A 72,089-nucleotide genomic window follows, 5' to 3' on the forward strand; every position below is an offset into this window, starting at 1 on the left:
CACGTGTGTGTGTGTATACATGTGTGTGTGTGTATACATGTGTGTGTGTGTATACATGTGTGTGTGTGTATACATGTGTGTGTATACATTATGTGTATGTATACCTGTGTGTATACGTGTGTGAGTGTATACGTGTGTGTGTATGTGTACATGTGTGTGTGTGTATGTCTCCATGTGTGTGTGTGTATGTCTCCATGTGTGTGTGTACGTGTACATGTGTGTGAGTAGGGGGGGGAGGTGGTGGGGAGTTGGGAAGGGGGGTGGGGGAGGTGGGGGGAGGTGGGAAGGGGGGGTGGAGGTGGTGAGGAGGTGGTGGGAGGTTGTAAGGGGGGAGTGAAGGGAAGGTGAAGGGGGGGTGAAGGTGGGGGTGGAGGGGAGGTGAAGGGTGGGGGTGGAGGGGAGGTGAAGGGGGGGGTGGAGGGGAGGTGAAGGGGGGGTGGAGGGGAGGTGAAGGGGAGGTGAAGGGGGGGTGGAGGGGAGGTGAAGGGGGGGGTGGAGGGGAGGTGAAGGGGGGGGGGGTGGAGGGGAGGTGAAGGGGGGGGTGGAGGGGAGGTGAAGGGGGGGGGGGTGGAGGGGAGGTGAGGGGGGTGGTGGAGGGGAGGTGAGGGGGGGGTGGAGGGGAGGTGAAGGGGGGGGGGTGGAGGGGAGGTGAAGGGGGGGGTGGAGGGGAGGTGAAGGGGGGGGTGGAGGGGAGGTGAAGGGGGGGGTGGAGGGGAGGTGAAGGGGGGGTGGAGGGGAGGTGAAGGGGGGGTGGAGGGGAGGTGAAGGGGGGGGTGGAGGGGGGGTGGGGGGGGTGAAGGGGAGGTGGGGGCGTGAAGGGGAGGTGGGGGGGGTGAAGGGGAGGTGGGGAGGGGTGAAGGGGAGGTGAAGGGGGGTGGAGGAGAGGTGAAGGGGGGGTGGAGGGAGGTGGAAGGGAAGGGAAGTGGAGTGAGGGGAGGTGAGGGGTGGGTGAGGGGAGGTGAGGTGAAGGGGGGTGAGGGGAGGTGAGGGGAGGTGAAGGGGGGTGAGGGGAGGTGAAGGGGGGTGAGGGGAGGTGAAGGGGGGTGAGGGGAGGTGAAGGGGGGTGAGGGGAGGTGAAGGGGGGTGAGGGGAGGTGAAGGGGGGTGAGGGGAGGTGAAGGGGGGTGAGGGGAGGTGACGGCCGCTCCCTCACCCGTCCGGCCGCTCCCTCACCCGTCCGGCCGCTCACTCACCCGCCCGGCAGCTCCCTCACCCGTCCGGCCGCTCCCACGTGGATCTGAGGCGGGAGGCAGCTTGTTGTGGCCGCTCCCCAGCTGTGTCCCGGGCGCTCGCTCGCTCCGCTGACTGTAGCGGCGCCGGGGGGGGGGGGGGAGGTGGAGGGGAGGTGATTTGAAGGGGGGTGAGGGGTGGGTGAAGGCCGCTCACTCACCCGTCCGGCCGCTCCCACGTGGAACTGAGGCGGGAGGCAGCTTGTTGTGGCCGCTCCCCCGCTGTGTCCCGGGCACTCGCTCCTCCGCTGACTGTAGCGGCGCCGGGGGGGGGGGGAGGGGGGTTTGAAAGCGTGGGAGACACGGGGAGAGGAGGAGGTGCGCGCGGGTGTGGAGGCTTCCCCCCCCCGGGTTATACATGCTGCTAATGTACACCCCCCCCCTACTGTGTGTGTGTGTGTGTGTGTGTGTGTGTGTGTGTGTGTCCCTGTGTGTGTCCCTGTGTGTGTGTTTGTGTCCCTGTGTGTCCTTTGGGCCGTCACTCCGCCTCAGGCCAATGAGAGGTGTGCGGGGGCGGCCCAAGGGACCAATGAGATTTCCCCTAGGGACACCGGACATCCAGCAGGCAGGCAGGCATGCATGCAGGCAGGCAGGCAGGCATACAGTGCTTTCACTAATATAGTATAAGATCACTAGCTACCGTGACAGTCACCAGCCATATACCTGGCAAACCTATGTTTGGGCTTGCAGTGCAGCAGTGATGAGGCTAAGTTTCAGTTGAGAAGGACTGCTTAATTAGTCTGACCCCAGCTGCATAATCAAGGTGTTTTAAAACCCCCAGGCTGTACACACATGCAAGCTAGCTGGTCAGGAGACAGGACTGAAAGGCTGAAGAGATTACTGCTATAAGGTCTGTTTGCAAAGTACATGTTTGATGAACTGTCTGGGTCCTGCATGCTGAAGAGAAGCTGCCTTGTTTTCTATGCTGAAGAGAAGCTATTTTGTTTTTGTATGCTGAAGAGAAGCTATTTTGTTTTTGTATGCTGAAGAAAAGCTATTTTGTTTTATTGTGTTGTATTTTTTTAAGGCTCAATAAATAAGCCTTATCAAGAGAACCCACGTGTGTGGTTGCATGTACCCTGCAACATATGGTGTCAGAAGTGCCGGGATTTTGAGAGGCCCCTGCAGTTGAAGAGCCACATACACAAAAAAATGAGAAAAATGGAAGAATTTTTAAAAGAGTTTCTGTGCGAGCAGACCAGACAGCAGGGACTGTTAATGCAGGAGCAGGCCAAACGACTATTGCAGCAGAATACCCAGCTCCTAACCCAGCAGAAAACCCAGCTCCTAACCCAGCAGCAGACAGCACAGGTTGAGAAGATGGCCAGACTGCTGACCCAATTCCAGGGGTCTGCCAGTCCAGAACTGGTGAACAAACCCCCGGTCGTCCTTAGGAAAATGCCTCCGAACAAGAATCCAGAGGCTTTTCTACTGACATTTGAAAGGGTTGCAAAGCCCAGGGCTGGTTTGCAGATCGCTGGGCCACCGCTTTCGCCCCGCTCCTCATAGGAGAAGCCCAGGCCTCATATCAGGGCCTCCCAGCTGACCAGGCAATGGACTACAAACAGGTAAAAGCCGCCATACTGGATCGCTTAGGTCTGACCCCAGAGACCTACCGGCAGCAGTTCCGGAACCTGAAGTACACCGCTATGATGAGACCCCGGGTACTCTCTCAACGGTTATTGGACTGGTGTACTCGCTGGATACAACCCGAGGAGTGCACTAAGGAGGAAATTCTTGAGCAAGTTTTTTTGGAACAATTCCTACAGATAATACCCCCTTCCGCACACTCTTGGGTAAAACGCCATGCAGCTGGAACCCTAGCTTTGGCGCTCCGACTCGTTGAGAACTTCCTTGGGGCCGAGGATCAGGCAAGTGCCCTGGACCTGACAGATCCAACTTCACCGGCACTTGCTGACACTCAAAGAGGGAGATCGGAACAACGGGAAAACTACGGCCCCTCCATACGCAACCGCCAAGTTCCACGAAAGGAGCAGTCCTTCCAACAAGGAAGAGGTCCAAACGCCGGGCACTGCCGAGACCCTCATCCCCTTCCTGATGTCAGCTCGTCACCAAATGAGAGGAACTTCCGAGGACGTTGCCCACAGGACCCATCAGATGCCTGTTCTCCAGTATCCAGTCCAGCAGAGCGCTATCCGCGGCACCCTCTTGCGAGGGAACCCTCTCCATGTTTGCCTGCGGAGAACAAGGTCACTGCCATGTGGACTGTCCCCAGATGGATTGTTCCTTCAGCAGGACAGTCGCCTCGGCCTTCTCCAGAGGATGTTGCAAGCCTTGGTTACTTCCAGTCCAGATTGGGGGTAAAACCGTCCAGGCCCTTGTAGATTCAGGCTCTGGAAAAACACTGGTCTTCCAGAAACTGTTACTGCCTGACGTGCTTTACTTTGACTCCCCATGGAGTATAGAGTGTATACACGGCGATGTAAGACGGTATCCGACGGCCAAAATCCTGCTACAGGTAAAAGGTCAGGAGGCCAGGATCGAAGTAGGAGTCACTCCTTGGCTCCCTGCCCCCATTTTGCTTGGCCGTGACTGGCCTTTCTTTTCAAACCTAATGGCTCCAGTCTCTCAGGAGGAGCCTCATTCTCTGGCTCAGGAGAAACCTGGTAAACTGTTCCCCTTCTCGGCAGACCTGTTCCCCAGTAGACACCGGGTTCCAAAGACTCGGAGACAAAGACGCTATGACAAACAGGACTGGTTGCAGAAATCTGGGCCTCAAGGGGGCCATACTAATAGCCAGAAGTCACAAGTGATGGCTGGAGATGGCCAGAAGGAGGGAGATATAGGTCCTGGAGATTTACCAGACCTATACCTACCTGATTTTCGCCAGAGGCAAAGGGAAGACCCAGTTCTTGCTAGACAGTATGATAAAGTGGTAAAAATTGATGAGCAGATATTGAATGCACAGGGGGTGATAGTATTCCCCCATTTTGAATGATCAAATGATATCCTGTATAGGGTGAATAGGCAGACACAAACAGGGGAGGTCACCAGACAGATATTGGTTCCCAAGGCGTTTGTTAAATCTGTGTTCACTCTAGCCCATACTGTCCCTTGGGGTGGTCACCTTGGCAGGGATAAAACATTGGACCATATTTCGTCCCGATTCTATTGGCCAGGGATGCATAGTGATATTGCTAAGTTATGTTCGGCATATCCGGAGTGCCAGCTAACTAGTCCGAAGGGACAAAAACCAGCCCCTTTGGTTCCTCTACCCTTGGTGTCAGTTCCCTTTGAGAGGATTGGGGTAGACTTGGTAGGACCTCTAGAACCTTCTGCGAAAGGACACAGGTTTATTCTTGTAATAGTTGACTATGCAACAAGATATCCTGAGGCGTTCCCCCTGAGAACAGCAATGGCGAAGCAAGTAGCCAACAAGTTGTTGGAGCTGTTCTCATGGGTTGGACTTCCCCAGGTTATGTTGACAGACCAAGGTACAAGTTTTATGGCTAAACTGATGCAGGATGTCTTAAAATGACTAGAGGTCAAGTCTGTTCGGACATCGGTGTACCATCCACAGACTGACGGATCGGTGGAAAGATTTAACCGAACTCTAAAATGGATGCTGAGAAAATTTGTAGATTCAGAGAAGAGAGCCTGGGATGAACTTCTCCCTTTTCTGCTGTTTGCAGTGCGGGAAGTTCCCCAGGCCTCCACGGGATTCTCTCCATTTGAACTGCTGTATGGCCGCCAACCCCGGGGTATCCTAGACCTCCTAAAGAAGTCCTGGGAGGAACAGCGGTCCCCTTCTAAGAATACCCTGCAATATGTATTGGACCTTAGGAAGCGCCTAGATGTGATCGGCCATTTTGCTAGGGAGAATCTTAGATCAGCCCAGGACAGTTAGGGGAGACATTACAATCAAAGTGCTCGTATGAGAGTGTTTCACCCAGGAGATCAGATGATGATGTTGTTACCCAGTTGTGAGAGCAAACTCCTAGCCAAATGGCAGGGCCCATTCGAAGTACTCCGCCGCACGGGTGATGTGGATTACGAGATCGCTCAATCAGAGTCCAGGAAGTGTAAACAAATTTACCATGTGAACTTGCTGAAACCCTGGAAGATGCAGCGGTCTCTATTCATCCACCCGGTGGAGGAGGAAACGGACCTGGGTCCGCAGCCCCCACGGGAGAACATTGTGGGTGACGATAAAATCCCAATGGGTAGACAATTGTCCTCTGAACAAAAAGGGGACTTGTTAGAAATAATGACACAATTCCATGATGTTTTTTCTGATTTGCCAGGGCAAACTAATTTAGTTTCACATGTGATCGAGACAGCACCTGGGGTAAAAGTACGTTCCCGTCCTTATAGGTTGCCTGAAAGTCGAAGGGCCCTGGTAGAGAAGGAGGTACAAGAAATGTTACACTTAGGAGTGATTGAGGAATCATGCAGTGAGTGGTGTAGTCCACTAGTTATGGTCCCTAAACCCGATGGGAAGGTAAGATTTTGTGTGGGCCTCCAAAAGGTCAATGCGGTATCCAAGTTTGACGCATATCCGATGCCAAGGTTGGACGAGTTAATTGACGCCCTTGGTAACGCGGAATATATATCCACGCTGGACTTAACAAAAGGATACTGGCAAAATACCTTTAGAGGAAAAGTCCAAGTGCAAAACAGCCTTTGTCACTCCAATGGGTTTATACCAGTTTGTGACAATGCCATTTGGACTGCATGGAGCCCAAGCCACATTTCAGAGACTCATGGATAAAGTGCTGAGACCCCATAGGGCTTATGCCGCAGCCTACCTAGATGACATTGTCATTTATAGTAAACACTGGCGGGCCCATCTAAATAGGCTGAAAGCAGTCCTCAAATCACTAAGAGAGACAGGGCTCACAGCCAACCCTAAGAAATGTGCCTTAGGTAAGGCGGAAACCAAATACTTAGGGTATGCAGTGAGAGGTGGAAAAGTAAGGCCACTAGCCGACAAGGTAGCTGCCCTGAAAGAAGTTCCGACCCCCAAATCAAAAACGCAGGTACGCTCTCTGCTGGGTTTAGCAGGGTACTATCGGCGGTTCATGCCCAACTACTCGGACGTTGCAGCCCCATTAACGGACCTCACAAAAAAGTGTGCCCCTACACAAGTGGTATGGTCAAGGGAGTGTCAGAGAGCCTTTGAGGACATAAAAAGGTGTCGATCAGAGGGTTTGAGCAGATGAGCAGATTTGCAGTGTTTAAAAGTATTTTTCTAATGTGTGCCAGGAATGAGGCTAGTGATTTGTAGAGGAATATTTACACTCACTCCATGCATGACACCAGAATAGGAACTCATAATTTTTTGCACGCAGCAGACAGGACACCACATTTTTTATTAAACGGGAATAGTTTCATATGTATAGATATTGCTGACCTGTATATGAGATGAGGGCTTTCTAAGTTATAGACTCTGGAATGCACAGATGGTGACCAGGCTCGGCTCCAGTGTGTCTGTCCAGGGGCCATACTTGAAAGGGCTCAGAGATGCCTAGGTGTGAGGCCATATGGGCCCTGCCATTATTATAGAGCAGCCATATCCTGGCATGAAACAAGGCAACCTAACACCCTTTGCTAAACAGCCAGCCGCTGTGTGTCTGTGTGTCTGTGTAGGAGGGGGGGGGAGAGGGTGATGCTCCGGTCCCTGTCCCCCTTCTGCTCCGGTCCCTGTCCCCCTTCTGCTCCGGTCCCTGTCCCCCTTCTGCTCCGGTCCCTCTCCCCCTTCTGCTCCAGTCCCTCTCCCCCTTCTGCCCCGATCCCTGTCCCCCTTCTGCTCCGGTCCCTCTCCCCCTTCTGCCCCGATCGCTGTCTCCCTTCTGCTCCGGTCCCTCTCCCCCTTCTGCCCCGATCCCTGTCTCATGTGTGTGTGTGTGTGTGTGTCTCGTGTGTGTATGTGTGTGTATTTGTGTGTGTGTGTGCGTGTGTGTATATATATATGTGTATATATAATATGTGTGTGTATGTGTGTGTATATATAATGTGTGTGTGTGCATTGTGTGTGTGTGCATTGTGTTTGTGTGTATGTGTATGCATGTATGTGTGTGTTTGCGTGCGTGCGTGCGTGCGTGAATATATTTATCAAAGTTGCACAATGTTAATAAATAATTTATTCTCACAACATGTCTTTTTTTTTTAATTTTTAAAATATTATATAATACACACACACACACACACACACACACACACACACACACACACACACACACACACACACACACACACACACACACACACACACACACACACACACACACACACACACACACATTCCCCAGTTACACACAAACACACAGACCACTTCAAAGTGACACACACACACACTGACAGCTACCAAGTGACACACACACACACAGTGATACCCGCTTCCCAAGCGCGCTTGCTGTCTCCTCTGTCAGGACAGCAAAAAGCTCCTGGTAGCGCGAGCATCAGCAAGCGAGAGCGAGCAGCAGCACCTAAGCGCTTACTATATCCGAGGCCTAAGACATGCAGATGAGCATACAGTTGTATTTACATTTGTATATATATATAACAAAAAGCAGCAGCCAGCACTCCAAGCAACAAATGTAAAGTCAAGGTGCATGCTCCATAGAAATCAATATAGAAACCCTGTCTTCCCATAAGAGAAGGCACAAAAGCAGCAACACTCAGATAAAGCAAAAAGACATGTACTGCTGCGGCACAGTTTATTCGAGCATTTGCCCGTTCTGTGCCGCAGCAGTAGCCTGGCGCGCGCCCGAGTGTGACGGGCGCACGCCGAAGCAGCGGAAGAGCGCCCTCCGATCGGGGCGCTCTCCCTACCGCTGCCGGGTCCGCCGGGTCCCCCGGAACCCCCTGCCGCTGTCCCGCGATCGCGGGACACCAGGGCTCCCTCGGGGAGCCCCTGGACACGCGTGCAGCGGGCGCACGCTCCCGATGACGCGTGACCGCGCGTCTATGACGCGCGGCACGCCGAGGGGCGGCCACTAGCAAGCCGGGAGATTTCCCAGCTTGCGGTACCGACCACACTTCAATAAAGTGTGTCGGTAGTGTATTAGCAGTTACAAAACAGCACACTATAAACCCAACGTTTCGGTCCTAGGCAGGACCTTCCTCAGGGGGGTGCTACCAGACAATGACACCCAGAGAACATATATACCCCATAGTTCACCATGTGAGGACAATTAGAGGCAGCTAATTGTACAATCCTGGAGCTCCACGAGTGCAATCAGTGTATGAGGTAGTACGGCGGCCATCTTGGAAAGCAGGAGACAGAGCAATGTATGCTATCTCACATGGGCAGATGAGTACAGGCTCCCCCGGTGGACAAAAAAATCCTAGCGTCCAATGTTGCTAGGAAACGCATGTGTGGCGTCATAAAGTCCTGGGAAGTCAGCTCAAAGTAAAGTTGCGCATGTGCAAGGCTCTCTGACAGCACCAGAACGTCACGCCGATCTGGTACCCCATTCAGTGTCAATTGCATCAGTGTGGCAGCTCCCTAAAGAAAATGACAGTGAAGGAACAAGTGAATCAACACATAAGGGGAATAAAAACAATTTCCAGAGCTGAGGGCGACTGTTTAGATGGAAAGGGGAGGGAGGGCAAGGGGAGGGAGGGCAAGGGGAGGGAGGGATAACAAGGGAAAGGAGGAGGTAGAGCAAAAACATGCATATAAATTAGGCAATTGTAAATGGCATACTGGTTAAATATTAATATTCAGTACTGCACCATTGGGTAACAATATTGCAAAGTCCTGGCGATGGAAACCTAATTAAGAGCATCTATGCATTACTGAAGAGAAAAGGACACAGAACAAAAATTCAAAAGATGCAATCACAAAAAACATCCTAATTTGAAATCTTCATTTAGTCCTCGCGGAGCCATTGTGTTCAGTTCAAAAATCATGCGAGTTTCAAGTTGTAACAGCAATTTGCCCCTGTCTCCTCCACGGGGGCCAGCATGTGCTTGCATGATGGGCATGCATCGTAGCGTTGCCAAGCTATGCTTGTGATCTTTAAAATGTCTCGCTACTGGTTGCAGTTTGAGATCCTCATTATTCGTACTGTCAAGTAATGCCTTCCTGATGGAGGAGCGGTGCAAGCTCATACGCTCCTTCAACATACGTGTGGTTTTACCAATATAATACAGGTCACATGGACACCGGATGATGTATACAACGAATTTACTCTCACAGTTCATGTAATCCTTTATTTTAATGGCTTTTCCACTGTGTGGATGGACAAAGCTTTTCCCCAATATCATGTGTTGACAGTTTATACAGCCATGACATTTGTGTACACCGGGAGTTTTGGAGAGCCAATTCGTAGGGCTGGCATACTTGGATACCGGATCTGCATGTGTCAATAGGTCACCTATGTTTCGGCCCCTGCGGTAACAGAATAATGGTGGTTTGGTGAAGGTTTTCCCAATTCTTTTGTCGTTTTCCAAGATGTGCCAGTGTTTCGTGATACTTCTACGAATAGTACATGATGAAGTACTAAAAGTGGTATTAATCTTTACTTTGAGCTGACTTCCCAGGACTTTATGACGCCACACATGCGTTTCCTAGCAACATTGGACGCTAGGATTTTTTTGTCCACCGGGGGAGCCTGTACTCATCTGCCCATGTGAGATAGCATACATTGCTCTGTCTCCTGCTTTCCAAGATGGCCGCCGTACTACCTCATACACTGATTGCACTCGTGGAGCTCCAGGATTGTACAATTAGCTGCCTCTAATTGTCCTCACATGGTGAACTATGGGGTATATATGTTCTCTGGGTGTCATTGTCTGGTAGCACCCCCCTGAGGAAGGTCCTGCCTAGGACCGAAACGTTGGGTTTATAGTGTGCTGTTTTGTAACTGCTAATACATGTCTTTTTGCTTTATCTGAGTGTTGCTGCTTTTGTGCCTTCTCTTATGGGAAGACAGGGTTTCTATATTGATTTCTATGGAGCATGCACCTTGACTTTACATTTGTTGCTTGGAGTGCTGGCTGCTGCTTTTTGTTGTACATATATATACTGTATGAGCTGAGCACCCTGATTTGTGTTTTGCTCACTGAGTTGTGGTGCAGTCTGACTCAGTGACTATATTGTGGTTCCTACTGCTTAATATATTTCTAGATAGATATCATAGAGATTGTATGTTATGGAAGAATTTCCAGATGTGGGGGGTCTGTTTTCATCTATATCAGATACTTTGTGTTATAGTGAGACTGATATTTCTAGGATCAGGTATACAGATTCGATAGAGGAAATTTTTGGCACAGAAAAAGTTTCTGATATTTTTAATGATTTGCTTAAACTGAGCAAGAGGGAAGTTGATTTTTTCCTTCATGGTGCAACCCTCTCTCACTATCACCGTGAGAAACTGTTACCAAGAGGGTTCCGCATTAAGAATCAGCCAACTATTGGACGTTCTGATCCAGAATTTTGTAAACGCTGGATCAGTATTCTCAATAAATGCTCATTGGATCTGATAATATTGGTCATTGAACAATCTACTAAAGAATTGAATCGGATTAGAGCTGAGATTGCCACCATTAAAACAAAAAATGACCGTGCCCTAACCGCTGACAAAGAGGTTAATTGGACTGACAAACTACAAGTAGCAGTCGACGCCTATAGAGAAAGCCTCATTACATACAAACGTGAGAAACTGAAACAAGTTACCACAGACTATAAGGAACGGCACGTCTATAAATGGTTGTTGGGCATCAGTGAGACGATTCCAGGGAGACCAGGCCAAAGACGGAAGAACACAAGGGGAAGACGCGCAGGCACCACGGGGAGTGCGTACAACACTAGTGATACTGATCACTCGGACAACCAAGATACTGCTCGCATGGATCCTTTTTTAGGACAAGGGGGTGTAATACATCAGAAACCCCCACCCCACGACCCAGACGCTGGCGTAAGACCCGCAGGGGCGGCGGCCGCAGCAACAAGATTTCTTCCAAGGCAATCAAAGGACAGAGGGGTCCAGAAGGCCAAGAAGTGAAGGACGTAGTGTATAACATCTCATCCTACATGTTAACACCATCGGAAAAGAGTGTCCTTGAAAAGGGCTTATCATTTGTGCCAACACATACACTGGACCCATTTGACTGGGAGGTAGATCTATACAGGCTCAATAGACGCCTTCGCTTGAAGGACTTCTTCTGCAGATATCAGCGAGACGACTCTACGCTTAATGAAGAAAATCGGACATCACAACCTTTCAAACAGGTGAGCTCTTTTGGCCCCCAGGTTCATAATCCAAACATCACGACATTCATTAGTCTGGTGGAAGCGGATACCAGGGATGCTGTTAAAAATCAAAAAAGAAGCTGTTTTAACCTCACCAAAGAGGAGCACCTTGCAATCAAGTCACTTAAGGATAATACAGCAATCATTATCAAGTCAGCGGACAAAGGGGGGGGCATAGTTGTGATGGACTATGAACAATATAGAGCAGAAATAATGCGGCAACTTAATGTATGCTTGCATTACAAAGCACTGAAAGGTGATCCCACCCACATTTATAAAAAAGAGATTGATACCATAATACAACTTGGCATTAACAATAGGTGGATATCGGAGGAAACAGGGAAATTCTTAACACAGGAATTCCCGATCACTCCAGTGATATACATTTTACCCAAAGTGCATAAATCTTTGACCTCTCCACCAGGGAGACCCATCATTGCGGCGATGGGCTCCCTATGTCACCCCCTCTCTCAGTATATTGACTTTCATCTACAGCCGATTGTGGTCAGTACGCCAAGCTATATAAAAGACACCACTGACTTTATCAATAAATTGGACGCCTTGGATTTTGACCTTACTAACTGCCTCCTGGTCACATTGGACGTTTCGAGCCTTTATACGAATATTGGGCATGCTGAGGGTATGGAAGCAGTAAAGGATCATCTAGACAAATTCATTGGCTATACTGGTCCGCCAATAGAATTTTTACTTCTGCTTATAGACATTGTGCTCCATAAGAATTTTTTCAAATTCGAGAAAAAATTCTTTCTACAATGTATGGGCACAGCGATGGGGTCTAACATGGCCCCATCGTATGCCAATCTGTTTATGTCCCAATATGAACAAACCCATATCCTGTATGATTCCCCATATGCTAATAATATCAGGACATATATGAGATATATTGACGATCTGTTCCTGATATGGGATGGCTCTGAAGCAGACCTGTTGCAATTTTTGGAATACCTGAATTCTATTCCATCAAACATAAGATTTACCCTCAACTACAGCAATGAGCAGATCGTCTTTCTTGACACTGTTGTTTACAAGGGACCTACCCGGCTGCTGACGAAGATTCATCATAAAGCAACGGACAGAAATACCCTACTTCTGGCCAGTAGTCACCACCCTGTTGCTCTGAAGAAGGGGTTGCCGTATTCTCAATTTCTTAGGGTCTTGAGGATCACCAGTAGGAGTGACGAGTGTGAGGAAGCGCTACAGTGTATGACACACAGGTTCCTTGCAAGAGGTTATAACCACAAAGAGGTCAAAGAGGCCTTAGCCAAGGCAAGAAGGTTTTCCCGTGATCAACTCCTCAAACCAACCATCCAAACCAGCACTTCAGATCGTTTTGGGATTAATACCACTTTTAGTACTTCATCATGTACTATTCGTAGAAGTATCACGAAACACTGGCACATCTTGGAAAACGACAAAAGAATTGGGAAAACCTTCACCAAACCACCATTATTCTGTTACCACAGGGGCCGAAACATAGGTGACCTATTGACACAGGCAGATCCGGTATCCAAGTATGCCAGCCCTACGAATTGGCTCTCCAAAACTCCCGGTGTACACAAATGTCATGGCTGTATAAACTGTCAACACATGATATTGGGGGAAAGCTTTGTCCATCCACACAGTGGAAAAGCCATTAAAATAAAGGATTACATGAACTGTGAGAGTAAATTCGTTGTATACATCATCCGGTGTCCATTTGACCTGTATTATATTGGTAAAACCACACGTATGTTGAAGGAGCGTATGAGCTTGCACCGCTCCTGCATCAGGAAGGCATTACTTGACAGTACGAATAATGAGGATCTCAAACTGCAACCGGTAGCGAGACATTTTAAAGATCACAAGCATAGCTTGGCAACGCTACGATGCATGCCCATCATGCAAGCACATGCTGGCCCCCGTGGAGGAGACAGGGGCAAATTGCTGTTACAACTTGAAACTCGCATGATTTTTGAACTGAACACAATGGCTCCGCGAGGACTAAATGAAGATTTCAAATTAGGATGTTTTTTGTGATTGCATCTTTTGAATTTTTGTTCTGTGTCCTTTTCTCTTCAGTAATGCATAGATGCTCTTAATTAGGTTTCCATCGCCAGGACTTTGCAATATTGTTACCCAATGGTGCAGTACTGAATATTAATATTTAACCAGTATGCCATTTACAATTGCCTAATTTATATGCATGTTTTTGCTCTACCTCCTCCTTTCCCTTGTTATCCCTCCCTCCCCTTGCCCTCCCTCCCTCCCCTTGCCCTCCCTCCCCCCCCTTGCCCTCCCTCCCCTTGCCATCTAAACAGTCACCCTCAGCTCTGGAAATTGTTTTTATTCCCCTTATGTGTTGATTCACTTGTTCCTTCACTGTCATTTTCTTTAGGGAGCTGCCACACTGATGCAATTGACACTGAATGGGGTACCAGATCGGCGAGACGTTCTGGTGCTGTCAGAGAGCCTTGCACATGCGCAACATTACTTTGAGCTGACTTCCCAGGACTTTATGACGCCACACATGCGTTTCCTAGCAACATTGGACGCTAGGATTTTTTTGTCCACCGGGGGAGCCTGTACTCATCTGCCCATGTGAGATAGCATACATTGCTCTGTCTCCTGCTTTCCAAGATGGCCGCCGTACTACCTCATACACTGATTGCACTCGTGGAGCTCCAGGATTGTACAATTAGCTGCCTCTAATTGTCCTCACATGGTGAACTATGGGGTATATATGTTCTCTGGGTGTCATTGTCTGGTAGCACCCCCCTGAGGAAGGTCCTGCCTAGGACCGAAACGTTGGGTTTATAGTGTGCTGTTTTGTAACTGCTAATACATGTCTTTTTGCTTTATCTGAGTGTTGCTGCTTTTGTGCCTTCTCTTATGGGAAGACAGGGTTTCTATATATATATATATATATATATATATATATATATATATATATATATATATATATATATATATATATATATATATATATATATATATTTGTATATATATATATATATATATATATATATATATATATATATATATATATATATATATTGTGGCAGGATGGCCGTGGTAAGTGAGGAGACAACACGTCTTTTCCGGTGAAATAATGCTGTTGGATTTATTTGTCCAAAAACGGTAACTAAACAATGGGTACACTGTCCCTTTAAAATTGAAATGAAACCAAAACCTAACCCCGGTCGGGGTACTAGCAAAACAAAAGTGCAGGCTAACTATCTGGCTGGCTAGCTAACCTATTCCAGCCCAATAAAGTACAGCAAACGCAGTTGGCTCCTTACCTGGGAGCTTTATTCTTCCCTCTTGGGACAGGATCGCTTTGGGCAGCTTGTGTCTGTCTTAACACTTCTCTGTCTTCCCTATATGCCTCAGAGAGAGAGACTGCCGCCCCAGAGGCATTTTCTCTTCCTGTTTTTAAAGCAGGTAAAGGAGCTTTATTCAAATCACCTGTGGTCTGCTTGACAAGCTGAGTTAACCCCTCGTTTACTGGATAGCATGCATACTGCCATCTCCTATTCACATACACAGAGTCAATGACCATATCACATATCCCCCTTCCCAGCGTAACGTTACCGAGTGGAGCGGCCCGTGCACCGAGACTGTGCACCCTAGAGAGTGCATCAGCATTACCGTGCAGTATGCCTGGCCGATGTTGGATCGTAAAGTTAAAAGGTTGCAACGACAGGAACCAACGGGTAACTCTCGAGTTCTTTTCTTTATTTCTGTGCATCCACTGTAGTGGTGCATGATCTGTTACGAGTGTAAAAGATCTGCCTAAAAGGTAATATTTCAATGTGTCTGTTGCCCACTTTACGGCCAAACACTCTTTTTCTACTGTGGCATATCTTTGTTGCGGGGACACAAATTGCGACTTAAATAGAGGACTGGGTGTTCCTCTTCTCCTACAAACTGGGACAGTACTGCTCCGAGACCCACTTCGGAGGCGTCCGTTTGTAAAACAAACTCCTTTTTAAAGTCCGGGGCTACCAAGACTGGGTGACTACAGAGCGTTGTGCGTAGGTCTACAAATGCGGTCTCCGCATTACTGTTCCATTTTACAACATCAGGTGCCTTTGCCTTTACTAGATCTGAAAGCTGTGCAGCCCGGGTTGCAAAATGGGGTATAAATCGCCTGTAGTAACCTACAATGCCCAGAAACGTCCTAACCTGTTTCTTTTTTAGGGGACGGGGCCAACTCTCAATGGCTTCAACTTTATTGAGCTGGGGTTTTACTGTCCCCCTTCCCACAACATAGCCAAGATATTTTGCCTCTGCTAGGCCGACTGAACATTTAGCTGGATTGGCTGTAAGACCCGCCTCCCGAAAGGTTCTTAACACTGCTTCAACCTTTCCTAGATGTGAGTCCCAATCTGGACTATGAATTACCACATCGTCTAAGTACGCTGAGGCGTAGTTCGAGTGTGGGTGTAGCAATTTATTCATCAACCTTTGGAAGGTTGCAGGTGCCCCATGAAGACCAAAGGGTAAAACAGTATACTGAAATAGACCATCAGGTGTGGAGAAGGCCGTTTTCTCTTTTGCTGACCTTGTTAAGGGGATTTGCCAATAACCCTTTGTAAGATCTAAAGTGGTTAGAAAACGAGCCCTCGCCAACTTCTCAATTAACTCGTCTACCCGTGGCATAGGATAGGCATCAAACTTTGAGACTTCATTTACCTTTCTAAAGTCGTTACAGAACCGTATTGTCCCATGTGGCTTAGGTACCAAGACAATAGGGCTGGACCATTGACTATGGGACTCCTCAATTATGCCTAGATCTAGCATTTTCTTTACCTCCGACTGAATAGCCCCTCTTCTAGCTTCTGGGATTCTATAAGGTCTTATCTTAATGACTACCCCTGGCTTGGTGATGATATCATGAGAAATCATCCTAGTTTTCCCTGGTACGCTGGAAACACATCTCTGTTCCTTTTCACCAAATCTACAGCTTCTCTGTGTTGTTCAGGCGTAAGTTCTGCCGATATTTGAACAAGTGGTTCCTCCCCTTTCCTGGATTCGTTAGCTACTATCGACAGGCATACCTCTCTATCCTTCCAGGATTTTAATAGATTTATGTGATAGATTTGCTCTACCTTCCTCCGGTCTGGCTGTCGAATTTTATAATTCACCGGGCCGACCTGTTCTAGAACCTCATATGGCCCCTGCCAATGTGATAACAGCTTGCTTTCGGCCGTGGGAACAAGGACCATTACTCGGTCCCCTGGTCGGAAGTTGCGAACTGTAGCCTGTCTGTTGTAAAGGTTCCGTTGGGCTCTCTGTGCCTCTTCTAGATGCTGTCTGACTATGGGGGTAATATGCGCAATACGGTGTTTCAAATCTTCCACAAATTGGACGACATTTTTCCCTGGCACAGCTTGTTGCTCCCACTCTTCTTTGAGGCTATCCAGAATCCCTCTTGGGCGTCTCCCATACAGGAGTTCAAATGGGGAAAACCCCGTAGAGGCCTGTGGTACTTCTCGGATAGCAAACAAGAGATAAGGCAACAAGGTGTCCCAGTTCTTCCCATCACTAGCGACTACCTTTCTCAACATCATCTTCAACGTCTTATTGAATCGTTCTACCAGTCCGTCCGTTTGTGGATGGTACACAGAGGTTCTTAGGGACTGTATTTTTAGCTCTACACATAAGTCTCGCATAAGTTTAGATGTAAACGGGGTACCCTGATCTGTCAGAATTTCTTTCGGTATCCCGAGTCGGGAAAACACCTGTAACAATTCCTTAGCTATAGCTTTGGAGGAAGTATTACGTAAAGGCAGCGCCTCTGGATAGAGAGTGGCATAGTCTAGGATCACTAGGATGTATTGATGACCCTTGGCAGATTTCTCCAAGGGACCCACTATATCCATGGTGATCCTCTCAAATGGGATCTCAATAATAGGCATATGGATCAATGGGGCCCTCAAACTTGGTCGGGGGGCTGGCAACTGACACTCGGGACAAGAGGCACAGAATCTCTTTACTGCATTATATATCCCTGGCCAGTAAAACCTTTTTAGGATTCTTTGCTGTGTCTTCTCTACGCCCAGATGACCCCCCAACAAATGAGAGTGTGCTAGCTCTAGGACCTTCCTCACTAATGAACTGGGTACTAACAATTTTTCTATTTCTTGGCACTCCTCTTGGCTCACATGGTATAACAAATCATTCTTAATGTAGAAATATGGATAGGATTCCTTTGTGGTTCCTTCTACCGGGACCCCATTAACTTCTACCGCCTGGCTAAACCCATTTTTCAACTGGGGATCATTAGCCTGTTCTCTACCAAAGTTAGTTAGGGACAGTTCTAGACTTCCAAAACCTTCTTCATCTGGAGTTTGGTCGGTTACCTCCACGGGTAACTCAGACACTTGATCATCAACAAGCCCTGTCTCGGACAACTCTTCTCCCTCTGGTCTCCCTCCGTTAGGGGTAGTGACCAGTGCTAACTGGGGTGGGGGTGCACCTCTTTTTTTCTCGTTCCTACGTTCCCGTTTTGACTTAGGGGTTTTAGACACCTCGGTGACTAATTCGGGGTCTGTAAATGGAAAAAGCTCATCTGGAGTAGGATTGTTCAAGGTAAGCTGTCCTCTGATCAGGGTGTCAAAACCAGGGAAATTACAGCCTAACACTAGGGAATGGGGTAATTTTGGCACAACTGCTGCCATAGTTTCGATGACTTGCCCCTCGACTTTTACTTTTATCAGAGTCGTGGTGTACGGAAGCGTACACCCATGCACACATAATACCCACAACTTCTCACCCTGGGGTAACCGGAGAGGCTTAACCAACTTCCCGGATTCCAAGTTAATATTGCTCCCTGAGTCTACCAGTGCGGAGACTGGTTTTCCATTTAACATCACCGCGGTGAGGAAGTTGTGGGTACGTTTTCCCTCGCGGGTCATACCCACCACTCCACAAAATTCAGACTTCACAGAACCATATGCACACTCCATTGGCTCAGACAACTGTGGGCAGTGAGCCTTAATATGCCCCGTCTCCCCACACTCAAAACAAACAATTGGCCCAGTTCGTTCTTGAAACCCTTTCTGAAATTTAGAGTTTCTGTCCTTATCCTGGTTTTCTTCCACCCGCTCAAATCGTGCGAACGGTCGTGGGTCCTGGCGCCAGCGCTGGCCTCAACTGTTCGTGTTGGGACGTGGGTTGTAGTTTGTGCGAGTGGGGCGTGACAGTTCACGGGTAGCCAGAAACTGCTCCACTGCGCCTACCATGGCATCACAAGGGAGGGGATCTCCCTGCCCCACCCACTGTTGAAGGTCCTGGGGTAGCGCTCGAATGAAGCGGTCCAACACCACCATCTCAAGGATCCGTGCCGGGCTATGTTCCTCTGGTTTTAGCCACTTGGACGCTAGGTGAATCAAATCCCATAACTGGGATCTGGGCGGCTTCTGTTCCTGGTATTTCCACTTATGGAACCTCTGCGCATAAACTGCGGGAGTCACACCAATCCTTGCAAGGATTTCGCTTTTCAGACAGTCATAATCTGCTGCGGCTTCTTCGTCAAGGTCACAATACGCTTTTTGGGCTTCCCCCAGTAAAAAGGGTGCGATAATCCCAGCCCATTTGGAGCGGGCCCACCTTTCCCGGGAAGCGATTCGCTCAAAGGACCTGAGGTATCCCTCGACGTCATCGTGTGGCGTCATTTTCTGCAGGTACTCGTTCGCCTGGACGGGCCGCGCTGGGGCCGTACTTGACAAGGCCATTTTAATCTGGGCCAGCTGCTCAATCAGTTGCTTCTGTGTGTCTGCAACAATGTCAAGCTGGGCTGCAAATAACCGGTTCGTCTCGCGTTGTGCAGCCGTGCTGTCCTGTCCCCGTTTGTTAGCTTCTTGCTGGACAGTGGTGCTGTGTACTAAGGCCTTCACAACATCTTCCATAGTGGCAGCTACCGCGTGGACAGATTCCACCAGACGTAATCTGTAGCTCCGCCCCTTTTACAGGGTGTTCGCCATCCCACTTCTGACACCACGTGTGGCAGGATGGCCGTGGTAAGTGAGGAGACAACACGTCTTTTCCGGTGAAATAATGCTGTTGGGTTTATTTGTCCAAAAACGGTAACTAAACAATGGGTACACTGTCCCTTTAAAATTGAAATGAAACCAAAACCTAACCCCGGACGGGGTACTAGCTAAACAAAAGTGCAGGCTAACTATCTGGCTGGCTAGCTAACCTATTCCAGTCCAATAAAGTACAGCAAACGCAGTTGGCTCCTTACCTGGGAGCTTTATTCTTCCCTCTTGGGACAGAATCGCTTTGGGCAGCTTGTGTCTGTCTTAACACTTCTCTGTCTTCCCTATATGCCTCAGAGAGAGAGACTGCCGCCCCAGAGGCATTTCCTTTTCCTGTTTTTAAAGCAGGTAAAGGAGCTTTATTCAAATCACCTGTGGTCTACTTGACAAGCTGAGTTAACCCCTTGTTTACTGGATAGCATGCATACTGCCATCTCCTATTCACATACACGGAGTCAATGACCCTATCACAATATATATATATATATATATATATATATATATATATATATATATATATATATATATGTGATAAAAAATCACTGACACTCCAATAGAAATTCAATAATGAATAGGTGCATGTCCCATATAAATAATAAAAGTATATGTAGCCCAATTTCTTTGCGGCAAGTGTGGAGCCGTGGACTTAAGTGGCAGCATTTTTTGTTGGGTTAGTGGTTTATAGGGGTTAATACCTCTCGTTTTGACTGATTTGGCCAGGTGTGGTTTTTAGCAAATCCACATTAACAAAGTGTTGAGATTTGTGCTGTTTGTATCTTGTTTTTTATATATATATATATATATATATATATATATATATATATATATATATATATTGTGGCAGGACGGCCTCGCGGCGGGGTCAGTAAGACGCTGGACACGATGGGAAAACTTTAAACACTAGTGGTTTATTAGCCACAACCAAAATAAGTACGGGTGCACTGTCCCTTTAAGAAACTACTTTCTTGAAAATTAAAGCCTAGTCCCGTTAGGGACACTAACTCACTTCTTGAGCCCTTACTAACAGGACAGCCAGCTAATCTGGTCATGCCCAAAACATGCTACACAAAGGATAACGATACGTATAAGAATAAAGTCTTATCTGTTTTGCCGCTCCAGTAGCAACAGGAACACGGTTCCGGGGAGCAGGCTATGTCCAGCCTCGCAGCGATCTTGATCTTTATCCTGGGTTGGGGTCCCAGCTGGTCCCAGCAGCCTAGCTCCTCGCAGGACTGGGGGACCAGAGCAACAGCAACGGCTTCCTAGCCGGGAGAGTTCTCTCCACCTTCCTGTGGAAAAACAAGCTCTCTGTGTGTGTGTCACTTCCTGCTTTTAAACCTGCAGTATCTCAGGCCTCCTGCTTAATTAGGCTGCAGGTGTGCTTCTTTGTGTCTGAGGAGATTAACACTCTGTGAACTGGCTGCAGCGTCTCTCCATTCACTATTCCAGCCTACTGAGTTAGTGATTCTGTCACATAATATATATAAATATATATATATATATATATATATATATATATATATATATATTTATATATATATATATATATATATATACATATATATATATATGCAGAATAATAATTATCTGTAAAAATTGTCTCTCAGGTAAACTCGTAAACAAGCCAATTGATATATAATAGATGTCTATTTGGGTATTTACATAGATGCTGCAATACCCTGTCTATCACTATTAAGCTACTGATTCTCCTAGCTACCGGATAGCTTGTTTCTGTGATCACCTGATAGACAAGGTTTACAGATAATTATTATTCTGCATCACTGGTCTCACACTCATACTATCCATGGAGATTTCTATGTGATCAGCTTTAATTATGCTCAATATTGGACAATGTTAAAACATACAGCTACAATATCTGTTTATTACTACTAGTCTGTATCCAGTTAGTACCCATTGCTACATTGTCATACAACTGGTGTGATATAAGTATTGAATTGCATTAATAGAATACTATATATCAGTATCTTTATGTAGTGGTATTAAGTGGGTTATTTTATACTACTTTTCATATTAAGGATTATATCAAACAAACCCAATTTACCAGTACACCAATTAAGCTGCCCACTCTGGGGATTTTAACAAATCACTGTAAATATGATATTCACTTACGTCGTTGTTTCTACAAATGTATTATTACATTTTTTAAATATTTTTCTTAACTTAACTGTACTCTCTCTATCAGGTGTCATACTGAGGGATTGACTGTTACCCAATCAGTGGGAATATTGGTATTCCTTGACTTATTAAGTCACAATACATGATAAATTACACAGAGTGCCATAAGATAGGGATCTAGTGTAAGCAGATTGCATTACACTTTTTGTTGTTACTACTCAGAAGTGACCCACTTAAACAGAGCTGCTGCATACATGGAGATCAATAGCCTGCATAACTATTCCTATAGATACATGTCAGTCTTATGGTCAGAACAGATGGTGTGGTCAGAGTAGGCTTTGGTTAGATCAGTAATGAGATCTGTAGGCAGACTGGTGTCTGGAAGCGGACACAAAAGTATAATGAATTTGCAGCAGAAGCTGTTTAATAGTTAATAACATATTTATCTGTGTGGACGAGCAAGGGGGCTCTGTGTGGACGAGCAAGTGGGCTCTGTGTGGGGGAGCAGGGGGCTCTGTGTGAGGGAGCAGGGTGGGGGCTCTGTGAGGGAGCAGGGTGGGGGCTCTGTGAGGGAGCAGGGTGATGACTGTGTGAGGGAGAGGGCGGGGGGGGGGGGGTTCTGTCACGGGAGACAAGAGCTATTAACACCTTAAATTTATTTATCAAATGTTTTACCAGGAAGTTATACATTGAGAGTTACCTCTCGTTTTCAAGTATGTGCTGGACAAGGTTAATATGACAAATAATACATGGTTAAAAATACAGTTACATAAATAAACAGGGTATACGTTATATACAAGACATAGCATGCACAGTTAGAGATAATATATATTATAGGCTTATGTAACAGTTACAGACCAGATTAAAATGTGAGACAGCTTTAGTTTTGAAAGAATTTAGACTAGTGGTGGATGTGAGAGTCTCTGGTAGGTTGTTCCAGTTTTTGGGCGTACGGTAAGAGGAGGGGTGGCCGGATACTTTGTTGAGCCTTGGGACCATGAACAGTCTTTTGGAGTCTGATCTCAGATGATAAGTGCTGCATGTGGTAGGGGTGAGGAGCTTGTTCAGATAGGTGGGTAGCTTGCCCAGAAAGTATTTGAAGGAAAGACAGGAAAGGTGAACTGTGCGCCTAGACTCGAGTGATGACCAATCTAGTTCTTTGAGCATTTCGCAGTGATGTGTGTTGTAGTTGTATTGGAGAATGAAACGATAAATTGGAATTGTAGAGGGTGTCAAGTTCGCCAAGGTGGGTTTGGGGTGCCGAACCATATACTATATCTCCATAGTCTATAATTGGCATTAGCATCTGCTGTGCAATACGCTTTCTGACCAGCAGGCTTAGGGAGGATTTGTTCCTGTAAAGTACACCTAGTTTGGCATAGGTTTTGGATGTCAGGGTATCAATGTGCATTCTGAATGTTAAGTGGGTGTCAAACCATATGCCCAGGTATTTAAAACTAGTAACAGGAGTTAGGGTACTGTTAGCGTTGGTTCTGATCTGGAGCTCAGTCACTGGAAGCTTTAAAATTTAGTCTTGGTCCCAAATACCATTGTTGCAGGTCTTGTCAGTGTTTAAAAACAGTTTGTTTTGGGAAATCCAGTTTTCGAGTCTCAAAAAGTCAGACTGAAGTATGTGTTGAAGGTCGGAGAGGCTATGGCTGTGTGCATATAGGATTGTGTCATCTGCATACATGTGTATTGAAGCTTCCTTACAAGCTATGGGAAGATCATTGATGAACACTGAGAAGAGTAGGGGGCCCAGAACAGAGCCTTGCGGGACATCACAGGTGATATCCAGGGGGTTGGAGTTAGAGCCTGAGATGGACACATGTTAGGATCTTCCTGATAGGTAGGACTGAAACCAGTTTAAAGCATGCTTCCCTATTCCAGAGCTCTGGAGTTTGTTAAGCAGGATAGCATGATCAACAGTATCAAACGCCTTTGCAAAACCTAGGAATATTGCACCAGTGAGTTGACCCCGTTCCATTCCACACTGGATTTCATTGCAAACTTTTAGCAGGATAGTTACGGTAGAGTGTTTGGGGCGAAAGCCAGATTGGAATTGGCTAGGGAAATTTGTCTTGGTATAGTAATCGCTTAATTGGGAGTGGACACATTTTTCCATGACTTTGGAATTACCGGTTCCTTGATTGAACAGAGCGTGAGATCAAATAAATTGTGATTCATTTACAACACAACACATACAGCTTGATTTACGAAATAACACTTACTAGAACGGGGCAAAACGAAATAAAATGTTCCCGGGAACAAACTTCTCCACAATGAAGTCTCTAGGCACAAATTCCCAGAAGTGGTGTTTGTGCGCAAATAGAGCCGTGAAACAGTCTTTGGCTAGGGGCGCCGTCCGAAACCCCTTTTTCTCCTCCGAAGGTAATTTTTTTGTTATCCCGCTGTCGGATTGGTTCTGGAGTCCTTAGTTCTTACGAACTACAGACTTGAATTTCGATCGGACAAAGGTTTGAATCCAGCTCACATGAATCTTTTTACAGCATGTTGAATCTTAAAATTAATCTCTCTCCCGATCGGCTCCATGGATTTTTAAAAGCACAAAAACCCTATCTTTACACTGTGCAGCCAATCATTCTGTGGGAACCAAAAATTCCACGTATAGCAAAGTTGCCAACAGTTCATGCAGCCGGGCAAAAGGCATCAAGGTATGCTGCGGGCATGCACGAATTCCACACCTGTGCCACTTAGCATACCTAACCAAGCCCACTTCCCTGGCGACATGTTGTCTCCCTTCCCCCGGACATCTGCCAGGGGAAAACTGTTTACATATACCCCACTTAGCACTTTAAAATGTCGGGGTCTTTGTTAAGCCCGGACCCTCCTAGACATTCCAGAGTCATCTCAGCAGGACACCTTAGAAGTCTGGACTTAAGTTATGCATGACTCACCGGCAGGAATATCCTGCCATATACCTTTGAATCACTGTACTTGAGAATTAAGTGTTCCCGCTGCCCCGCCTGCCTGAATGTAAATTCCCCCACCCTTATAAAATTAATATTCCAAAAAGAGGGGGACTTTCATTCATCATTTCTTTGAAAAATTTAGAACAAGGAAAATATGACCGTTTTAATAACTCTATCCCAGCAGTATGCATAGCAAAAATTAGAGCGCTAGGACATTCCTAACCCAAGTTAGCTTACTGCACATACGCTATTGTCACTAGGGAGACACCAGGAGCAGGTAGGACCTCGGTGGCTAGAACAGCGAGAGCGGGCAAAGACTGTTGGGATCAAAGGCTGAGGTCGATGGCAGGCAGCAAGCAGGATTGTCATGGGCAAGCAGGAGTCGGTGGCAGGCAGCAAGCAGGATCGTCGTGGGCAACACGCGGAGGTTCGGCAGGAGCAGGACAGGTAGGGTGTCCAGTCGTCCTGGTTTTGCGGGGACAGTCCCGTTTTTTTCGGTCCTGTCCCGTTTTTTTCAGTCCTGTCCTAAATTTTATCATTGGCCCCGTTTTTTAGTTGTGTGCGGGGCAGCAGCAAGGAGGAGGACGCGAGGATGGAGCAGCCCGGCCAGTGAGTATTTTCAGATGCCAGGGGGTTGGTTTTCTTACGTGAATATGTCAGGCTGCTGAGGATTGGTGTAGGATGCCGGGGGTGGGGCTTTGGCTCTTCCCTTCTTCCCCCCCCCTGGCCCCCTACCTTCCTCCCCCCAAGCCCGCTCACGGCACTTCCTGTGCCTGCTTCTAGTGAGCGCGTGACACAGACTCTTCCCGCTCCTCTACTGGTGGCTGCGCGGTGTCCCCCCTTCTGCCCCGGATCCCTGTGGCTGGCCGCCCATCTGGGGTGATAGTTGGTAAGTGCGGGGGTGCGCCCGCCAGGGGGGGAGGGGGTTGTACCTTTGTCTCCTGTCCGGTCCCTTCCCCTGTCCCCTAGGTGCGGGAGATGAGCGCGGGGGTGGGCAATGGTGATGCACCCACTCTCTCTCTCTTTCTGCCACCCACTCTCATTCTCTCTCTCTTTCTGCCACCCACTCTCATTCTCTCTCTCTTTCTGCCACCCACTCTCTCTCTCTTTCTGCCACCCTCTCTCTCTCTCTCCCTCTATCTCTCTTTCTGCCACCCACTCTCGCTCTCTCTCTGTCAACCCCCCCTCTCTCTCTCTCTCTCTCTCTCTGTGTCACTCTCTCTCTGAAACAAAGAAAAGCCCGGGCGCTCCCTGATTAAGTTCTTAAGAACAGGGTCAATGTAACAATGGAATTTACAACCTTATAAACAAAGGTCCCCTCTGGTTCGTCTTCTTGTCCTATGGCTCAGACCCCAATAGGGTCCTTATCCAGGATCCTTATTAGTACAGGGATATAGAGAGAGAAAGGGGGAGCACAGGTTGAAGAATTTGGGGTGTCTGGAGTATCTAATTAGATATTTGTGGGTGTGTTTGAAAGATATAATAAATCACTTACACGGCCTTGTGTAAATGCTCTCACAGCAAGGTTTACTTGTCTTGGTGTTCCCTCGGTCGGTTGCCTTCTTCTTTTCAGGACTTGGTTTTCTTTCTGGATATCTTCAGCGGTCCTCGGCTTACAATGAGGATGTCTCCCTCGGAATCAATAGATTAAAACAATGTTTTAGAGGGTGATACAGGCAGTATTGATAAAATCCAATGATATATATATATATATATATTTATAAGGCAGTAAATACTGCCAGTACTCACACTCTCTCTCTCTCTGTCACTCTCTCTCTCTCTATGTGTGTCACTCTCTCTCTCTGTGTCACTCTCTCTCTGTGTCACCCTCTCTCTGTGTCACCCTCTCTCTCACTCTGTGTCTCCGTCTCCCTCTCTCTGTGTCTCCGTCTCCCTATCTGTCTCCGTCTCCCTCCCTGTCTCCGTCTCCCTCCCTTTCTCCCTCTCCCTCCCTGTCTCCCTCTCCCTCCCTGTCTCCCTCTCTGTCTCCGTCTCCCACTCCCTCTCCCTCCCTGTCTCCCTCTCTCTCCCACTCCGTCCCTCTCTCTCCCTGTCTCCCTCTATCTCCCACTGTCTTCCTCCCTCTGTCTCCCTCTCTCTCTCTCCCTCCCTATTTCCCTCTCCCTCCCTATCTCCCTCTCCCTCCCTATCTCCCTCCCTCTGTCTCCCTCTCCCTCCCTCTTCCGCCCTCCCTCATCTTAACGGCCGTATACCTACACTGAAGTAACCTACCCTGCTTTCTTCCAGATTCTCAAGTTTCACACGGGAGACATCGGAAGACAGGTAGGGAACACCTCCCCTCCAGTATAGTACCTTGAGGGACTGCGGATCGGGTAAGATCCCAGGCAAGATTGCTGCTTTAGAAATTTTGAAGAGGGGGCGTCCTGACACTGGTTAATGGGTACAGAAGTCATTCACATCTGGCTTATTTTTTGTTCGATTAGTGAGGCCATCCGACACCGACACCGAGACACACACACACACGTAACTATGTTACAAGGACTAATGGTAGTAAAGTATAAGTGTAATACAATAAATAAACTGTTAATGTAAAAAAAAAAAATGGTGTCCCGGTTTTTCATTTTCAAAATCTGGTCACCCTAAGGACAGGGGAGCAGGAACTGGGCAGGGGAGAAGGAACAGGTCCGGGACTTGCTAGCAGGAAACAGACTGGGGCAATCTAGTTAAATAGCAACGGCCTTTAATATGAACAGGACTCCAGAACAGAACAGGAACAGGCTGCGGCAGAAGCACAGGCATGGAGTCTGACACTAAGCAAAGGCCCAAACAGGAAGCAGGAACAATAAGCACAGAGAACAGGAGCAACAAGAGGAGACAGACACACAAACCCCAGAGCAGACAGAAAGCAGACGCACACCCGGTGGACAAGGAAAGGAACTAGGGCCAGGAACTGGATGGGTAGGAGACCCTCACAGCTATGCAGCATGCTGCCGAGTTTAAAAAACTTTTTTCCTTTCTGCAGTTGGCATTGATACACTGTTACAAGACGTATAACTGGGGAACAAAATATGGTAAAGCTGCAGACCAATACAATAAAGTATAATATACAGGCATACCCCGTTTTACGTACACCCACTTTACGTACACTCTCAAGTACGTACATTTATTTTTAGTTGCATCATGTTAGCTCTGGAAGAGGCCAGGGTTAGTGAGAGGCGTGTTAGCACTGGAAGAGGCCAGGGTTAGTGAGAGGCGTGTTAGCACTGGAAGAGGCCAGGGTTAGTGAGAGGTGTGTTAGCTCTGGAAGAGGCCAGGGTTAGTGAGAGGTGTGTTAGCTCTGGAAGAGGTCAGGGTTAGTGAGAGGTGTGTTAGCTCTTGAAGAGGCCAGGGTTAGTGAGAGGCGTGTGAGCCCTGGAAGAGGTCAGGGTTAGTGAGAGGTGTGTTAGCTCTGGAAGAGGCCAGGGTTAGTGAGAGGTGTTAGCTCTGGAAGAGGTCGGGGTTAGTGAGAGGCGTGTTAGCTCTGGAAGAGGCCAGTGTTAGTGAGAGGCGTGTTAGCTCTGGAAGAGGTCAGGGTTAGTGAGAGGCGTGTTAGCTCTGGAAGAGGCCAGGGTTAGTGAGAGGTGTGTTAGCTCTGGAAGAGGCCAGGGTTAGTGAGAGGTGTTAGCTCTGGAAGAGGTCAGGGATAGTGAGAGGTGTGTTAGCTCTGGAAGAGGCCAGGGTTAGTGAGAGGTGTGTTAGCTCTGGAAGAGGCCAGTGTTAGTGAGAGGCGTGTTAGCTCTGGAAGTGGACAGGGTTAGTGAGAGGCCAATTGGTTAACTGAGGAAGAAGTTTATAAGCGTCTTGAAAAAATTAAAGTTAATAAGGCACCTGGCCCCGATGGCATACATCCAAGAGTTCTCAAGGAGTTACGCTCAGTAATAGCAAAACCATTATATTTAATATTCAAGGACTCTATTTCCACAGGCTCAGTACCACAAGATTGGCGTAAAGAAGATGTGGTGCCTATATTTAAAAAGGGAGCTAGATCACACCTGGGGAATTACAGACCTGTAAGCCTGACTTCAATAGTAGGGAATCTACTTGAAGGTTTAATACGGGATAATATTCAGGAATACCTAATGGAAAACAAAATTATTAGTAATAGTCAGCATGGATTTATGAAGGATAGATCTTGCCAAACTAACCTTATTTGTTTCTTTGAGGAGGTAAGTAGGAATTTAGACCAGGGTAATGCAGTTGATGTGGTCTACTTAGATTTTGCAAAGGCTTTTGATACGGTTTCACACAAGAGGTTGGTGTACAAAATAAAGAAAATTGGACTCAGTAATAATATATGCACTTGCATTGAAAACTGGTTAAAGGACAGACAACAGAGGGTTGTCATAAATGGAACTTTTTCAGGTTGGGCTAAAGTCGTGAGTGGAGTACCTCAAGGATCGGTACTGGGACCCCTGCTTTTTAACTTGTTTATTAATGACCTTGAGGTTAGGATCGAGAGCAAAGTCTCCATCTTTGTTGATGATACTAAATTGTGTAAGGTAATAGAATCAGAGAAGGATGTAATTTCTCTTCAGAAGGACTTGGAGAGACTGGAAACGTGGGAAGGTAAATGGCAAATGAGGTTTAATACAGATAAATGTAAGGTTATGCATTTGGGATGCAAGAATAAAAAGGCGACTTACAAATTAAATGGAGATATATTGGGGGAATCCTTGATGGAGAAGGATTTAGGAGTGCTTGTAGACAGCAGGCTTAGGGAGTACATGGAAGAAAAAGAACCCCAATGAGAGCACTCATCCGCTGTAGAATGAAGCCTGGTGTACCAGAATTATGGGTCTGTGGGTTGACATTGAGTGATTTAAAACATGTATATATTTATTTGAGTCTTAACTCAGAACAATAAAATAATGGGGTGAGGAACGCTGTGCATCAGGTTAAATACTCTGAAGGACCAGTGTACAGCGAATTAAAAGGGGGGACAGGATGAACCAAAATATGAACCACTCTGCTGTCTAAACTACTAAAGTGTGCTAGGGCTAGGTGTCCTATAAATACCACCACAGTTGATACTAGGCGGTATAGATATGGCCCAAGTTAGAGTTTGTGGGCAGACCGGTGCCACTATAGAGTGGTATTACCTGTAGACACCTATTTAGACCTATATTTGCCCAGGTCAATACTGATCAGTAGTTTAGCAAGGGGTGCACACATATTGCCTGTTAACAGATTATAGTCCGGAGCACAAGGTCTGAATAGATGTTTTCACAATTATTCACAGTAGGAATCTTCCTGATGCTATGTCACACAGTATAATAAGGCATAGTGATATCAGTGATCCCTATAACAGTACACAAGTAGTGTCTGTTAACATGCAAATGTATCATGTGTGTGTCAGGCAGTGTAGCAGACAGGGTAAATGTCTGTTGAAAAAGTGCATGAATTGTGCCTGTATACATAAGACCTGATGTGCATATATACTCCGTGTCCTGTGAGGACTTAATGTTAACAGATGCTCGGTGGTGTATGTGTGCTGTCCCTCAGTGTAGAACATACAATCACACACCCATCGGGACAATATAAGACCCAGATCAGTATTTATCTAGAACAGTGCACAAGTAGTGCCTGTTTACATGGAGTGTATAAAGGTCACAGGGTTCATCCGTCCATCAGAAATCAGGCATACCTTTTATAGTAGGGCTGGGCACCTTCCGCGACATGCGTGGCGCTCTAATAGATCAGCCTGAGGTGCGCCTGAAAATAAAATCAATAAGCGTAGCTGCAATAGCAGAGCCCCATATCTGAGGCTACTGGGGATAGGAAGCGCTCCGACCGCAAGCGCATGTCCCGCCCCTCTGACGTGATGACGTCATCAATCGCCGACGTACGTTTCGCTAGTACTGCTTTCCACCTCCCCTTCCCCCTCCCTTTGTCCAGACAGCAGGCTTAGCAATAGTGCCCAATGTCATGCAGTAGCTGCAAAGGCAAACAAGATGGAAGGGAAGTAAACATAATTATGCCTTTACAAAGCATTAGTAAGACCACACCTTGAATATGGAGTACAATTTTGGGCACCAATCCTAAGAAAAGACATTATGGAACTAGAGAGAGTGCAGAGAAGAGCCACCAGATTAATAAAGGGATGGACATTCTAACTTATGAGGAGAGGCTAGCTACATTAGATTTTATTTACATTAGAAAAGAGGCGTCTAAGAGGGGATATGATGACTATATACAAATATATTCAGGGACAATACAAGGAGCTTTTCAAAACAACTATTCATCCCACGGGCAGTACAAGGGACTCGGGGCCATCCCTTAAGGTTGGATGAAAGAAAATTTCACCAGCAACAAAGGAAAGGGTTCTTTACAGTAAGGGCAGTTAAAATGTGGAATTCATTACCCATGGAGACTGTGATGGCAGATACAATAGATTTGTTCAAAAAAAGGTTGGACATCTTTTTAGATGGGAAAGGTATAAAGGGATATACCAAATAAGTATACATGTATTTGCCTTCCTCTGGATCAATAAGTATAGATATAGAATAAAGTATCTGTTGTCTAAATTTAGCATAGGTTGAACTTGATGGACGTACGTCTTTTTTCAACCTCATCTACTAGGTAACTATGTAAATATGTAACTATGTAACTATGTTAGCTCTGGAAGAGGTCAGGGTTAGTGAGAGGTGTGTTAGCTCTGGAAGAGGTCAGGGTTAGGAAGATGTGTACGTACGCGTGCTTCGCGAGTACGGACACCAGGGGGCGGCGTGCGTGCACACCTCATCAACACTGCAACCTCCTTCATTGTGGTCCCTAACTGAGCGGGAGTGCAGGTAAGGTGTAAGGGGGAACGGGGCCCGATGGCAGGGGGAACGGGGAGATCGGGCGCGCCATCAATCTGCAGCTATAGCAGTGATTCCGCCCGCACTACAGCTCCTGGCTCTTCTCCCTCCACTCTCCTCCCCCCTCCTCCCTGATCAAGGACCTGAGTAAGGACCTTACAGTAAGCGCGACGGCGGCAATGCGACGAAGCGGACTTTGGAAGCCGGGAATATTTGACTTTTCAAGGGCTGTTGCCTCATGTGACAGCCCCTGAACAAATCAAATGCCCGGGGATGGGTGACGTCACCCGTCGCCGGCACTATACGCGCAGCCTAAGGAAGCACAGCATTGTAAAACACTGTACTGTACAGTATTGTACTATATTGTTTTCACCAAAGTCATAAATCAAAGACCCAAAAATATATCAGTCAGTCAAATAAATGCACCTCGCCTTCATGCCCTTTCAGTAAAAATACTGTACAGTAGAAGACATGCCCTCTCCTTCATCCTTCATACATATTTTTAAAATAATTTTCCGTTCATCCATGTTGTATCTGCCAGCACTAGTAAGAAAAATCAGCTGACATTAAAGATTTTATTTCAATAAAGCCCACTGTACATATTTATTTTGGATACAAATGCATTATTTACATCAGTTATGCACGTATATGACGATTGCAGTACAGTACATGCATTGTAAAGTGGAAAAAAGGTAATGCTTCACTTTAAGTACATTTTCACTTTACATACATGCTCCAGTCCCATTGCGTATGTTAAAGCGGGGTATGCCTGTACTTGCAACAACCGGTGCTCCTGGTTCAGGGATAACTGTCAATGAATCCTAAGATAGTGAAAAATTGATAACCAGTGCACAATGCGGATTTCCCCAAAAGATTTAATTATCAAAATAGCACCAAATATGACGTTTCGTTCTTCTCAGAGGACTTTCCCAAGTGACTGGCATATGAAAGACTGATAATGTCCAGTATAAATAGTGAAATAACCATGTGAAAGAAATGAAAGATAATCACCCCCCAATTGCCCTTCATTAGTCCACAGCTTGTTCCTACAGTACTCCATACTGCATGTGCCTCCTCATCCCGTCGCGCTGACGTCATCAGGTAGGTCCTCCCTCTGAAGTGGCTTCCGACCTCTCGCGAGACCTCATGACGTCATCATTAATGGATCTTTTCCTCAATCATCATGTCTCTGTGTGAGGGAGCAGGGGGGGCTCTGTGTGAGGGAGCAGGGGGGGCTCTGTGTGAGGGAGCAGAGGGGGGCTCTGTGTGAGGGAGCAGAGGGGGGCTCTGTGTGAGGGAGCAGGGGGGGGCTCTGTGTGAGGGAGCAGGGGGGGCTCTGTGTAAGGGAGCAGGGGGGGCTCTGTGTGAGGGGCTCTGTGTGAGGGAGCGGGGTGGGCTCTGTGTGAGGGAGCGGGGGGGGGCTCTGTGTGAGGGAACGGGGGGGGGCTCTGTGTGAGGGAACGGGGGGGCTCTTGTTATTAACTTTCAAAATAAACATATTCCAAACTCTCTGTCTATCCTGATATCCTCCCCTGCTGTGTATTTAGTTCTATTTAGGTAAAAACATATTCCAATTGTCTGTCTGTAAATCATCCCCCTACTGTCTTAATGTAATTCAGCTTTCACACTTGTGCAAGACAACACCCAACTTAGAAAAACCATTTGCTTTAACGTCCCTCACATGTGCTAATTAAGTTTGTTGTGCCAACCAGGTGACTTTCTAAAAGTATATAAGTAAACTCATAACAGCCAATGCTCCTAAGCAGATATGCTTTTAAGGGAGAAATGTTTCAAGTAGATTTGAAGTTTAAAAAGGAAGTTCAAAAAGAAGTGGAAAAGTGGACAACACCTACTGCTTCTGATTCCTGCATTTGATCTACGTTGGAAAGGAGGATATCATCTATCACAGACTGCACATTTCAACACTTAACTATTGCTGTGATGCCACCTTTATTTTTTATATTTGCTGTAACCTCACTTATTTTCAAATTATGCACTTCCTTCCACCAGTCTCCTTATGTCTCTAACTCTATTCATATATCTCCATCTCTCCTCTCTTCCCCACTTCTCAGTTCACATGAACTCCTTTCTTACCTGCATCCTCTGTCACCACACAGCTATACACCCTGCACTAAAACACACCCCTACAAATCATCCTCACACATCCTCTTTCTATCCATGCTTCTCCTCCTTGCTTCTGGTGATATCTCTCCCAATCCTGGTCCCTGCCTTATTTCTACTTGCTCTCGTCCTTGCCTCCCACATGCAACTTCTACTCCTGGTGTTAACCCCTCCAACCTCATACCCATCCCCTGCCACCCTCCCTCCTTTCTCCCTTTCTCCTGTGCCCTTTGGAATGCTCGTTCCCTCTCTAACAAGTTCCTCTCTGGGCATGACTTCTTTCTCTCTCACTCTCTGCTTCTCTTTGCTATAACTGAGACCTGGCTCACTCAGTCTGACTCTGCTCTGGAAGCTGCCCTCTCCTATGGTGGCCTTTCCTTCTCCCACACTCCGCGCCCTGATGGCAGGGGTGGAGGCGTGGGGCTCCTGCTCTCCTCTCTCTGCCGTTACCAAACTCTTCCTATTCCTCCATCTCTTGCTTTTCCCTCCTTTGAGGTTCACAGTCCAGATCTTCTCTCCTCTCCCGGTCCACGTGGCAGTCATCTATTGCCCACCTACCTCTACTCATCCCCCTTCTGCCTTTCTCTCTCACTTTGAATCCTGGCTCTCTTTCTTTCTCTCCTCAGACTCCCCTGTTCTTCTCCTTGGGGACTTCATTTGCCACATTGATGACCCCTCTCTCCCTTGGGCTTCCCGCTTTCTTTCTCTAACCTCTTCTTTTGGCCTTCAACAGTGGACTGCAGCCAGCACCCACAAGGATGGCCACTACTTAGACCTGGTTTTCACTAAAAAAAACTTCTCTCTCTCCGATTTCTCCATTTCCCCTTTTCCTCTCTCTGACCATCATCTCATCTCATTCTCTCTATCTCGCTTCTCCCCTTCTCCACCTCCATCTACCCCCCGGTTCTGCAGAAACCTGCGCTCTATTCACTTACCTGACTTTGAGTCCACTTTCACTCCTCCCTCTCCTCTCTCAGCTCTGCTACAGACCCTGACAACCTGGTCAGGAACTACAACTCTGCCTTGTCCTCCTCTCTTGATCTACATGCCCCGCTTTCTCTCTGCCAGACTCGCCCTTCTAACCCTAGACCCTGGTTAAATTCCCACACGCGCATGCTGCAGACTTCCTTCACTACAAATTTATGCTATCCTGTTTCAACTCGGCCATCTCGCGAGCTAAACAAGCCTACTTTTCTTTACTAATCAACATGCACAAGTCTAACCCACGCCGACTGTTCTCTGTCTTTGATACTCTACTTAAACCACCCTCAGCTGCCTCTCCTTCCTCCATCTCCGCTCAGGACTTTGCTGACTATTTTAAGGAAAAGGTGGAATCCATACGTCAGAACATTCCCTCTGTTTCTTCCTCCCATCCTACACATCTTCCTAACTCTCCTCCTGCCTTCCTTGACTCTTTTTCCACTGTCTCAGAGGAGGATGTGTCGCTGTTGCTCGCCTCTTCTCCCTCTACCACTTGCCCTCTTGACCCCATTCCCTCCCATCTCCTAAAACCTCTTGCTCCTACTATAATCCCTACGCTCACACACATTTTTAACTCCTCCCTCTGCTCTGGAACCTTTCCATCCTCCTTCAAACATGCAGCAGTCATACCATTACTCAAAAACAGCAAGCTTGACCCTACCTGTCTTTCTAACTATCGACCTGTCTCCCTCCTGCCTTTTGCCTCTAAACACCTTGAACGTCTTGTATTCTCTCGCTTGCTCCATTTTCTCAACACCTATTCTCTCCTAGACCCTCTACAATCTGGCTTCCACACTGCTCACTCCACGGAAACAGCCCTCACTAAAATAACTGACGACCTCCATGCTGCCAAAGACAGAGGTCATTACACTCTGCTCATATTACTCGACCTCTCTGCAGCATTTGACACCGTGGACCACCCTCTTCTCCTTCACATTCTCCATACTCTTGGTATTCGGAACAAAGCTCTATCCTGGATCTCATCCTACCTCTCCCATCGTACTTTCAGTGTCTCTTCTGCTAGCACCTCCTCCTCTATTGATCTCTCTGTGGGGGTACCCCAAGGCTCTGTCCTGGGACCTCTTCTCTTTTCTCTGTATACACTCTCTCTAGGTGACCTAATAACATCTTTTGGGTTTAATTATCACCTCTATGCTGACGACACACAAATATACTTTTCAACACCCGACCTTACACCTGCTGTACAAACCAAAGTTTCTGAATGTCTCTCTGCTATATCATCCTGCATGGCCCTCTGCCACCTTAAACTCAACATGGCTCAAACAGAGCTCCTCATACTTCCTCCCAAACCTGGCCCTACTACCTCCTTCCACATTACTGTTGGAACTACGATCATTCACCCAGTAGCCCAAGCACGCTGCCTAGGGGTCACACTCGACTCCTCTCTCACATTCGCCCCTCACATTCAAAACATTTCTAAAACCTGTTGCTTTTTCCTCCGCAATATAACTAAGATACGCCCTTTCTTCTGTTGCTCGACTGCTAAAACTCTGACTCAGGCCCTCACTCTCTCACGTCTTGATTACTGTAACCTCCTGCTGTCCGGCCTTCCTACCTCTCACCTGTCTCCCCTACAATCTATCCTAAACGCTGCTGCCAGAATCACTCTACTCTTTCCGAGATCTGTCTCAGCATCTCCCCTCCTGAAATCCCTCTCCTGGCTTCCGATCAAATCCCGCATCTCACACTCCATTCTTCTCCTCACTTTTAAAGCTTTACACTCTTCTGCCCCTCCTTACATCTCAGCCCTAATTTCTTGTTATGCACCATCCAGACTCTTGCGTTCTTCTCAAGGATGTCTTCTTTCTACCCCCTTTGTATCTAAAGCCCTCTCCCGCCTTAAACCTTTTTCACTGACTGCCCCACACCTCTGGAATGCCCTTCCCCTCAGTACCCGACTAGCACCCTCTCTATCCACCTTTAAGACCCAACTTAAGACACACTTGCTTAAAGAAGCATATGAATAGCACTGTGAATATTCTGAACACGATACATAAAGCTTGGCCCCCTGCAGACGCACTTACCAGAACTCCCTCCTACTGTCTCTGTACGTTCTCCCTACCTACCAATTAGACTGTAAGCTCCTCGGGGCAGGGACTCCTCTTCCTTAATGTCTAAACCACTTATTCCCATGATCTGTTATTTATATTATCTGTTATTTATTTGATTACCACGTGTATTACTGCTGTGAAGCGCTATGTACATTAATGGCGCTATATAAATAAAGACATACAATACAATACAATACAATAAAGTAAATGATAAAATCAGGACAATCTGCATTTTAAAGACAAAACCAGCAGAGGGTGTGTGTGTGTGTCTTTAGTTGTATTACTATGTCATATCCAGGTTACCTACTTCATATCAACATTGGCCAAAAGGGAGGAACTGAAGCAGCTTCACTGAGATATATTAAGGACCAGGAGGAGTATACACATCTACATGCAGCAGAAACTATCTTTCCCTAGCACAGTGCCTGGGAAATGTTACTGTCTCGTTTCTAATCTACACAGTATGTGACACGTGATCCGTTTTGAACTCTAAAAACTACAACTCCCATGATCCTTAGTGTGAGCATGCGCAGTAGGACACAGAGCTGTGACCTGGATGTAGTCAGTATCTCCACTTCCGGGAAAGAGAAGATGAAGAAATAAAGTGGTGCAGGAAGCACACAGGAGCCTTTTCTGTAAGTAACTTACCTTGTATTCAAAGCATCAGAGCAGGTATATGCAAACACGTGGCGTTTCAGGACAGACACGTCCTCTCCTCAGACCATACACCTTACTGCAATAAAATAACTATTTACTTACACAAAGCGCCTAGCCTAAAAAATACCTGTTGGGAAGTGTACCTTAGCTATACCTAAAAGGTGAAGGATGTGACCGACCCCAAATACAGAGACCCCACGTGTATAGATAATACTGACTGTGGGTTTGATCTTAATAACTTCTCCCAAAAATAAATGGGCAACTCTTATATCAACAAGTTGAAAGCATTGAAATATATTCCCAATCAAAGGAGTGTAATAGATCAGTCCAAGATTGAAGAAATGGCAGCCTTAGGGACAAGACAGACAAGTCTTCCAAAACATGAACAAACAAATCAAGTCCCAGGCGCAAAGGGACCATCACCTGTGTTTACAGCCGGGCAGCCACTGCAGCCTCAGTACTTCCTGGTTGACGTCTGACGTCATCACAGCGTCATATGACACTTATGACGTGACGTCACGTCGCCAAGCAACCTTGAAAACAAATAACAAAATAGAGAGTCACACAGGGAGAGCTCAGCACTTGCTGAACTGTGGAGAAGTTAATTTAAGCAACAGTAAATTTAAGCAACATGTATGCACTATATTGGTGCCATAAAGGATATTTGAGGACTATAAATTAGTCTGAAGAGCTGGGAGCTGCCATGCTGATATTTTCTCTCTTAGATGATTTTTCTGTAAAAACGAAGGGGTTAAAGGTTTTTGGGGATGCTTAAAGACAATTATATGACCCAAATTATTGAGGAACCAACCAGGAGAGAGGCAATACTGGGTTTAGTACTGACTGGGTTTGATCTTAATAACTTCTCCCAAAAATAAATGGGCAACTCTTATATCAACAAGTTAAAGCATTGAACTATAGAAGGGGTTTAAGCTGAAAAGGAGCAAGTTAAAAGATGGTTCAATGTTATGAGCTTACAGTCAAAAGCAGCATTATTACACATTTATCTGGGCATAAGATAAGGCAAACTACAAACCATTAGGGATATATATATATATATATATATATATAGATTTAAAGACATAACAACCAATTATAGATAGTGTATACACAGAGGCACATAGGCTAGATCAGGAATGCTCAACTTCAGCCCTCAAGCACCCCTAACAGGTCAGGTTTTCAGAATATTCCTGCTTCAGCACAGGTGGCTCAGAGGCTCGTTGTTTAACTGAGCCTCTGAGCCAGCTGTACTGAAGCAGGAACTGATTGAGCCATGTGTGCTGAAGCAGGGATATTCAGAAAACCTGACCTGTTGGGGGGGCTTGAGGACTTAAGTTGAGCACCCCTGGTAGGTAGGTATTCTCTGTAAATGACAAAGCTTCATCTTCTACAAGGTAGGGAGCGATGCATTGTAGAGGCCAGTGGCAGGATTTTCAATATGTTCTCAAGTGTTTCCACGCTTCGTAATTGTTGTCCTGCCATTGGATTATTGGCTAATTTGGCATTTCTGACTCCACGGAACCAACACTCCCCATAATTCATCCGGGCTTGTGACCGGCATTGGCTGGGTTAAGCTCCCCTGGGCTAGATCATAAATGTAATCCAGTAGTTTATTAATAATAATTGAGTAGACTTAAGTGGGATAAACAGAATAGTAAAATCCATAGCAGTCGTGGACCAGAGTGACAGAGGTTTAAACCTGTGTCTCTGGTATATCCACTCGCATATATCTGGATTAATAGTAGAGGCTGACCTTACACCAGGAACCAGTTTAGTTCAAGTCACAATACTTACTTTGACAGGGAGATGCTGCTGCTGGAGAAGCCCCATGAGACAGGACCAGGGCTCGGGAGCGAGCACATGTCAGTGGAACACATATGAATATAAATATGTTCCACTGACTGCATTACACAGGGATTTAGTGACCCCTCGAGCCGAATCTTCACTTATTGATCACAGGAGAACGAATCGATCGTTAACTTAGCTATTTACTTGTCAGTGTTTGGATTGCATTGAAGAGAAACGTTTTTTTGGGGGTTTTTTAAACGGCAGCTTGAGCTGCTGCTTTAAATCCAACCTAGCGGCGGAAAAACATGAAATCACTTGGAGTCCATGACTTCCTTGTAAAGGATGAAATCCCAAGTTAACCCTTTGGGAGCCCTTTTGATGTAGCTGCTATGTCACTGCGTCTGGCCCCATGATGTAATAGCTACGTCATAGTAATCCTGCTGGTTTTCCTAGGGGAGATGACATTCTGTGCTCCTGTGCAGGGCAGGACGGATCTATCACTACTTGGGATAGAAGGGAGGGGTCTCTCGTCCGTTCTGTCATCAGTGAGGGAGCGATCACATGACCCCTCCGTCACTCAAAGGGTTAAAATAACTGTTTTACTTATTTGTGTATTGTGAAAGAAATCATGCTCTGTATTTCACCAGGAACATTTGTGTTTGACTAATGAGTGCATTATAATTACTTTTTCTATGGAAATGTTATGTTTTTGATTTGCTAAACGGGTTTTTTAACTTGACAATTTGCTACATTTAACCTATTAAATATGCCATTGTCGTTGGTTCACGTTCTTCCTAGGAGGGACTGCCCCTTTAAATATAATTTTCCTACTTTGCTTCAGTTTAAATAAATCCTGAGATTACAAACCCATAAGAGTTTGTTCAATCAGCCTTTTCTCCTTGCTAGCTATCCTAAGCGCTCCTTTACCTCTCACCCCACACAGGTCTTTCCCCATCTTACGAACACAGGGCCACACTTTTCAAAGCCTTATTTAACCAGAGGCAGCTGTTGACATTATGGATAACTTTGGTTGCTGTCACCCACACTACTTTATGTAGTATACTGGGCAGCTAATGCCAAATCTATATTCTCCAGACTATTACTCTGTGACAATTACCATCACTTATTGTCTTTCCAAATGCTTGCAAAACCTCCCGAAACTACTGAAGAAACAGAAATATTCATTTTATTTATCCCCCAAACAGCTTGTAAAATTATTCCCCCAATATCCCTTCAAGAGAAGAGTTACCAGTTTCACATGGTTTCTCTTACTGTGTTTCTATTGCTGTTTGTGTTCTGTATCCCCCTTCCTCCCACTCCCTTTATTTGCCTCCCAGGTACTGATCTGCAGGGGGTTATTTTTCCTTATACACTTTGCCGCCTCTGTTTACCAAACACTAGATTCACTAAAGTGCAATAGCCTCAATTGCACTTTAACAGCCACTCAAGTAAATGGCAATGAGCATGTGATCGCAGCAGCTCTTTGCACCTCTCCTCTCACTCCTGTCTTCTCCTCACAGCCTTGTTCAGCACCATTGGTGCCTGTATGTAGCCTTGGGCTACGGCCCCAGTGGTCACTGCTGCACGCGCGTCTAACTGCCTGGTGGTGCGTGCACTTGTAAAATCCGCGATCTGTGGTCTATGTGGAGCGGGGGAGTGGCCATGAAGGGGGGGGAGGTGTTTCAAGCCCAAACCGACATTGTTACCTCATTAGACTGTGGCACAAGGCTTTTTCTATAGTCCACTTTCAAAATCAGTCCAGGGCATGTTATAAGCTCAGGTTGCTAATGGAACACATTCCTGCTACATCACCTTGTTACATCAACCCCACTTTCTGTTTAGTTTCACCGGAAGAAAACTCGCCTTTGTGTTATCTTGTCGGGAACTTTTTAATTACAACAGTGGTTTTATTTATTTTTTAAGTACAATAATAAGAAAGTAGTCACTGGTGTGGCCTATGGCTCCCATTCCAATCAAAATGTGGGTACATACGAGTGAGCCATCGTATATACATTGCTCTCCATTTACTTCTGTTCTCCTCAAAAACTGTAGTGAAGAAAGAAAAGACAAATCACATTATTAACAACTTGTATCTTTTTTTCATCTCTTCCTTTATAAAATAGACATTACTTTGAGACCTCACTAACTGTCCCAATTTTAGATTTGTAAATTGTGTGAGAAACGAGGAAGAACAGAACCTTGTGGCGTTCCAGTACCACAGGAAAATCTACTACAGAAACTGCACAGACCTCCCCCCACACACAGAGCTCCTGATCTGGTGATGAATATGGGAAAGAGCTTGGTATCAAGGGGGTTACACTGTGGAAAAGTAACGCGCCAGCACAAGGTAATCAGGAATGTGTGTTACGTGGTTTTTACATTTCTATTGTCTTATTACTGATGTTAAATTGCAAATAGTGATAGATCTGCATACACCATTACTGGTAAACTAGAACTTAATATCACTAAACATGACTTGAGTCAAAGGGCTGGATACATCAAGCTGCGATAACCAAAAATGACGTATTACCGCCAATAAAAAAAGTGCCTTATTATCGTGCAATGAATCAGTGTTCCAGCGCCAAAAATAAAGCACTTTTTATCGGACCTGTTAAAGATCCGATATAAAACAGGCATAATATCACATTTTCACGTAAAAACTGCCATACATCAAGTTTGGATATTTATCGGAACGGGATGAACGGCAGAAACACCACAAATTTTATCACCAGCTCCAGGCTGGCGTTAGCACTGCCTTTCTCCTATGTATTTAATTGCCAATATACTGCCCATTATATACATAGTCAAGATGAGCTAAACATGGAATAGATGATATAATAGTTGTTAAAATACATTACAGTACATATTAACCCCTTAGTAGTCCACGGGCTACTTAGTAGTCCACCGGACATGTATGTGTCCGTTATTACCTCTCTCCGAACAAGAGGGGGTGGCGGCGGCCGGTCAGAGCATTTGCCGCCATGCCCGGCTCTCCCCCACTGCGGACTTCTCTCTCCCTGTCTGTCCCACGCCGATGTGACTGACAGGGTGACTGACTGACTGACTGGGTGGGTGACTGACTGACTGACTGGGTGGGTGACTGACTGACTGGGTGGGTGACTGACTGACTGGGTGGGTGACTGACTGACTGGGTGGGTGACTGACTGACTGGGTGGGTGGGTGACTGGGTGGGTGGGTGACTGACTGACTGGGTGGGTGACTGACTGACTGGGTGGGTGACTGACTGACTGGGTGGGTGACTGACTGGGTGGGTGACTGACTGGGTGGGTGACTGACTGGGTGGGTGACTGACTGACTGGGTGGGTGACTGACTGACTGGGTGGGTGACTGACTGGGTGGGTGACTGACTGGGTGGGTGACTGACTGGGTGGGTGACTGACTGGGTGGGTGACTGACTGGGTGGGTGACTGACTGGGTGGGTGGGTGACTGACTGGGTGGGTGACTGACTGGGTGGGTGGGTGACTGACTGGGTGGGTGACTGACTGACTGACTGGGTGGGTGACTGACTGACTGACTGGGTGGGTGACTGACTGACTGACTGGGTGGGTGACTGACTGACTGACTGGGTGGGTGACTGACTGACTGGGTGGGTGACTGACTGACTGGGTGGGTGACTGACTGACTGGGTGGGTGACTGACTGGGTGGGTGACTGACTGGGTGACTGACTGACTGACTTGGTGACTGACTGACTGACTGGGTGGGTGACTGACTGGGTGACTGACTGACTGACTGACTGGGTGACTGACTGACTGACTGGGTGACTGACTGACTGACTGGGTGACTGACTGGGTGGGTGGGTGACTGACTGACTGGGTGACTGACTGGGTGACTGACTGGGTGGGTGGGTGACTGACTGACAGGGTGGGTGGGTGACTGACTGGGTGGGTGACTGACTGGGTGGGTGACTGACTGACTGGGTGGGTGACTGACTGACTGGGTGGGTGACTGACTGACTGGGTGGGTGACTGACTGACTGGGTGGGTGACTGACTGACTGGGTGGGTGACTGACTGACTGGGTGGGTGGGTGACTGCCTGACTGGGTGGGTGGGTGACTGCCTGGCTGGGTGACTGCCTGACTGACTGGCTGGGTGACTGCCTGACTGACTGGGTGGGTGACTGCCTGACTGACTGGGTGGGTGACTGCCTGACTGACTGGGTGGGTGACTGCCTGACTGACTGGGTGGGTGACTGCCTGACTGACTGGGTGGGTGACTGCCTGACTGACTGGGTGGGTGACTGCCTGACTGACTGGGTGGGTGACTGCCTGACTGACTGGGTGGGTGACTGACTGACTGGGTGGGTGACTGACTGACTGACTGGGTGGGTGACTGACTGACTGACTGGGTGGGTGACTGACTGACTGGGTGGGTGACTGACTGACTGGGTGGGTGACTGACTGACTGGGTGGTTGACTGACTGACTGGGTGGGTGACTGACTGGGTGGGTGACTGACTGACTGGGTGGGTGACTGACTGGGTGGGTGACTGACTGGGTGGGTGGGTGACTGACTGACTGGGTGGGTGACTGACTGACTGGGTGGGTGACTGACTGACTGGGTGGGTGACTGACTGACTGGGTGGGTGGGTGACTGACTGACTGGGTGGGTGACTGGGAGGGTGACTGACTGACTGGGTGGGTGGGTGACTGACTGACTGGGTGGGTGACTGGGAGGGTGACTGACTGACTGGGTGGGTGACTGACTGACTGGGTGGGTGACTGACTGACTGGGTGGGTGACTGACTGACTGGGTGGGTGACTGACTGACTGGGTGGGTGGGTGACTGCCTGACTGGGTGGGTGGGTGACTGCCTGACTGACTGGGTGGGTGACTGCCTGACTGACTGGCTGGGTGACTGCCTGACTGACTGGCTGGGTGACTGCCTGACTGACTGGCTGGGTGACTGCCTGACTGACTGGGTGGGTGACTGCCTGACTGACTGGGTGGGTGACTGCCTGACTGACTGGGTGGGTGACTGCCTGACTGACTGGGTGGGTGACTGCCTGACTGACTGGGTGGGTGACTGCCTGACTGACTGGGTGGGTGACTGCCTGACTGACTGGGTGGGTGACTGACTGACTGGGTGGGTGACTGACTGACTGGGTGGGTGACTGACTGACTGACTGGGTGGTTGACTGACTGACTGGGTGGTTGACTGACTGACTGGGTGGGTGACTGACTGACTGGGTGGGTGACTGACTGGGTGGGTGACTGACTGGGTGGGTGACTGACTGGGTGGGTGGGTGACTGACTGGGTGGGTGACTGACTGACTGGGTGGGTGACTGACTGACTGGGTGGGTGACTGACTGACTGGGTGGGTGGGTGACTGACTGACTGGGTGGGTGACTGGGAGGGTGACTGACTGACTGGGTGGGTGACTGACTGACTGGGTGGGTGACTGACTGACTGGGTGACTGACTGGGTGGGTGACTGACTGGGTGGGTGGGTGACTGACTGGGTGGGTGACTGACTGGGTGGGTGGGTGACTGACTGGGTGGGTGACTGACTGGGTGGGTGGTTGACTGACTGACTGGGTGGGTGACTGACTGACTGGGTGGGTGACTGACTGACTGGGTGGGTGACTGACTGACTGGGAGACTGACTGGGTGGGTGACTGACTGGGTGGGTGGGTGACTGACTGACTGGGTGGGTGACTGACTGACTGGGTGGGTGACTGACTTTGACTGACTGGGTGGGTGGAGGGGTGCAGTGGATGCGTAGGAAGGGGTGTGGATGCGAAGGGGGGTGGGGCAGTGGCACCCAGGCCATGGAACACCGCAACCGTCTCCCCAAACATCCCCCCCGCTCAAACAGCCGTAGCGGTCGTCAGCGGTTATCAGGGATGGTGGGGAGCCGCAGCGGTAACCGGGGAGGGGGTGAGTGCCTGCCAAACGGCCACATAACACCCACCTCCCGATCGAGTGAAGCCCAGTGCACGCCATCGCCGCCGCGCCCCCCTCCCCCCAAACTCTCCAGGGCAACCTGCACGCACCCGACAAGTTTGCCCCCCCTGCCTCCCGCGTGCACCTCCCAACCGGGCTTCAGCCATGGGAACCGGGGACTAAAAAGCTAGAAAGCTAGAAGCGCCTTGCACCTCCCGCCCCAGGCAGCAAGTGTGGATCGGAGGCAGGAAGGGGGTGTGGATCGGAGGCAGGAAGGGGGTGTGGATCGGAGGCAGGAAGGGGGTGTGGATCGGAGGCAGGAAGGGGGTGTGGATCGGAGGCAGGAAGGGGGTGTGGATCGGAGGCAGGAAGGGGGTGGGGATCGGAGGCAGGAAGGGGGTGGGGATCGGAGGCAGGAAGGGGGTGGGGATCGGAGGCAGGAAGGGGGTGGGGATCGGAGGCAGGAAGGGGGTGGGGATCGGAGGCAGGAAGGGGGTGGGGATCGGAGGCAGGAAGGGGGTGGGGATCGGAGGCAGGAAGGGGGTGGGGATCGGAGGCAGTAAGGGGATGGGGATCGGAGGCAGGAAGGGTGGAGCGCCAAAGCGCCTGACCCGCAGCTGCCAGCCGGCTCTCTTCCCCGCGTCAGCCCAATCAGGCAGGGAGATTTTATTTATTTAAAAATATATATATTTTTTTTACCTGGCGCGATCAGGGGAATTAACATAACCCCAGCACGAATCGCAGGCGGACAGAATTCGGTCGCCACGGGCGATCGGGTGACCAGGTTTGTCGACCACTGTTTATATGTATTAAGGAGGTGGGGGTGTATTTTATATGTATTGGGGAGGTGGGGGTGTATTTTATATGTATTGGGGAGGTGGGGTATATTTTATATGTATTCGGGAGGTAAGGGTGTGACAGAGTCATTAACTCAGTATGCTGGAGTGAGGAGCATGTGTGTGCTTCCAGCATACAAGCCGTTAAACTCCTCCTGGAGAGGCTACATGCACCTGCACCTAATTAAGCAGGATGGACACCTGAGACTGCAGGTTTAAAAAGCAGGAAGTGGCGTACACAAGCTGAGTTAGCTTTTCCCCAGGAGGGTTGAGAGTCTTCTCCCAGCAAGGAAAGACCCTGGCTGTTCTGTTCCCCATCTCTGCAAGAAGCTCTGCTGCTGGGACCCCAACCCAGGATAAATACTGCTACGAGCTGGACACAGCTGTTGGAGCTACAATTACAGATTTTATTATTTGGTTTTCTGAAAGGAACAGTGCACCTAATGTTTATTTGTTTTGTGGCGAATAAACCACTACAGTTAAGCTTTACACAGTGTCTTAGCGTCTTACTAACCTAGCCCGAGGCCGTCCTGCGACACGTGGTGTGAGAAGTGGGATGCTACGACGGCGGTTAGTAGATGAATATGTGTTAAGGAAATGAACCCAAGCAGAAAACCAAAACAACATTTTTTTTTTGCTGAAGCAAGTGAAATTGCAGCTAGCAGGAACTGAGTGTAAAATTTGCCCCGTCGAGTATGAAAGGATTGCTGTGCTGTGTAGAGCTAATGCATATAAGCAAATTGCTGAGTGTCAAGTTTGCCCTATCGGGTATGAAAGAAAGTGAAAATGGATTTTTTGCAAAGATGTTACCCTAAGAAGAACCAAGAAGGTTCACACATTGTAATGCACGTACAACTCACGTGTGTTGTATAAAGTCTGCCCCGTCAGGTATGAAAGGAAAACAAAACATAACAGGTTTTTAAAATGGCCGCCGTCAAATGTCAGTTTTGCAATGTACGTAATCATATAAAACAGTGTCCCTTTAGACCATATGAGGATGATGATGGCTACTCATATGTGGCCCCGTGAAGAGAGCCGTACCTGCAGATGAAAGCTGCCAAAGTGACCAGCATCCAAAGCGCAGGACCCCATAACCTTTAAGTCAGTGACCAGGAATTTGGAGCCGTGCCGGATAGAAGGAAACCAGGTGACTTTCTAAAGGATTCGGTATGCTGGCCCTGTCATGAACCAGGTCACACGGGAGAAGTGTGTCCCCAAATTCTCAAATATAACCAGTGGCAGCAGGAGCAGCACAAGGAATACTGTCTACCACAGCTGCAAAAGCAAGCAACACGTTGTGAGCACAAGCAAGATGTGGAAGCTGATAACAGCGAGTGTGTGCCCAGTACTATTGATCTCTCAGGGGCTACTAAAGTAAAGAGGAAAAAGAAAAGTATTTCTCAACAAACAGAGGAAGTGACCGAACCACTTGAGCCTGCGATATCAGGACAACAGGCGTCAGAAAGACGCAGAGATGTGCTGCAGACCGTAGTGATGGGCGGAATCGTTATGGGAACAGAGGCAAGAAAAAGGAGGAGCGAAGGGAAGCTGAATCCTTGATCCAGGATAAAGAGGCCTTCATTTCTGAACTCCAAACTGCCCGTCATGATTATGAAGTCCTGCGGGAGCAATTGGATAAGGAGCGAGAAGCTAACGCTGAGGTACAGAGGTGTATACTTAAGAGGCTTTGAAAAACAGAGCGCATCTCGCAGTTGCAGAGCCCACCGGGACAGCCAGGGTGCAGGAGGTTAATTCAGCCATGGTGAGCATGAAAGAACAAGGGGAGGGAGCGGGTCACCACATGGACACTGTTGGGGGGCCAGTGATAGAGTGCAACCGCGGTAGCCCCGATGGCTAGCGGTCTCTCTACGCTCGGAATTGCTGCTCTGTGGGGACGGAGGGCTGCCCAGGACTTGGCCACACTGGCCAGGGCAGCCAAAAGCACACCTCCAAAGGATTCTACAGTCTGCAGTCATTGGAAGTGCACCCAAAGTTGCAGAGGTTTTCCTGGGGAGGGGTTGCTCTCAGTCCCACCAGATTGGTCAGTCAACCCCAATCAGTCAGGACCAGGGAAGATCCAGTGTGCCCCATCAGGGGCAACGTTCTCAAGCTGTGAGGCCGGTCGCCCGTGTGCGGCTGGCACACAGAGAGGTGTCAAGTCCAACCGTGGAATCAACCAACAGAGGGACGTCCACAGAGAGATCTGCGCTTGACCCCCAGGAACCAGCAGCAGAGACGGAGGGACATCAATTTGCAGCAGTCCAGGTGCCACCCAGCGATGTCCAGCGGGCACTGTTGTGCCAAGTGACCATGGGAGTTTGCCAAGCAGTTGGCTTGCGTGACTCCAGTGTCACTGTTACTCTGGTCCGACCTGATATGGCGAGACCAGAGGATCTGTTCCCCGGACCGGGGGTGCAGATGCTCCTGCCAGGTGATGGGCTGCGGCTCACACCAGTTGCCCGGTCTTTTGTGATTGGGGTGCTGGGCGTGGCATAAGGGAGGAGCGGGTATTGCCCGGGTTAGATGCTGAGGTCCGCCTTGGCAATGACCTGGGACATATTACATGCATGTTTACGGCAGAACTGGCTCTTGTTGCAACGATTACAAGGGAGCCAGCGATAAGGAGTTGCACCTGAAGGATCCGCCGTCCCCCTGCATTTGGGACCAACAGTTCCATGCGTCTCTGCGGAGGCCAGACAGGTAAGCCAGACTGAGTCGCTACAGTATACTGACTTATCTTGCCCTTTACATGTTCCTGGTTCCCTGACTTTGAGACTAAGTGTGGGGGGCAGAATTAGGGACACAGTTTAGGGGTGTAGTGCGGTCTGAGCCCAGAGAGGAGCACAGGAGGCTCCAGGTGTCCGAGTCTGACTCAGCCAGTGGGTCAGACTGGGACTCCTGGCACTGCGGGCTCGTGTGTGCAGAGCCGGGGCCAACCAGTTTAGATAGGGTTTGGGCTGGTAGAAGACAGCTAAGGGTACAGAGGGAGTGTAGGCAACCGTTGTTACACAGGGTCCATTTCATACCACTAGCAGAACATCAGGGGGCCACTCGCAAGAGAGCTCAGCTGTTGCAGCCTTGCTACTCGCTGGGACCATCCGGGGCTGTGGCAGAGTTGTGCCACGCCAGGGATGCCTGGCAGTCAGTAGGTAAGGCGTGGTGAGCCCTGAACCTGTTACAAGTAATAGGGGAACCTTACCAAGGGGTAGCTATAGACATAGTGGGACCCCTCATGACCCACAATTGGTCTGGCAAGTGTTACATGCTCATTGGGGTAGATTTGTCTACCAAGGATCCTGAGGCTGTGACGCTTGCCACCATCAATGCAAGGGCAGGGACAGAAGCATTGTTAGAGATTTTTCCTAGAGTAGGTTGCCCTAGTGAGATTCTAACTGATCAAGGGTCACAATTCAGGCATGAATTGTTACAGGGTCTCTGGGGTGTGTGCGGGGTAAAGCACCAGCACACCATCCCTTATTACCCCCAGGCAAATGGTTTATGTGAGAGGTTCAGTGCGACCCTGAAACAGTTGCTTCCGGCAGGTATGGAGATTGAAGGAGCAGAGTGGGAGATTCACTTACAGCACTTGCTGTCTGCATACCGAGATGTATTGCCAGAGTCTACCAGAGTCTCTCCTTGCAAGCTGCTATATAGCCGCAGGGTCCGGAAACCTCTTGACTTACTCTGTGAGGGGTGGAAGGGGAACATTACCCAAACTGATGCGTCTGTTCGACAACCTGTGGCAACTCTCGGAGACCAGTTAGAAATGCTTATGAGGTTGGCACAGGCTGATCTCCGGGAGATTCAGACCAAGCAGCAGACTTGGTGTGATTACAATGGCCCTAGCAGCTCATTCATCCCAGGTCAGCAGGGACTTGTTCTGCAGCCCACTCCGCCGAACAAATTATAAGCTGTCTGGTCTGGACGATACCCGTTTTCAGGAAAATGAATGAGTACACCTATGGTGTGCAGAAAGAAGATGAGACGAGAGAAATAGGGCTTATCGTGTTACTGTAACATGTGTAAGGAGTATTTCAAGCAGATTGTGGCATCAGTGCTGGCTATTTGTAGCACACTGATGGGGGACCTGGCGAGCGATACTCGGCCTAAACTCCTAGGAGAATCAAGGCAAGGGGGCATAGTGCAGCAGGTAGTGATAGGATCCCAGTGCAGTGCACAGCAGCATGTGCAAGCGAGGGGTATGCTAGGACAGCATAGGGTTCTGCTCCCAGGTGAGCTGGGCAGAGCACATAGCCCGGATCATCCAGTGGAGACTGGTGATCAGAGACCTCTGCATAAGTATGCCTATCAGGTAGCAGCAGAGGTAACAGAGTGTAGAGAGGGTACTGGAAGGGACGCACAGATTTGCAAGGGCACACTTGGACAACATGGCAGTGGTTAGTAAGTCGTGGGACTTACATTTAGTTTCTGTAGCTGCAGTGCTGCAGAGGATCAGGGAGGTAGGGCTGACACTGAAACTGTTCACCTTTCCTGTCTTGCCTTTAAATTCTTCATGGGCAAGCTACCCAGCTACCTGAACAAGCTCCTCACCCCTACCACTTGCAGCACTTATCACCTGAGATCAGACTCCAAAAGACTATTCATGGTCCCAAGGCTCAACAAAGTATCCGGACGTTCCTCCTCCTCCTTCCGTGCACCCCAAAACTGGAACAACCTACCAGAGACTCTCACATCCACCAAGAGTTTAAGTTCTTTCAAATCTAAGGCTGTCTCACATTTTAACCTGGTCTGTAACTGTTTCATACGCTCATAATATATATTTTCTTTAACTGTGCACGCAATGTCTTGTATATAATGTATACCCTGTTCATTTATGTAACTGTACTTGTAACCATGTATTATTTGTTTTACTCTGTGCCCAGGGCATACTTGAAAACGAGAGGTAACTCTCAATGTATTACTTCCTGGTAAAATATTTTATAAATAAATACAAAGTGTGTAGTGAGTATGGCAGAAGTACTGTACTTAGGGCACCGAGTGGGTGGAGGGCACCTTAAGCCAGAACCAGAACGGGGTAAGGTTTTGTTAGGCACTGCAGGTTACTACAGAAAGGCTGTTCCACAGTACAGCGCTGTGACCCAATCCTTGACTGACGTGACCCAACAGCGACTCTCAGGTCTGGTAGTCTGGTCTCCTGCCTGTGGACTCAGCCAGGGGGCCGAGGAGAGGGGTGAACTGCCCATTGTGCATCTGAGCAGAAAACTGCTGCCCAGCGAAGTGGAATATGCCACTAATGAGCAAGAGGCTCTGGGGACAGGTGCTGTGCTGGACTCTGGTATTGCAGGACTTTGACTTTGCTACTCAACACCAGAAAGACAGCCAGCATGGCCATGCTGGTGGACTCTCCCCAAAGGATATCCCAAGTGAGCCAAAAACCTCAACAGTCTCTGGGTGTGTGGGACCACCAGAGGAGGTGGGGAGGTGTGGTGGGGGAAGGGAGAACCAGGCTTATAATGAAGGTCAAGCCTACTTGGTTACTCCTGACCCGTATTTTGGGGTCCTAGAGTTTCAGCTCTTGGGCCCGGGCATTGTGTATGCATTACTGTGACTGCAAAATATGAGACAATTGCCGTTTGTGTTTTACCATTTCCAGAGGTACCCTGCTTCAGCACAGAGCAGGAAAAGGTAAAAATGGGACACACGGGGTTAATGTATATCCCCACACTCCAGCCAGGTATAAGACGGAGGTTTGTTTGATTAAAATAGGGGTCGGGGGAAATCATATAATGTATGGTAACAATGTTTTTGAATAAGGGAAAAGAGAATGGGGGTTAACCATCCCCCAAGCTTGATATGTTTGAAGGAAGGTCCTAATGTTCTAATTTTTTTGTACAGTATGCAAATGATTAGGAGAGAGACATGTAGACTGTTATGATTTTATTAATAGTAACATGTGTGTAAATGTGTGTAAATGCATAAACGGACAAGACCCATGTGTAGGTACCTTTAGTTATGTGAGGTGGGGGGATTTACATGACAGGCAGGGGACAGGATACATTAAAAGATTCACCCTGTTAGTTTATGACCCACCATTCCAGAGACAGGTATGCATAACTGAAGGCCTGGCTTGTAAGGGACCCTGGGCAGATGCCCTCCAGGATGTATACAAAAGTTATAGCTTCAAAGGGGTTAAACAGCTGGCCAGCAACTGGGGGGATTCTTTGACCAGAACCAGATATTCTGTCACTGAGCAAAGGGGGTTTGGCCAGGCCAGGCATGCTAAGCAGGGGGGGGACATGGTTGAAACTTGTTGCCCGGTTACCAGGACTTCTGACAATCCTGCAATAGGGCAAAATTTGACTCCCAAGCCAAGATTGGTTCCCCATTACCCAGATAGGGGTTTGAAGGTATTATAAGCTGGTGCAGGCCATGGGGAAGTTGTTCTCTGCTGTAACATCAAGAAGGAGGGGGTGGGGGTGAAGAGGAGTTTTATCACCATCACAGGTTTGAACCCCGCTCAAGATTCATCAGTTCTAAGAGATCCATCTAAGAGTTTCATCAGTTCCATCTTTTTGTGATTCACCTGAGATTCAGTCCCATTTGAGAAGTTCCAGCTCTGAGTAAATCGTCTAAATTTCTCAGAGGATAAGTGACCAGAATTCTACAGCCAGAGGCTACAGGAAGGAAATGTAGCCTGGAATATTTTGCTGTGTGTTTGCAATTAGGAAAGATTTGTTTTGTTATCCCAGTTTCCAAAGCAAGTGTGTCTTTTTACTGTATTTTTGTGTAACATAGTTGTGTGCGTTCATTAGGTGAATAAACCCAATTTATTTTTATCTCAATGATCCCGGTAATTAAAAGTCTTAATAAGCTGGGTCTATCGTAACAAGGGTGTCGGGGGAAAATGCTAAACTCTTGTGCGAAAGGAAGCTTGCATGGCAATGCTGATGGCCTTTCTCGCCAGGACAGTCCTCATGAACTACTAACTTCAAGAGCTGGCAGGCCAGCCCAACCACCGGACGATGTGGTCAGGGCAGACCCTGCGCTTTGAGTGTGGGGGTGTGGCGATTGTGGGGTTAATCAGGCCATTAATAAAGGTATTATGCCCGGCTGATTAACCCCAATTCGCATTGGGAGTGAAGGGGTTAAAAGTATATGCATGACCCTGATGTATTTGCTCCTGTCCTAGCCTTCTTACCCCCCCGTTTGCAGCCTGTTCCCTGGCTGCAGTAATAGAATTACATAGACACTGTACTCAAAGGTTTTCAGGCACAAGATGGCGTTGTGAGCGCTGAAGCTGGCGCTGATTGAAGAAGCATGGCTGTCTATGGGAGGTCTGCTGTGTAGAATAGGTATCCATTTCAAGCACTCGACCTCATAACTGCAAAGTTAATTGGATAAGTGGCTTGCGGTTAGATTTGAAGTGGTTTTCCGATAAAATGTATCCGTACCTTGTTAGCTCGCGTAACTTGAAAGGCGGAAAGTCTATTGCCGTGGGAAATTGGTCAATTGACATGAGAACTACGTGAACTTGGGCTCCCACAAGAAAGCCTTTCAATTAAGCTGGCTAACTCGCGAACGGAGACAGCTAGCAACCTGATTTTTGGTGTGCAAGTCTAAATAAATAAACCACTCACACACACATAAAAAATTACAGTTGTGGTACACTCAGAACATATTGTTTTATTAAAGTGTAAAATACTGTAAGTTTAAAATGTACAGGCAGGAACAGTTTTTTTCTATAAGCAATGAAAAAAATTCTTTGGCATGTAAATATGCTAATGGTGAATGAGCTGAGGGTATTTTCCTTCCTGCACTTCAAAGAGGTCCCGCTAAGTGGGAGACTCTTGAGTTTAGAGAAATGCAGGGAGGAAAAGCTTCGGAGATCCAAAGTGTGAAAATGGCCGGGATGTTGCTGAGTGCCAGATCCCGGTACTCCGCATGAGCCATTCACACCTTGGTTCCAAACCCCAGACCAAGGGTCGCCAGCTAAGGGGTGTATACCAGGTATGCTAAACCGCATGGGTGCCAAGTGGACACATGCGCTTTGCAAACCGGAAAGCCTTTTTTGCTCGTTTTGCAAACTCCGGGCCAATCAGGGATTGGTGGGTTAAATGTTCCCACGGAGGGGATTGGGCATACATGTTAGAGATGAGATTGTGAACCCTATAACCACGCCTGCCGAGCTATCCCCGGGGTGGTTCATGATGGGACCAAGCTCTACGCAAGATTTCATTCAAGTGTAGTGGTTCCAGGACGCAAGGGGTTAACAACATGGTAACATAGGATTAACCCCAAACACCGGAGTTCGTTAGCCCTGGTGACTCCTGAACAAATTCTAATGAACCAGAACGAAATTCCTTCATTTGGCAGAGTTATTAGATCGGCAACTTGCGATCTAGCCAAACGGACTTTATATCAGACTGCATTTCTTGCAAAGGACATTTTATTTTGTTTCCCCATCCCAGTAAGTGTTACATTAAGTGTAATTTGAGGTTGTCGTGTATTTGTCTATCAAGGAAATAAATGACAATTTATTTTGCCCTCCTTGTTGTGTTCAATTGAGAATCCCAAAAATATAAAAGTGTTGATAAGTACTGGTCCACCGTGACATTACCGCAATTTTAAGGTGGTATACAGTATATCAAGATTGTGGTAATAATTTACTGGGTGCAATATTTGTGCCAATCTCGTGATATGGGAATTAACGCGACCATTAATAATGTTACATACCGCATTGAGTTAATATTTTTATCATAGGCTTCTGTAATGTGTATTATTACAGAAACCAATGATCAAAATAACATTAACCAGTTTCATGCCCGTGGTTACCAAGGTATACTACAGGCACCAAAGGGGTTAATATTTTATTTTAAATAAACATTACCTAACCCTGTTGACCCAGTTAGTGGCCAGTAAAGCAATGCCATTCTAGTCGCTAAGGTAATTAAGGGGTTAACCCCTCTCGCCCTCACTCCTCCTCCCCCCCTCCCCCATGGGAAGCCTAACCACCCTCCCACAGGGCAACTACCGTCATCATAAAATATCCACTACCTCTGCCCTCTTCTAGACTAATGCCCAACATATTAGACAAATGTGGTTGTAAATATTTAAAATATATATATATACACATTTAAAACAAAGCAAAAAAGAACTTTCAAAATATATTTTACACATAAAATCATTGATTATTACTCTGGATAACTAGGCCATCTCAATGGGGGGCCCAGATATCCACATTGGCGATAAATGGTAACCCCGTAATAAAAACATACATCAACAATATTAAAATACATTAATCCCTCAGTGGCTAACACCTAAGGTAATGAAGGCAGTTGGTGGATGTATCGTGATGAATGCCCCTTTTGTGGGTGCTGGAATGTCACCTTAAAGAGAGGGAATCACATTAATTTTTTGGAATCACATTCCATCATTTTGCATAATTTTTGTGTTTGCATTGTCCCCACCACAATTGTATATGTGTTAAAATACAATAATTGTGCATTTGGTTCCTGATTTTGCAGAAAGTTGGGTCATCCTATAACTATACAGTTTACTTTCATCCTGAACTTTTTGTGATATGCCAACTTACCACTCCTGCGTTACCTTTTGTAAGACAGTTTGTGTAACAGTGACGTTTTTTTCTCGTCTAGTACAAAGACAAGCTCCAATAATCCACCCAGGCCAACACTTCAAGGTTGCTTTTAGCAGTCAGGATTACCTCCTCAAACATCAGAAGTTCAAACACCCAAATGAGTATATGGAAAAGATGAGGACAGAACAATCTTGCAACATTCCAATAAATATGACAGAAAATGCACCTTTCAACCAGTCAAGGCAATTAATAAACAATGTAACTGCTTCTCATTCCAAAAGATATATATTAGCATCTGCCACCGGAAAAGATCTTGGAGAAAGTGAGAAGAGTCTGACTTGGTTATCAGACCAGAACGCACAGAAGAGAATACAGACTGGGGAGAGACCGCATGTATGTGGGGAATGTGGGAAGAGATTTCATGCGTCATCCAACCTGATCAGACACAAGATGACACACACAGGAGAGAGACCGCATGTATGTGGGGAATGTGGAAAGGGATTTAGTCAGTTATCCGGCCTGGAAACACACAAGAGGACACACACAGGGGAGAGACCGCATGTATGTGGGGAATGTGGGAAGGGATTTAGTGGTTTATCCAACCTGAACACACACAAGAGGAGACACACAGGGGAGAGACCGCATGTATGTGGGGAATGTGGGAAGGGATTTAGTTATTTATCTGACCTGGACATACACAAGAGGAGACACACAGGGGAGAGACCGCATGTATGTGGGGAATGTGGGAAGGGATTTAGTCAGTCATCCAGCCTGAGAAAGCACAAGAGGACACACACAGGGGAGAGACCACATGTATGTGGGGAATGTGGGAAGGGATTTAGTGGTTTATCACACCTGAACACACACAAGAGGACACACACAGGGGAGAGACCGTATGTATGTGGGGAATGTGGAAAGGGGTTTAATTATTTATCTGTCCTGGACATACACAAGAGGAGACACACAGGGGAGAGACCGCATGTATGTGGGGAATGTGGGAAGGGATTTAGTCGGTCATCCAGCCTGAGAAATCACTTGAGGACACACACAGGGGAGAGACCGCATGTATGTGGGGAATGTGGGAAGGGATTTAGTGGTTTATCCAACCTGAACACACACAAGAGGACACACACAGGGGAGAGACCACATGTATGTGGGGAATGTGGGAAGGGATTTAGTAATTTATGCAACCTGAACACACACAAGAGGACACACACAGGGGAGAGACCGCATGTATGTGGGGAATGTGGAAAAGGATTTAGTCAATTATCCGGCCTTGACATACACAAGAGGACACACACAGGGGAGAGACCACATGTATGTGGGGAATGTGGGAAGGGATTTAGTGGTTTATCCAACCTGAACACACACAAGAGGAGACACACAGGGGAGAGACCGCATGTATGTGGGGAATGTGGGAAGGGATTTAGTTATTTATCTGACCTGGACATACACAAGAGGAGACACACAGGGGAGAGACCGCATGTATGTGGGGAATGTGGGAAGGGATTTAGTCAGTCATCCAGCCTGAGAAAGCACAAGAGGACACACACAGGGGAGAGACCGCATGTATGTGGGGAATGTGGGAAGGGATTTAGTGTTTTATCACACCTGAACACACACAAGAGGACACACACAGGGGAGAGACCGTATGTATGTGGGGAATGTGGAAAGGGATTTAGTCACTCATCCAGCCTGAGAAATCACAAGAGGACACACACAGGGGAGAGACCACATGTATGTGGGGAATGTGGAAAGGGATTTAGTAATTTATCCAACCTGAACACACACAAGAGGACACACACAGGGGAGAGACCACATGTATGGGGAATGGGGAAAGGGATTTAGTGATTTATTCAGCCTGAACACACACAAGAGGACACACACAGGGGAGAGACCGTATGTATGTGGGGAATGTGGAAAGGTATTTAGTCACTCATCCAGCCTGAGAAATCACAAGAGGACACACACAGAGGAGAAACCGCATATATGTGGGGAATATGGGAAGGGATTTAGTCAGTTATCCCACCTGAACACACACAAGAGGACACACACAGGGGAGAGACCGCATGTATGTGGGGAATGTGGGAAGGGATCCAGCCTGAGGAATGAAGAGGACACAAACAGGGGAGAAACCGCATGTATGTGGGGAATGTGGGAAGGGATTTAGTGTGTCATCCAGCCTGGACACACACAGGGGAGAGACCTGACTCTAAAACTAGGCATGTTTAGGGATAACCAGCGACTAAGACACTCACATATAAGTGAACATGTGTATCTGTCTTACGCTAAATCACAATAAAAAGTTACTTTCGTTTATGATGCATAGAACAAGCATTTTAAAAAGTTATAACATTTTAAATGCAGATTATTTGTATCATTCTTATTGTAGTTTATTTAAAGAAAAATTTTGTTCTCATTGTTTTATATTTCCATGCTGTTGGTTTAAATAAAATGTGCGTTTTCCATTATGCTGAAGTTAACTGTAGTGAAAAAGATAGAAAAATAAGGCAGTGCACTGCCAGAATGAACAGAATGAGGCTCACGATGTGCAATATCAAAAAGTATATTTATTCCATAAAAAGTGGACCAAATGTCCCCCCTACGCCACAGCAGGAGTCCACCAACGCACTGGCTCTCTACATACTTCTGTAGTGAAAAAGAAGTGATCTGCGCTCATAAAATTGAATATTGTGCTCAAGTAAATTTATACTTAGTGCAAAGTAAACGAGTGTTTAAATCTAAATTAGATGTGATAAATCAAATATAAAACCTGTTAAAAAGGAGGTAGGTGCTGCTGTGCTCGTGGGATGGCTCCACAAACCGAAAACTAATACAAGAACAAAAAGAGAAACAGCGCAAAAAACCTCAGTGTAGTATATTAAAAAGTGTTTATAGTGTTAAACAGGTAAATATTGCACGTATATCAAAGAGAATATATATCAGCATGACATGTACTGTATAGGGACATGTAAAAAGAATACGTATCTCTGGCGCCTAACATATAAATATATGTAAAAAGGATATGTACAGCCAAGACTGGTGGATGTGCAGATCTCAGGATGTCTCCAATTGGTGATATTCGTGCTTAAAAAGAACAAATAAAGTGCATACTGTAGCATAATACTGTGTGATAAACATGACAAACATAACATATAACAAACAGCTGAGATGATCAACAGGTGAACAAATTATTTTAGCATTTAATAAAAGACATAAATGACATATAAAAAAAATCACTAACAATAACATGAATTGTACATGAAATTTGAAAAATGAGATAGGTCAAACTGATAAGTTTGCTTCAATGGTAGAATTGCTCACTCACCAGACAGATGATAAGGGCAGGTAGTGGATAATTTTGAGAGTATCCCCTCTCCTCTATGGCTTAGAGCAGCTGGGTGCGTTGTTCCTCTGTCTTGGACAAGTTCCACGCATCGGCTGGTGTGTGGGCGGAACGCCCCTCTTGATACACTACTTAGAGTGTACAGTCAGCCTGTGAACATCGGCAACAGATTCGCCAAGGATGACGCAATTGTCTTGCAGTCCGTGGCAGCAGATTCAATAAACAGCAGCCAATGGGGGGGATAAATAAAAAAATCAGCAGTATGATCAGCGTGACCACCCTACGCGTTTCAGAAGCGCTGCTTCCTTCAGGGGTATAATAATTGTGTCCCGAAATGTCCTTTATATAGGTGGTTGATTAAAAAATATAATTCACCTGGTAATAGTCCTGCACATGCGCACTCGCAGGTAGGAACGTCCTGCTCTTGCACAACAATTAATCAAAGACTGTGGATGAAAACTCAGCTGATATGACAAACATACAATTAACTTAACATACTTATACATGAAACAAATAACATTTATACAATAATAGTGCTACAAGTGAAATAATTTTGTAGATATACCTTATATCATAACTAGTGTTGAATATGGAAACAACATTACCCACAGATCTTGTGGTTATCTAAACTAATAACGTGAAGACATGTGTAGTATGAAATGTGATGTGTGAATAGGTAATGATTGACCCTCTGAAATTTAATTCTTTATGATCAATATCTATAATGTGCTGTGAAAAGATAGTAATAAAATTTTCTTACATAGATATGTGTTATTATATCATAATATTTAATCAAAATATTTGATATTAATAGATTCCCAATTAGACCTGTGATATTAATAAAAATGGGAATCTATTACTATCAAATATTTTGATTAAATATTATGATATAATAACACATATCTATGTAAGAAAATGTTATGTTGTATGTTTGTCATATCAGCTGAGTTTTCATCCACAGTCTTTGATTAATTGTTGCGCAAGAGCAGGACGTTCCTACCTGCGTCCCGGGACATTTTTTGGCTGTCTTCATCTTTTACCCGCAAAAGACGCGACGTGAGAAACTCCATCGGTGCCATCTGATGACGTCACTAGCACGGATGCGGTGAGCTGATGCCGGGAACCGGCAAGGGAGCCTTTCTCTGTGTGACAGCGGCGGCTGTACCCTCACCATACAGTGAGGGGCCTTCACCAACTCGAGTGGAGGGTGTACAAGGACTGACACCTGAGAGTACAAGAAGAGATCCGATCCGGCTGCTGGGCTGATACAACTTGATCCACGGTTGCAGTCTGCTGTAGTGGTAACATGTCCCTATACATCTGGTCATCCCTTGATTATAAGATTGCATCATTGGGACTTGAACTTTTCCATCTGGATATCCAGGACTAATACCTAATTGGACTTATTAGGCGCCGGTATCTCTTTCTTTTTGTCTCTGTTATCTCTGATTGTACTATCAGTGTTCCACCAGGCTGCCTCAGACCCCATAGGGGTTGCTCTTATTTAGAGTTTATCAATTATCACTACATCATTAGCGCTATTCTACATCACCCCTTTTTCTTTTATGTCCCTATACATGTCATGCTGATATATAGTCTCTTTTTTTTTTTTTTCCAAAAATTTTTATTAGGCATTTAGATAATTCATAGTATACATGAAACAAACGATAATACAGCCTAATACAGATTTTCTCCTTTTGTTGGTTAGAGAAACCGGAAATAAAAGAGGAAAGCTCACCGCTCCCGTGACCCTCCAGGGGCTATGTGGGGAGCGCGAGTATGGAAACAGAGAGTAAGAGTGGGAATAGGAAAGGGGGGGGGGGGATACCCATTGCTTCCCGTGTCCTCAGTCTATTTTCATTGGTGCCCCTGACCTGGTTTTCCTTTCTCTCTCTCTTTTTTTTTTTTTTTTTTTACTTTTCATATGTGGATTAGTGGCGTAGAGGTGCCATATGGGATAGCCACGGATCCCATGTTTTGTTAAAGGAGTCAGTGGATCTTTTCAAGAAGGCAGATAGTTTCTCCATATTCATCACCTCTTGCACTTTATTTTTTACCGTTTGTTTTGAGGGGGGAGACACCTTCTTCCAGGCGGCCGCCACCGCACATCTAGCCGCTGTAAGAATGAAGGAGATTAGTTTACTTGTTGGTCGGTCCAAATTTTCTAAGGGCCTGGCCAACAGGTAGGTCAACGGGTCAATAGGGATTTTGAGGTCTGTGACCTCCTCTATTAATTTTTGTATTGTTCCCCAATATTTTTGAATTTCCGGACATGTCCACCAAATATGGGCCATGTCCCCCTTCTGACCGCAACCTCTCCAGCATAAATCGGACGCCTGGGGGTAAATTTGATTTATTCTAACTGGGGTAAGATACCAGCGAAACAGTATTTTATATATGTTTTCTTTGATTGTGGTACATATGGAAGTTCCTGAGGCATTTTCCCAAATTCTTTCCCAATCCTCTCGGTCTATAACTATTTCCAATTCTGCTGCCCAATGCAGCATATAATGTAAAACAAATATAATCACTGCGCTTCTCCATGTAAAGAGCATGCAGCTAGTGAAGGAAATGGCCATACAAATGTGCAAAACAGAAAGTGAATCCCTGCGCTTCTCCCATAGGGATAGCAATCAATGGGGAATATATATATATATATGTATGGTGTAAATATCTATAAGAAAAAAGGAGACTTTTGGTATACATCCTTTGATCAAATAATGCCAAGCCTGCTAACCACGTCAAGGTAAGTCTCTTTAGCAGGTCCCTACGCTAAATGCATACTGTACTAGTGTTATGTGAAACAAGCCCAGAAGGGGTTAAAATATCAAAGCATATGCTTGTATAACCTAGTGCAATTAAAAACTGGTATATACCAGTACAGATACTCACATGTAAGTGAAGTGGAATAAGGGGACCTTGCTAGGAGATTATATACCTAGAAGAGGAGGGGCTGGCCTGCCACAAACTGCTCAATAAGCAGTTGCAGGTGATTGGCTAAATATATTCAATTACACCATAGTAGTGTTGCCCTCTAGGAGCGTGCTGCAAAGGATTAAAATCGGCCCAACAAATAATGTAAAACAAATATAATCACTGCGCTTCTCCATGTAAAGAGCATGCAGCTAGTGAAGGAAATGGCCATACAAATGTGCAAAACAGAAAGTGAATCCCTGCGCTTCTCCCATAGGGATAGCAATCAATGGGGAATATATATATATATATGTATGGTGTAAATATATTTGTTTTACATTATTTGTTGGGCCGATTTTAATCCTTTGCAGCACGCTCCTAGAGGGCAACACTACTATGGTGTAATTGAATATATTTAGCCAATCACCTGCAACTGCTTATTGAGCAGTTTGTGGCAGGCCAGCCCCTCCTCTTCTAGGTATATAATCTCCTAGCAAGGTCCCCTTATTCCACTTCACTTACATGTGAGTATCTGTACTGGTATATACCAGTTTTTAATTGCACTAGGTTATACAAGCATATGCTTTGATATTTTAACCCCTTCTGGGCTTGTTTCACATAACACTAGTACAGTATGCATTTAGCGTAGGGACCTGCTAAAGAGACTTACCTTGACGTGGTTAGCAGGCTTGGCATTATTTGATCAAAGGATGTATACCAAAAGTCTCCTTTTTTCTTATAGATATTTACACCATACATATATATATATATATTCCCCATTGATTGCTATCCCTATGGGAGAAGCGCAGGGATTCACTTTCTGTTCTGCAATGCAGCATATAGTCATGTGTAGGGGCTTCTATGGCCCTTTCCAATTCACCGTAGATTTGTGTTATAAGACCTTTCTGGTGGCCTGTTTCTCTACAGAGCCGCTCGAAACTGGTGAGAGGGGGAAATTTCAACGTTGGGGATAAAGTTTGAATAAAATGCCGAATTTGTAGATACTTGAAGACATCCAATCTTGCCATTTCATATTTGGTTTTTAGGCGTTGATAACTCAGGAACTCCTCAAAGCTCAGGAGGTCAGCAACCGCTCTAATATTTTTTGTTTTAAATTGGTCCCATTGTCTGGGCTCACAGCCAGGGGGGAATTTCGGATTTTTATAAATTGGTATGAGTTGGGATTGAGGTGTGGTGAGCTTAAATTTAAATTTGCATTTCGTCCAAATCTCCCATGTGTGTCTCATTGGGCCTAACTTAAATTTACTGTTCTGCATGTCTTCCCTGCTCAGGGACCAAAGGCAAGCCGGCAGTGAAGGCGTCCCGGCGTAGTATGATTCTATGTCTAGCCAACAGTATTGGTTTGGGTTGGCGTTCCAGACTACTACCTGTCGCAATTGGGCGGCTTGGTAGTATTTTGTGATGTCTGGAACACCAAGTCCTCCTCTCCCCCTTGATGCCAAAAGAACTGTCCTGGAGATTCTGGGTTTCTTACCCTGCCAAATAAAGTGGAAGATTAGATTTTGAATGTTCTTTAATTCTGAGCCAGGGATGTGGACCGGGAGAGTCTGAAAATAATATAATAATCTAGGGAGTATGTTCATTTTAACTGATATCATCCTCCCGATCCATGATATCTGATATCCTCCCCATTTATCTAGATCTTGTTTGATTTTCCGGAACAGAGTCGGATAATTTTGTTGATATAGGGATTGGTAGTTCCTCGTTATCTTTACTCCCAAATATTTGATACTCGAGGAGCTCCAATGATAGTTAAAGTTTAGTTTGAGGAGTTTCACCTCTGGCTCTGGCAGGCTTAAATTTAGTGCTTCCGATTTGTCATTATTGATTTTATAACCTGAAATATCTCCAAAGTCCCGGAGCTCTTTTTGGAGGTTAGGTAGGGATGTTTGGGGTTGTGTAAGGGTTAGGATGACATCATCTGCGAATAGCGATATTTTGTGCTGCCTGTGTCCAATTTCTATTCCTTTGATGTCTCTATTGGCTCTAATTGCAGATGCTAGGGGTTCTATGGTTAATGCAAAGAGGAGAGGAGATAGGGGGCATCCCTGTCGAGTTCCATTAGTAATCTCAAATCTCTGGTTACTGCCCCCTGGTAGTTTTACTGTTGCAGACGGGTTTTGATATAATCTACGGACTCCTTCTAGGTATGCGTCTTTGAATCCGAATTTACACATAACTTGGTCCATGAATAGCCAGTCTATTCTATCGAACGCCTTCTCTGCATCTAGGCTTAGGAGTAGTGCTTTGGTCTCTGTGAGATGGACATGTTCAATAATGTCTATTATCTTCCGAGTATTGTCCAAGGCCTGTCTGCCTGCTACGAATCCTACTTGATCACTATCTATTAATCTCGGTAAGATGGGGTTTAATCTATTTGCGAGTATTTTGCTATATAGCTTGAGATCACAATTAAGCAGGGAGATTGGACGATAGCTTCCATATTGCATCGGGTCCCTGCCTTCTTTATGTATAATGGCCAGGGTGGCCAGGGACATTGACGTGGGGATTTGATTTCCTTCCATGAAATCGTTAAATATCTTTAGAAGATGCGTGGATAGTACTGGCAAGAATCTCTTATAGTAGACATTAGTGAACCCGTCGGGGCCAGGAGACTTAGTAATTTTTAGTGATTTGACCGCCTCTTCCAGTTCCTCTTTTGAGATCTCAGCGTTGAGGACTGTGTTTTCCTCCTCCGTTAGTGTGGGGAGCTTACATTTATCTAAATATTGCGCTATTAATTCGGATGCTATTGATTCAGGCCGGCCATTTTTTGATCTTAGATTATACAGTTCGGTGTAAAATTTTGTAAATTCGGCTGCTATTTTGCTATCACTATGTTGTATCTCACCAGATCTACTCTTGATTGCCGTGATTTGGGACCGTTTATGTACCCCTCTTAATTTAGTCGCCAAAAGTCTGTCTGCCTTGTTCCCCTTGTCATAATATTGTTGGTTAGTCCATTTGAGGGCCTTCTCAACATCCTCCAGCTGGATTTGTCTAAGTTTTACTCTGGCTGTTGTCAATGTTTTATATATTTTTTTTGAGGGGTTGGCTTTATGAGATTGTTCTATTATTTTGATATTATCCGTAAGCTCCTTTATTAATTTTTGGCGGGCTTTTTTCCTGTGGGATGCGATAGAAATGAATTTCCCTCTAATGGTTGCCTTATGGGCCTCCCACAGGATTGCTGGTGAGGAGACGGATCCTGAGTTAAAAAAAAAATAGTCCCGAAGAGCGGCTCTGATCTCTCTTTCTATCTCAGGATGATTGAGTAATGAATCATTTAGTCTCCATGAGTAATTTATTGTTTTTTCAAAGGGGGTCGTCAAGGTTAAGGTAATCGGGGCATGATCAGACCATGTGATTGGTCCTATGTCGGAGTCGGATGTCGCCGCCACAACATTTTTTGTGGCCAGAAAGTGGTCTATTCGAGAGTAGGTCTGGTGAGGTGCTGAGTAAAAAGTATAGTCTCTCTGGCCCTGATGTTGGGCCCTCCATATGTCCACCAGTGAGAACTCGCTTAAGATTCCCCTAAACCTTTTCCCTATGATCTGGGAGGGGGTTGTGCGGGGGGGACCCATTGTGGTTGATCTGTCCTCGGTAGGGTTAAGGACCATGTTTAGGTCTCCTCCCACTATCATCGATGACAGATATCCCGGGTCTATGCCCTCGAGAACTTTCTTTAGGAATTCTGTTTGGTTCTCGTTCGGGGCATATACATTGACCAGAGCGATTGCTGAGCCCGCTAAGGAGCCATATACCACTAGAAATCTACCCTCTGGGTCCGCAGTTGTTTTGATATGATTGAATGGGGTGCCCTGTCTGATCAGGACAGCTACACCCCTCTTTTTGCTAGTAAACGATGCGCAAAAACACATTGGGAACACTTTTTTGAATAAATTTGGGGGGTCTTGTGATGTGAAATGGGTCTCCTGTAGGAATATGATGTCTCCCCCTGATCTTTTCATATCTTGAAGTGCTACTCTCCTTTTTCGGTTATTTTGGAGGCCTTTTACGTTGAGTGAGGTTAATTTAATTGTGGCTTGGCTAGCCATTTGGGTTCTTTTTTTTTTTTTGGATAATACCATAAGGCCTTCTCTTTCCCACTTGAGAGGCCATGATCCAGTAACTCTGAGTCTGATTTAAATTTCTGAAGGTATAGAGGTTGTGTGTTTTTTTCGGTTAGAATAGATATCTTAAGCTGAGGAAGGGGGGCGTGGGAAGGGGTAGGTGGGGGTGGGGTGGAGATCTGCTGGGACAGGGTCAGCAGATAGAGATAGATTGTAGCAAGGCCCACAAAAGGCCTTAACATATTTTCACCAGCCTTAAGAACGGCCGGCATTTGGACCAGGTGGGTCCCTTGGGGGTGATTCCGGGTTCGTCAACCGTTGGAGGTCAGAGGGGTCCAGACCCTCTATAGAATTTACTTAACCCATTTAGTATAGACCCCCAGTCCATGTGTGAGGAGAAGCACATGTGTGAGGGGGGGGGGAGGGGGGAGGGGGGAGGAGGGGGGGAGGAGGGGGGAGGAGGGGGGGGGGAGGGGGAGGGGGGGGTCTAGGTGCAATTAAAACATTTCAAACATTTCACTTCACATTTTTGTGTAACACAACTCTTATACAACTCTGCGCAGAAAACATATTTTATACAATTCTGTGACCACACAAGATAAGTTCGACTTTCTTTCGTATGTTTGTTTTCCCCTTAGTGTTTTTCCCTCTTATTTATCTTTGCGTTTAGGTGAGGTACTAGGTAGGCTTGTTAGCAGGGGTAGGAGGGGGGGGGGCCTAGGTGCGGCCCAAGCATTTCACATTTCTGTATAGCACAACTATTATGTAACTCTACACAGGGAGTATAGGGAGGGGAGGGGGGGGGGAGGGAGAGAGGGGAGGGAGAGAGGGGGGGGGGGGTAGGAGGTGGGCCTGGTTGCAGTTCAAACATTTCAGACATCTCCCATTTCTGTATAACACAGCTATTATGTAACTCTGCGCAAAAGATATATTGTGAATCGTTTTGTGACTAAATAAGATTAATACAACTTAATTTTATATATTCGTTTCCTCTTAGTATGTTTCCCCCATTGTTTTTGTGCTTAAGTAGGGTGCTAGGTGGGTTTGCTAGTAAGGGTGGGGAGGGGGGGTGGGAGAGAAGGGGAGATGGGGGGGTGTGGGGGAATAGGGGGGAGAGGGGGGGGAGAAAAAGAGGGGGGAGGAGGGGGGGAAAGGAGGGGGGGGACATGGGACATGTGAGTGTGTGGGGGGAGGGGTGGAAGAGGGGGGGTATGCATGAGGAAGGGGGGAAGGGGGAGGGGGGGGCGATTGCGTGTATGGGTTACAGGGGGGGGGAAGGATAGAGGGGAAGCAAGGTGTTAATTGAGATATAACAGTTATATTATTTTAATCTACTCACGACCTCCGGATCATCACTATTAACTTATGATTTTAAGTTCTTTGATTCAGTCTGGGTGGCCCGTCTTCCTGGTATCCTAGCCGCCCCTAGTCCCACAGACTGGGGAGTCCTCTGTGGCAACGGGGTCCATGGATCGTTGGCAGAAAGGCTGGATGCCGACACCGACCCCCCCCCCCCTCCCCCCAATCTAGAGCTCCGCTCCACGGGACCGGAGAAACCGGCAAAAGGAGGGGGAGGGAGATCACATTTAAAGCGGGACCGAAAAGCCGGAGATTGAGGCTGGTGGGGGCAAAACCGGGATCTAAATTCCTCTTATGCTCCGGAGTTAGAAGATCAGCGATCCTGCTGCTCCAGGTTGAGTCAGTCGGTTTCCCGGTCTTACCGTCGGCGGACGGGATCCTATTCTGAGTCATCGCGGGAGTAGGCGACTCGTGAACCAACTTGGAGGGCGGTGTGCTGTGTCAGCTCATCCTAGAAGTTGGCGGCTTACTTCTTGGTGCTGTTCTGGTCTGGTAAGATGATTTTAACGGTGAGCAGAGGCGCCCCCCCTCCTCGAAGTCTCCTCAGAGCCATCTCGAGAACAGGCGCCTCGTGACTTCACATTGGGAGTGGAGGTTGGCGCCGGATTACCATGGGGGTCCGCGGCCCGCGCTCCAGTGCGGCCCCGGACCAACAAGGTAAGTGGGGGCACTCTTCCCCCTCCGGGTCTGTCCGGGGGGATTTATCTGAGTGCCGCGGCGGTTGTCATTTTTCTCTAGGGTGTTGGGCCGCAATTCTCTCCGATGTTCGGGGGGGGTCTCCTGATGTATTTTCAGCGGTAGGATTGGTCGTTATCCACGTTTGAGGTGGAGTTAGACCTAATGCTTTTGCGAAGGGGGCCATGTCCACGGGGTATTTCATGGACAGGAACTTTCCATTCCTGTTAACTGTGAGTCTGAAAGGGAATCCCCATCTGTATTGGATTCCTTTCTCGCGGAGTAGGTTGGTTAAGGGTTTTAATTCACGTCTGCGGTCTCTCGTTGCCTTTGACAAGTCGTTATAGACTTGGAGGGTTTCATTTTGAAAGGTTATTTCCCCCAGGTCCCGGCAGGCCGCAATTATTTTTTCTTTTGATGTGTATTTATGCATCTTTATTATAATGTCCCTACGCCGCCTCGGGTCGTCTGATTTAGGTCCTAGGGCACGATGAGCCCTATCCATTTCGAGCTCTTTCTCCTCCAGCTCCCCGCATACTAGGTTAAAGAGCTCCATGAGGTATGGTCGGAGTTGATCCTGTGCGACCGACTCCGGTACGTTCCGGACGCGGATGTTTTGGCGCCGGTCACGATTTTCTTGCTCCTCCATAGCTTCTTTAAGTAGGGTGATCTCTTCTCCTAGACGGCCTATCTCTTCCTCCGCTTCACTCTGTCTTTGTTGAGACTCAGTGAGTTTTTTCTCCAGGGTAGTTGTTTTCTCTGTCAGCCCTGAGATTTCCTTCCTTATGTCGCTCACTGCGGTTCTGAGCTCAGTCTGAAAGGAAGATTGGAGCGTCGTTGCCATAGCCCCCAGGAGTTCTTCCAAGTATGCCCTGGTTATGGGTTGATCAGGGCTTGCTGGGGTGCGATCTTTTGGCTGGGTTTTTTTCCCTGAAAGCGCCGTGGCGCCATGCGGTCCGCCGCCATCTTGAGGCTCCATCGTGCTGTCCCTGGCCCGTTGCGACGGAGAAAAGTATTTGGCAACTCCCTGATTGCTCGCTTTTTTGGCTTTTGACATCGCCTAGTTCTTTAGCTATCCGGGGGTGTAAGTGTTACCCGGCAATTTTGGTGAAAAATGTGGGTTTTTGCATCTTTTAATGCGCGGGTCTATGGAGCTCCTCTTCTACCCATCCATACCGGGTGACGTCACCGGAAGTCCCCCCCGATATATAGTCTCTTTGATGTACGTGCAATATTTACCTGTTTAACACTATAAACACTTTTTAATATACTACACAATGAGGTTTTTTGCGCTGTTTCTCTTTTTGTTCTTGAAGTTGACTGTAGCCTCACTTAGCTGTGAATCTAAATAGTTTCGCCATGACCAATTTGCCGTCGGCATTAGGCCGCAGACGGACCTTCTGCCGCAAGGCGCTTCTAATGTAACTTATTACTGTGTGGGTATGGGGGTTAATTTAAGGGGAAAATATTTAGTGTGTCATCCAGCCTCAGGAAGTAGGGGACACAAAATGATTGTGTACCAAGGAAGATTCACTTAAATGCACACCTCTCTATTTAGTAAAATTTAACCTTTATTATTTATTTACTTAAAACATATATTATCGAGTGTTCATGTAATTGTATTAAAAATATATTAAACAAAATTTTCTCTCACCGTGCTGATCTGCAGTCTCCATCCCTACCATCTTATTGTTAAATATATACATGAGTGGTATTATATACTTTAAGCCTTGAACATGAGTCTCCACATGGGCGCAGGGGAAAAGCCCCGAGAGTGGCCCATGCAAGACCCCCTTAGGCCAGCCATTCGAGACGGGAGAGGGGGATGGAGGGCCATCCCAGACTCCGTCAGGGCTGCACGCCTAAGTGAGGCAAAGAAGGAGAGTGGGGGAGCTTGCTCTCGCCCACTCACCCGACAGTTCTTAAATGTTTTAATATGTGTTATATGTATATGTGCGTCCCCTCAATGTGTTTTCCTCTGTATCCCCACCCCACAGCCACAGGTCTCTGCAGAGAGGATTCCGGTCCAGGAACTCCCGCATAGGAGTAAGGAATACCCTTACGCGCAAAGTGTTCAGAGAGAAAGTCAACATAGAATATGTATTCCCCCTTATGCTTTCAGGCGGCAGCCCGAAGCTCTGGAAAGAATTGAAAGACCCTCATCGCTGACATCGAGGGCTCCGTTGGCTGACTGCAATAGAGAGAAGGTTTGCAAATACACACATGAATAAAGACATCATTGTCATTTCACACAATGTGAAAGGCTTTAATAGTCCGGGGAAGCGCAGGCTAGCTTTAGCGACATACAAGAAAACAGACCCCGACATAATTCTCTTACAAGAGACTCATTTTTCCAAAACTAGTTCACCAACATTTATTGACTATAGATTTAGGAATTGGTTCTCAGCCTCAGCCAACAAAAAAAAAAGAGGAGTAGCCATACTACTGCATAACCGTTTGCCTTTCGCGATTAAGACCATCAAAAAAGACTACAACGGCCGATTCTTGATTATAAACGGCGAAATCAGAGGTCAGCCGGTCACACTGGCAAATGTTTATGCACCAAGTACAGGCACAGAAGCCTTCCTGGAAAGGTTCTTCTCCATCCTCCGGAAGATGGCACAGGGGTGCATAATACTAGGGGGCGATTTTAATCAGACACTAGATCCAGCAATGGATAGATGCACCCCGAGTGGCAAAGCCAACTCAAAGATCAGGCAAACCTGGAATAGAGGGCTGAGAACCAATAACCTGTTAGATATATGGAGGGAACAACACCGACAGGACAAAGAATTTACATTCTACTCCCACCCACATGACAGATATAGTAGGATAGATTACCTCTTTGTCTCTAGTAGAATGGTTTCGCAGATCTCCCATTCAGGCATCCATGATATTTCATGGTCAGATCACGCGCCGATAGAGCTGCGATTTTATTCTAGACAGACCAGGAGCGAACTGGAAACTTAATGAAGTTTTACTAAAAATCCCCGCAATTGCACAAAATGTAGGGGATAGAATCAGGGAATATTTTCAAGAGAATATGGGAAGTGTGACTTCGCAGGCTACCCTATGGGAAGCCCATAAGGCGACTCTGAGAGGAGAGCTCATAAGGATTGTAAGCAGGCGAAAGAGGGAGAAGGACAAAAAAATCAATCAGTTACAGAAGGAATTGGCAGTCCTCTCAGCTCGACATAAAACTAACAAAGATGCAATGACCCTTAAGGAGTTGCTAGACACTAAAACCAAACTTAATATCTTGCTGACCTCCCGTGCTGAAAAGGAGCTGACATGGTCTAAGCGGAAATTTTTTGAGAAAGCAAACAGGCCAGATACCCTACTTGCCAACAAACTAAGAGACAAAAAATACGTCTCCCAAATTCAGACAATTCGAACAGAGCAGGGGGATCTGACCTCTGACCCCAAAAAAATAGTTAACGAATTTAAAACATACTATGAAACCCTTTACGATGGGGCGAAGGTGGCACACACGCCAACCACAAAAGCTCGACTAAAGACGTTCTTAACAGAGGCACAATTGCCTAAAGTGACCAGAGAGGAGAGGGACGCACTACAGGCAGACTTTACTATCGAGGAACTCCTAGAGGTAATGAAGTCATTAAAAGCAGCCAAGGCCCCAGGCCCGGATGGCTTTTCCAATCTCTATTATAAAAAAATTCGTTAAATACTAGCTCCTCATCTACTAAAACTATGTAATTCCTTCCTGGATGGTGCCCCCATCCCGGGCTCGATGCTCCAGGCATCTATCTCAGTAATCCACAAACAAGGAAAGGACCCAGCGGACTGTAAAAGCTACAGGCCCATCTCGTTAATAAACTCAGATACAAAAATCTTTTCCAAACTTTTAGCTAACCGCCTTAACCAGGTGTTGTCCAAGTTGGTCCATCCTGATCAAGTGGGGTTCATATGTGGTCGACAAGCCGCTGATAACACCAGACGGATTATAGATTTGATTGATCTGGCGCAAAAAAAGAATATCCCGTCTATGGTGCTTAGTTTAGATGCAGAAAAAGCGTTCGACAGAATTGACTGGCCCTACTTGAGAGAGACGCTGGGGGCGTTTGGCCTGGGTGGGAGAATGATAGAGGCAATTCTCGCTCTATATCAGGGACCGACGGCGAAGGTCAGACACCAGGGCTTCCCCTCGGAAGAATTCCAGATCAAGAGCGGCACCAGGCAAGGCTGTCCTCTGTCACCCCTTCTCTTTGCGTTATGCATCGAACCCCTGGCGGCGCACATCCGCCTCAGCCCGAATATAGTAGGAATCCAAATTAGTGACCAGCCACATAAGGTGGCCCTGTACGCTGATGACGTGATACTCACGCTATCACAGCCCCTCACCTCTCTGCCGAACGTCTTTCAATTACTAGGGGAATTTAATGCGATATTCGGGTTCAAAATT

General features: G+C 46.9%; 1 protein-coding gene and 1 long non-coding RNA gene across 2 annotated transcripts; one reads left to right on the top strand and one right to left on the bottom strand.

Moving 5' to 3' along the window:
- Positions 1-31,942: 31,942 nt before the first annotated feature.
- LOC142466761 (uncharacterized) lies at positions 31,943-37,664 on the bottom strand. The gene is made up of 3 exons (XR_012788211.1): positions 37,619-37,664; positions 37,187-37,271; positions 31,943-32,553 (listed from the first exon to the last, which is right to left on the bottom strand). It is a non-coding gene; the product is annotated as an uncharacterized LOC142466761 (long non-coding RNA).
- LOC142466751 (uncharacterized) lies at positions 37,055-57,747 on the top strand. Its single transcript, XM_075572120.1, has 3 exons — positions 37,055-37,173; positions 41,145-41,330; positions 55,338-57,747. The coding sequence occupies exon 3, from the start codon at positions 55,445-55,447 to the stop codon at positions 57,125-57,127; it is 1,683 nt and encodes a 560-aa protein (XP_075428235.1). The 5' UTR covers positions 37,055-37,173; positions 41,145-41,330; positions 55,338-55,444; the 3' UTR covers positions 57,128-57,747.
- Positions 57,748-72,089: the final 14,342 nt, after the last annotated feature.

The sequence above is a fragment of the Ascaphus truei genome, chromosome 15 (assembly GCF_040206685.1).
Source record: "Ascaphus truei isolate aAscTru1 chromosome 15, aAscTru1.hap1, whole genome shotgun sequence".
Taxonomy (NCBI): domain Eukaryota; kingdom Metazoa; phylum Chordata; class Amphibia; order Anura; family Ascaphidae; genus Ascaphus; species Ascaphus truei.

Coding starts and splice junctions, on each gene's coding strand:
- LOC142466751 (XM_075572120.1), top strand. CDS start 55,445: ATGGAAAAGATGAGGACAGAACAATCTTGCAACATTCCAATAAATATG.